Source organism: Aegilops tauschii, chromosome 7 (assembly GCF_002575655.3).
Source record: "Aegilops tauschii subsp. strangulata cultivar AL8/78 chromosome 7, Aet v6.0, whole genome shotgun sequence".
NCBI lineage: Eukaryota > Viridiplantae > Streptophyta > Magnoliopsida > Poales > Poaceae > Aegilops > Aegilops tauschii.
In genome coordinates, this window is record NC_053041.3 from 537,540,757 (window position 1) to 537,612,845 (window position 72,089).

Here is a 72,089-nt window from a genome sequence, read left to right on the forward strand (position 1 = left end):
TCACCGTAAGGGGCCGAACCAGTATAAACCCTCGTGTTCCTTGTCCCGCATTAACCCCTTCAAGCTTCCTAGCTGCGATGGCTCCACGACTAAGTCCTAGCTTGAGGACATCTGCCGTGACAATTCCACGACAAGTTCCAAACTTCTTCTGCTCAGGAGGGATCACGTGATCAAAACGAGTCTTGTGAACAGGAAGGGCCATTACTGAATGTGGAGGTAGCAGAAGACTTACTATCCTCAGATGAACATGGAGTTCCATTAATGAAAATGGAGTTAGCAGAGGACTCACTATCCTCAGATGAACATGGAGTTCCATTAATGAAAATTGAGGTAGCAGAGGACTCACTATCCTCAGATGAACATGGAGTTCCATTAATGAATGTGGAGGTAGCAGCGGACTCACTATCCTCAGATGAACATGGAGTTTCAACATTTGAAGAACGAGATGGTGAAGATATTGCAGTAGATGAGGATGATAATGCCTGTAAAATAGCATTTTCAGAAAGTATGGATACTGACATGGATGCTGAACTTCATGTGGCTCAGTCTCCTGATGCTACCTCAAAGTGTTCAGATGTATGCTGTGCAGGCTCTGTGGGCAGCCATTTGTCAATTGGTTCATTGGAGACTTCACAGTTTTGCAGGAATTACCTGAGGATGTCAAGGCTGATTTGTTCAATGTGCTTCCATTACATAGGTCAATAGATCCGACAAGCCACACTTCAAATGTTACTGAAAATAAATCTCTGAAGAATGGAGGAACTGATGATACAAAAAATCCAGTGATTTGTGTTTTGCCAGGAAGTTATGAGAAATGGGCCGAACACTTCAGTGTTAGTAGTTCCCTACTGTTGAAAGCTATTGCAGAGCAACACGCAAATTCTATCTCCCGTCAACATTTATCTTCAATTTTGGGGCATGCTGCTTCCCTCCTCCCTCTGTGTCCTACCTCAGGTAGCGAAGAATGGAACGACACACTTTCCCGACTCTCTGTTCTTACAGAGTATATACACCTGAAAGTTGATTCTGATATTGAAGAGTTGTACAAATGTTTCCTTCTTTTGAAAAGGTAAAGTGTACTGTTCAAGTAAAAAGAAGTAAATCAAACTGCCATTTAATCATTATTAGATATGTATTTGTTGGGAAATTGTTGCAAACCAAGATGTGCATACTTAGTGAACATGAATTGGTATAAATGTTGTAGTTAGTCTCTCTCACGATGAGGACGGGTATTCATGGAACCATGTCTTATTATTAATCACTGAACTTTCCCATTGTAGGTTCTCGCCAGCATCTGAGCTTTTTCTGGAATTGCACAATAGCATTCTTCCTTTACTACAGGTAAAATTTACATGTTCAATGTTATCATTTTGTTTGTGGACGAGATTGTTAAGATTTACCTCTGTATTTGTTATGGCTAGCCTTCGAGTCCTTTGCTTTATCACTTTTGGCTTTCACAAACATGAGGAATAAACTAGCTTAGTTTTTAGATGGAACCAGACGGTTGTCCACCTTCATCTTCATTCTGATTATAAAGTTTTTAGTTGTTTCTATTAAAGCTTTAAAGGTCCACTACATTTTGAAATACGAGTAATTTGCGCTGCATGTACACAGTTTGCAAGCTGGATGCAAGTAAGACACATCAACTCAGCAATTTAGGTTCTGGACATTTTTGTCCACAAACTAGTCAAACCGATTGCGTGAAAGTCCATCCCAGTAACTGTTTGGTCCTTTTGTAGGATTCCATTACTCAACAGTATGGCGGGACACACTGCGTCTCTAGTTTGAAGTTCAGGTATTGGGTACCATTTGGCGATAGAAAGGATCTAGAGGTGCTTGAGGGTCTCTGTGCTCTTGTTTTTCAGTGGTGACCATGGAGTGTGATGACTGGCTCTTCTGGTCCGAGCATATGAACCGAATCAGGGTTCCGGATGAAATGGAAATCGTGTACACCTGTAAATAGTAGAGTACTTCTACATGAAAGATACCACGAGCTCGCATTTTGTTCTTTGTAACGTAGCCTTTTCTCCTTTGAAATACCTCGCTGCAAACCGAAGAAGGCAAAAGCTGATATACGCCAGTTGAAACCATCATGGTGGGCGAACCTTCTTTTCGATGTATATATATCATGAAGGATAAATCTTTGTGGATCTATATCATGGTTTGTCGCACACATGTAGTCATATATCAAGAAAACAGCAAGATGAGATTTTGTCAAGTTTGATTGAATTCAAATTGCAACTTGGACCGCAAGTCTGAACATGGACATGAGAACTCAAAATTGTAAAAAGGATAGCTTTGTTGATTGATTAGGTGCGTGCAGAATTATAATTCAACACAACCGCATCTTTCCCAACAGGACGAGTAATTTTTCTTTGCAGATTTGTAGCACCAAATCTCGCTTTCAATTCGTCAACTTCTTTCGATCAAGTAAAGAACATGCATATGAGCTACTGTACAAGCAACTAGCAGTTCGAGTCTTGGAGAAGAAGGATATACATGAAAGTGACCTAAAAAGTGACCAAGACACTAGTAGTTCTGGATCAGCTATTTTCTTGACGAGAGCCACACTACACGTGAAGCTGCGTGCTGACCCCGAAGGTCTTGTTGACCATGGAGCTGGTGCACCGCCTGATTGGCTGCATCATCTTGGGCGCCTGCACCAACTGCGTCTTGCGCCGCCGTTTGGCGTCCTCTGCTTCCTGGTAACCCTGGCGGAGCTTGCGCTTCGCGGCTTCCATCTTTTCCTCCGAGCAGAACCCGGCACGGTCACCGTCGACGAAGCTGGCGGCGGGATCTGACGCCTTTTTGATGATTTCCGCCAACCGCTTGATCTTGGGAGGTCGCTTCGTCTTTGCGTCACGGTCGGCGGAGACACGCTGCTGCTGCTGGCCGACGATCGCCTTGGGCTGCGGCGGCTTCTTCATGGGCGTGGCTGGTGTGACCTTGGCGCCGTCGTCCTGGTTCTGGACGGAGGCCTCCCACCCGCTCACGATGCCGCGCGCGAGGAGGCGGACGCGCTCCGAGCCGTGCTCCCGCAGCGCGCGCACAGACTCGGCGAGCTCCGTGGAGACGGACGCCTCCGGCGTTGATGATGGAACCAGCCTCAGCGTCTCGAGAGACTCTGCCATCATGTCGTCGAGAATCCCGCAGATACGCTCCGCCTGGTCGTCGTCGGCGGCGCTGCAGAGCCGTCCCAGCAGGTCTCCCCTCGCGCGCCGGAACACGTGGCGTGAGAATTGGTCTGGGTCGGCGGCCTCGATGGCGGCGTCCACGGGGTCGAAGGCGCCGTAGAAGCTCTCCCACCGACGGAGCATCTGCCCGGCCATGGCGGCGCCTTTTCCGCGAGCTCCTGATCGATCTTGGATTGGATTGGATGGAGAGGTGGGGAGGACTGGATGGAGAAATTGGGAAGGAAGATGGCGATCGCCTACCACGAGGCCCCCAATGGAGCTTATATCTCCCGCCGAGGCGGTGGCCGTACTCCAGTCGGAGGCGAGCAGAGCGCCACTCCCGATCGAATTCGGAATCCGACTGAACCGCGGCAAACGCGCTCCACGCGTTGCGCGCGCGCCACGAAAACTTGGCATGTACTCCCCTCGCTTGCTCTCCGACACGCACCAGCAGAGGGGGCGGGAACCCCATGGCCACCGTCTCGCGAATCGCCGGTGCTGAAGCCGCCATTGGCGCCATGATCGACGACCACGCCGCCGGCTCCCGCAAGAGGCGGCGCATCGGGAGCACCACAAGCTGACGCGCGTGCTGGGGAAGGGCGGCTTCGGCGTCGTCGTCAAGGCGCGGACGTCGCCCTCAAATGCCTCATCCGATCACCCGACGACGGCAGCCGCAAGAGGAGGCGCCGTGCCACCGCCCACGCGCTCCACCGCGACTTGCTGCGCGAAGCGCACTACCTCGCGGCGTGTCGCGGCCATCCCTCCGTCGTCGGCTTGCACGGCATCGCGCGGGACCGGGCAGTGCAGCCTCACTCGTCCTGGAGCACGTCGGCCCGAGCCTTGGCCACGTTCTGCGTGGTCGCCGCCGGCCTTTCGTGGACGAGGAGACGCGCCACATCGGCAGCTCCTGAGCGGGGCCGGGGGGATGCACGAGCGTGGCATCCTCCACCGGTACATTAAGCCCGGGAACATCCTCGTCGGCGGCGAGAGCGTGGTAAAGATATACGGTCTCGGGATGGCCATTTCCATGTTGAGCGCGACGCCGCCGCGCGGCCAGGCCGGCACGCTCTGGTACATGGCTCCCGAGAGGCTCCTCGGGAAGCCGGACTACGACGAGGTCGTGGACGCCTGGTCGCTCGGCTGCGTCATGGCGGAGCTGCTCGCCGGCGAGCCATTGTTCCGTGGCCACAGCGCGACCGACCAGCTCCTGAGAATCTTCCGCGTGCTCGGCGGCACGTGTATGGCATCCACGCCGCTCGCCGCCGCGGGGCAGAAGCTGCTGACCCGCCGAGGCGGCAGCCGGCTTCGTGAGCTGTTCCCCGAGGAGCGCTTGTCGCGCGACGGGTCCGAGGTTTTAGAGGGGCTCCTCACGTGCGACCCCGGCGAGCGTCCGCCAGCGGCCATGGCGCTCGCAAAGTGTTTTTTACTCGAGCCGGGAGCTACCGGTGATCTCCCCACCAATGAGGTGCTGCCACATCTAAAGTTGTGAGACCATGTGTATGTGTATATGAAAGTATTCATTGTAAAATATCTCTTGTATTTCTGATTTAACTCTAATCAATGTCAGAATGATGCAGTACCTTTTAACAGGAACGGTACACATGCATGCATGCAGCATCTCTCCTCTCTCTCACACACAAATCCATTCATTTTATCTTTGTTTAAAATTTTAGATGTACAATATCTCTCACACTAATTTTCTATAATTGAAATATTTTATATATTCAAATTCCTGAACATGTGATCTATAGAACAAGACCAACTTTGAATATATTTAAACTAGTTTAAGTTTTTCTATTTTAATCATATCAAAATTCAAATTTCATGTATTTCAAATTTCTTATTCAAAATAATTGGAACCGATTTTGAAACTAGTGAAAATATTTTTTGAAATAAGTGAAATCAGTTTTCTGAAACTAGTTTGTTCAAACATGTCAAACTGATTATTTCAAAACATTTTGGTAACGAATGAAATAAGTATAATGAAATGAGTGAAGTGAGTTCTTTTGAAATGAATGAAATCAGTTTTATATTGAAACCATTGAAACCACTTTTCTAAATATAGTTTTCTTTTTGAGTTTCATATTCCAGCTTATGAAACTGTTTCTTCAATGGAGTAACTGTGATGTGTTTTTTTGAAACTAATGAAATCTATCTTTTGTAATGAGTGTAATCAGTTTTTTGAAACAAGTGAAATATAATATTTCAATTGAGCGACTGTAATGTGTTTTCTGAAATGAGTGAAATGAGTTATTTGAAAAAAGTGAAATATGTCTTTTTGGTGTGAAACGACTTTTTCAATGTGTGAAACTGATATTTCTGCTGAGTGAAATATGTTTCAATATTTCATTCAAAATATGTTTTCTCAACTGAGAGAAATATGTTTTCACAACTGAGTGAAATCATTTTCTTCATTGAGTGAAATATGTTTCTTCAGATGAGTGAAATTGATTTTTTGAACATAAAGAAAATAGTTTTTTTAATGATTGAAATCGACTTTCAGAAATTAGTGAAACTAGTATTTTGAAACGACTAAAATCTGTGTTTTCTAATGTGTGAAAATATGTTCTCTCAACTGAGTGAGATATGTTTTCTCAACCGAGTGAAATTATTTTTCTTAAATGAGTGACATCATTTTCTTCCGATGAGTAAAATCAGCTATATTTGAAATAGATGAAATGCGTAAAAACAGTTAATTTCAGAAAAGGTGAAATATGCTTTCTCAAATGAGTGATTTTTTTCTAAAACAAGTAAAATATGTGTCTTAAAATAAGTGAAACCAATGTTTACAAAAGGTGAAATTATTATTTTGAAATTTGCAAAACAGGAGCAAACACTTTTTTGGAATAGCAAAACAATCTTATGTTTTATGAAAGTGATGCCAAAGAAAATTGAAATATATAAATTAAAAGTAGTTCAAATATATCCAACATTGATCTTATTCAAGAGGTCTTGTCAACATGATCTCAAGTATATAGAAAATTTCAAAAATAGACATTCGCTTTGAAATATATCAATCATTCAAAATATATGAACGAAATAAAATGCATGTCATTTATGTGGGGAGAGAGAATCATGCATGCCCCGTCAGCCTCTCTCTCTCCTGACAAAGCTGCATGGCATGCATGTATATGGTCAGATGTGTCAGTGTGTGCTAATCGTATTTAGATAGTATAAGAGCTGTAGTATATACTCTGGCAGAGTGCACGAATTTTGACGAAACTAGGCGGACGGAGGATGGTGTGACGGTACCTCCCGCCACCGGTAAAATTACTTATTCGCCATGGCGCTCCAATGCCCATGGTTTGCTGGCACCGCCGACGTCCCGGCTTCAGCCGCACAGGATGCGTGCTCGACCACCATTCTACCTCATCACTTGGGAGTGCATTTCCGTACAAAGATGCTTTATTTTGTAATGTATATTGACGAATTTACTGTCAGGGACGAACGCACCTTGTAGGCAAATGTTGAAAGCTTGAGCTGCAAATGGTAAATGAGAGTATCACTGTGCTATCGCCTATCGCACACGCTGCCACCAGACAACCACACGAGGCTGGTGCGGCTGCGCGACGTCCGGTGCGCCTTATTTGAGAATAAATGATAAAAAAAATTGCAAAAGTTTCAGTTTGACGCCAAAACCCAAGGCTCTGCATTTCGCAACAAAAAAAAACCAGCCTCTGCGTTTCGAATAGAAATATCTTTATGCCGAATCCTAGCCTGCAAAAGTTTTCCCCTTATGTCCTCAATAACTTCCAGCCCCACCCCGCCCAACACATTCATATCTCTCATTCGTTGTGAAATTTTGTTGTGTGTTGTTGTTTTCAGGGATATTTTGCTGTGTGAAAACAAATTTAAATATCAACAAATAATCGGTGTCTGCGGTCTTTTTTGTCGGACAGGGTTGGATGACCGCATATTAATAGTGTAGAGTAGTAGGAGTAGTACAGTGGTAGAGTACAGACCAGTACGAGTCTCATCTGACACCAATTTTCTTACAGCCCGTGCTACAACTAGCTCTTCTCCCTCCTCGTTGCTCTAACTCAACTGACACACGGGGGCGGGGTGAGGGTTTGCCGGTAATCGGTTTGCTCAACAACGATCCCATATGTGAGTGAAAATGCAAGACAACATACGTTCCCTAGCTTGAGCGGTGTGCCGGACCGACCGTGTGAGGTGCGACGCGAACGCGGCAGGCTTTTTCAGTTTGAACTTGTAAGTTGTAACATTTGGTTTTGCTCCTTGACACGACCGATAGATACAAATAACAATTGAGAACGCTAGGACGGGGCTTTTCCGCGCGATAAGCGAGGGAGTTTCTCAGCTTGGCCCATCGTTGATTTCCTCACTTGCAGTCGCACATGTTACTGATATACCTTGCCAGTGCGTGTTAAGCGGCGGGCCGGAACATATTGTTAGTACTTCAATTAGTATTCACGTGGCATGTACATTAAAATTGCATTGAAATATACTCAACGTGCGGGCTAGTATCATCTAGTAGTGATCTGAAAAGGGCCCACTTCAAAAAGGAAAGAAAGAAAGGGCCCAATACACATTGAAGCATTTCATCACAACTTTCTCTTACTTTATCTGTCGAACCGACTACACCAAACTCCCCTGCCTACCTTGCAGGAAAAGACCCGCCCTCGTCTTTTTTAATCGGGGTTTGTATTGATGGATCACGCGAAGCAGCAAAACCAAGTGGTACAAGATTACAACGCAGTACTACATTACAAGTTACAGTTAAGTGGGCTACCGTGTCTTGTACTCCTCCGTCGTAAGAGTGGAGACGCTCGCTTTCATAAATGTTGTACTTCCTTTCACCGACATGTGGGACATCTAGCATCCGGGTCTACGTGTCATGCACCAAATAATAGTGCAAAACAGCAGGGGGATGCACCCCGGTCGTAGCGCTGCAGTAATAATGAGCAATGAGACGTCAAATCACAATACTGCACCTTGCCCGCAATATAAGTTGGACGGACAAAGCAACCATCATTTCACTCTTCCCTGAATCCACTTCTCCATCATCTTCTTCAAGAAAACCACGTGTTGCTTCTGCCATTGTTCTGCCTCACGAGGAACGCGCATCGGCTTGATACATCACTAACACGTGGGACCACATGTTAGCAAACCAACAGACCAAGCTTCCCCGCCCGCCGCACGACAAAAGCACCTTCTTTTTACTAATTTGGATATTTTTCTTAGATCAATACAATCGACAAAAGCTCCCTCGCCCACCGCTCGACACGTGAGGAAGGCAGTGCGGGCCTCCGCCCGTCGCGGGAGGACTAGACCTTCATCAACCTGCTAGCCCACCCAAACAACCAGCATCAACATGATCTTCCCAGCCGCGGAGACGTGCAGGGCTCATAAGCCCCATCCGACCTCATGGAGTGGTCTGATGCGAGATCACCTTCTCCAGCACCGATTATCCGGCCTACGTCTCACACCCCAGCAAGTTCGCCTTGGTAGTAGATCTGATCGCTGGAGGATTCCACCTCCTGCGGGTCCTGATGGATGGTGGCAGCGGTGTCAACATTATCTTCCCCGACACCTCGGCCAAGGTGGGGCCCTCCCTATCTAGCCTGCAATGCTCACCCAGCAGCTTCCACGGCTTTTGTACCGGGCAGGCCGGTGCGCGCCCCTTGGGTGACACTAACTGGATCGCCTAGAGGTTTAAACCCCCTAGAACCGAACAAAGCGTCACGTATTTTCGCACACAAGACCCCGCACCGCAAATTAGCAAGAAATTCCAAAAAAATTGCAATCCTATAAAACTCCTTTCACTACTGGAATCCACTTATTTGCCGTCTGCCACCTCTTTGCCGTCTGCTGGCTGACGGCAAAGAAGGTCTTTGCCGTCAGCCACAAGAAAACAGACGGCAAAGATGTGGCTGATGGCAAACGAAGTCTTTGCCATCAGCCAGTTCTTTGCCGTCCGCTGACTGACGGTAAAGAATCTTTGCCGTCCGCTAGCAGACGGCAAAGAGGTGGGTGGGTCCAGTTATTGTTTAACCAACTCAAGCCCACCGGCCCCACCTCTCTGCCGTCCGCAAGCGGACGGCAAAGAAACTTTGCCGACCGTTGGCAGACGGCAAAGAGGCGGCTACGTTAACGGCCGTCCCGCCCGTCTCTTCTCCCCACTCTCTCATTCGTCCCCACCACACCCGCGCCGCCGCCGCCGACCCCGCCCACACCAGCCCGTGCCGCCGCCTCGCCGGCCGCCCCGCCGCCCCACACCCCTCCCCTGTGGCGCCCCGACCTCCACCGCACCGCACCCTCGCCGCCTCTTCCGCATCGCCCCGCCCACACCAGCCCGTGCCGCCGCCGCCGACCCCGTCCGGCGTAGCCGGCCTCCCCGCCGCCCCGCACCCCTCCCCAACCTCCATCGCGGCCCCGCCGCTCCTTCCACGTCGGCCAGCCGCGCCGTGGCCGTCCAGTCCCCGTACCGCCGCGCCCGTCCCCGCCCCCGACCCCCGACCAACCGCCGCTGCTGCTGCAGCCGCGGGTCGACCGCCCCCCGAGGAGCGCCGCCCATCGCTGCCCCTCCCCTCCCCATCGCTGCGCCGCCTCGCTGCCGCCCCCTCCCCGACCCGTCGCCGCCCCCCACGGTGAGCCCCTGCCATTTCTTTTCTGTTTTTTTGTTTTTCTTTTCTGTTTAGATAAGGTTTTTTAGTTTAAGTTTTTTCAGTTTAGAATTAATTAGTTTAGGTTATTTAGTTTAATTAGTTTAGGTTTAATTAGTTTAAATAGTTTAGTTTTAATTAGTTTAGGTTTTTAGTTTAGGTTTAGGTTATATAGTTAGCTAGATTAGATTAATTAGATTGGATTATATTAGACTAGTGTTAGGTTTTAGTTAAATAGTCATAATTAAAGGAAGTGAAAAAAGATGAAAAAAGAAGACGAAAAGTAGAATAAGTAGAAGGGGGAAGAAGAAGAAGAAGAAGAGGAGGAGGAGGAGGAGGAGGAGAAAGAAGAAGAAGAAGAAGAAGAAGAAGAAGAAGAAGAAGACGGGGGATGAGAAGAAGTAGAAGAATGAGAAGAAGTAGAAGTAGTAGAAGAATGAGAAGACCCCCTGACCCCCCAACCCCGACACCACACCCGACACCCGACCCCGACTCCACCCCGACACCCGACCCCCTAACCCCCTGACCCCGACACGACACCCCGACCCCCCGACCCCGAAATAGCACCCCGACCCCGACACGGCACCCCGACACCGACACGACACCCCGACCCCCGACACGACACCCCCGACACCCCGACCCCGAGACCCCGACCCCGACCCCGACCCCGACCCCGACCCCGACACCCCGACCCCGAGCCTGACCCGACACCCCGACCCTGACACCGACACGGCACCCCGACCCCGAACCGGCACCCCGACCCGACACCCCGACCCCGAGACGCCGACCCCGACACGGCACCCCGAGACCGACACGACACCCCGACCCCCGACACCTCCCGAAAAGGTGTTCTTTGGCCTTCCAGAAGCCGACGGGGTCATATATTTGTGAATTATTAGTTAGGTCATATATCTTTCGATTTTTTTATGAAAAACATCATATATAATTGTGTTGATCGGGTAGTTTTAAATGTGCAGTTGTTTCGTCACTGCGAGGTTTGGTGTTCGACGACCTCGCCGTGCGTTTGACGAGCTCTGCCCCTTCGTTCGTGGGTGAGCACAAATGACATGTCCTCCACCCCCATTAATTATTTGATCTATTCCGATGAAACTTGATAGCTAGCTATATATGTGTCTTGAATCATCAGTATGCGTAACCAATATGTGTCTCCCGTTCGAAAGCGTCATAGTTATAAATATGCATGCATTTGCATATTTATAACCTTGATTCTTTCGAATTGTCCAACGCTATCCATGGACAGCCCGAGTATGTTTAGATTGGGTTCGTTTTCCCATATGCTTTGCTCCGGATCCGACGCATAAATTTCGTCAGTGCCTCCCCTGTTGTTCTCCGGGTACACATCCTCTCTGTTTATTGCAGAGACGTGTATCAGGAGAACAACGGGGAGGTGCTGCCAAAATTTTGCGTAGGATCCGGAGCATAGCATGGGAAAATGAACCCAATCTAAACATACTCCGGTGGGATTAGGACCTATCATTACCTATTAGAGTGTAGGTTGCATGGACGTAATAAAATTGACAAAGTAGATCAACTGATGAATATATACATGGTGAATTATATATATATATATATATATATATATATATATATATATATATTTGTTGTGTGTCTAGTAGCTCTGAAAGTCAAGATGAGTGATCGTGCGTGGATGTACACCGGTCACACTGGTCAGAACAAATGGAGCACTGAATGGTTCACAAAAACCAAGGGGTTTGTGCGAGCCGCATTTGCAAATGGCCGGAGGAAAACCTAGTGCCCCTGTTTACGGTGCGGCAATTGGGAAAAGAGGACAGAGGCTGAAATAGGCAAACACCTGCAGAAGAGTGGTTTTACGCCCGATTATACGGTGTGGACATTTCATGGTGAGTCTGCCCAACGTGACCGAGCTGAGGTGGATCGTCGTCGCACCGACGAGCATGGTACCGGGATGGAAAACATGGTGCAAGACTTCGATGATGCTCGGGATTCGGACGAGGAGATGGAGGAATCTGCAAAGGCCTTCAATGAAATGTTGGAGTCTTCAAAACGTCCGCTCCATGAGCACACTGAGCTTTGTCAGTTGGATGCCATCTCACAAGTAATGGCTCTGAAGGCTCAGTTCAACTTGGGCAGAGAATGCTACGATGCAATGATGACAGTATTTGGACGCTTTCTACCCAAAGGCCATGTAATGCCTGCAAACATGTACCAGTCGGACAAAATCCTCCGTGCACTGAAGATGCCCTATGATAAGATACATGCCTGTGAGAAAGGATGTGTCTTGTTTAGGCTTGACTATGCGGACTTGAACTATTGTCCCATTTGCATGTCTTCCAGGTATGTTGTGGTAGACAATGGTATGGGTGAGAAGACACAGACAAAAATCCCCGTTAGTGTTCTTCGGTATATGCTAATCGTACCAAGACTTCAACGTCTTTTCATGGTCGAAGAGACGGCCAGACAGATGACATGGCGCAAAACGGGCAAAAGAACCGAACTAGATGCAGATGGGAATCTGATGATTGTACACACATCGGATGGTGTTGCGTGGAAAAAGTTTGATGAATTACATGGTGACAAAGCGGCAGATCCGAGGCATCCTCGAGTCGGCATCAGCACGGATGGGTTCAGTGTGTTTGGTATGACGGCAGCCCAATACAGTTGTTGGCCCGTATTTGTCTTTCCACTCAATCTCCCCCCGGACAGATTATGCAAAGAAAGAACATTTTCCTGACATTGATAATTCCAGGGCCCAACTATCCGGGGAAAAATATGAATGTGTACATGCAACCGCTTAAGGACGAATTGCAAGAAGCCTGGGATAATGGGTTCAAGACATACGATGCCTATAGCAAACGGAACTTCATAATGCGTGTCTGGTACATGTACTCGATGCATGACTTGTCGGCGTATGCGCTATTCGTTGGCTGGTGTGTGCATGGAAGGTTCCCGTGCCCCACATGGAAGGGAGCTCTTGAGTTTCGTTGGCTTCAGGCCAGTCGCAAGTTTTCTTGCTTCGACATGCATAGACAGTTCCTGAATCCTCGCCATAAGTTCAGGAAAGACAAGAAGAACTTCATCAGAGGTAGAGTTGTCAAAAACTCTGCACCACCTGCATTGACAGGCCAACAGACCCTGGATCAGTTAAACGCTCTCGAGCCAGATCCAGAGCGTCCAGGGTACTTCAAGGGGTATAATTCTAAGCACGCCTGGACTCACAAAACATGCTTATGGGATCTGCCTTACTTCAAAGACCTCCTTTGCCCACACAACATCGACGTGATGCACACTGAGAAGAATATCGCCGAGGCACTTTTTGGTACATTGTTCGGCATAGATGGGAAGTCAAAGGATAATACTAAGGCTAGAGTCGATCTGGAGGCGCTATGTGATAGGCCGTTACAAAACATGAAAGAACCGAAAGGAAAGCAGAACTGGACGAAGCCAAAGGCATGGTTCAATCTTGGAAGGCCAGCTATGAGGGAAATTATCTTGTGGGTGAAAATGCAGTTGATTTTCCCCGATGGGTATGCAGCGAATCTACAGAGGGGAGCCAGTCTTGATAAATTGAAGATATTTGGTCTCAAGAGTCATGATTGGCACATATGGATTGAGCGGGTAATGCCGGTGATGTTGCGTGGCTTCATCCCTGAGGATGAATGGCTAGTACTGGCAGAACTCAGCTATTTCTTCCGTGTTCTTTGTGCGAAAGAACTATCGCCTGGCGTGCTAGAAGAAATGGAAGAGTTAGCGCCGGAGTTGATCTGCAAGTTAGAGAAGATCTTTCCACCGGGCTTCTTTAATACAATGCAACATTTGATTTTGCATCTCCCGACCGAGGCAAGATTGGGGGGGCCCGTGCAAAATTGTTGGTGCTACCCAACTGAGAGGATGCAGAAGACGCTTAGACAAAAATGTAAAAATAAACGTAGAATTGAAGCATCGATGGCTGAGGCATTCATCACTGAGGAGGCGGCAAACTTCGTGACAGCACACTACGAAGCCAAAAATCGTCATTTGCATAATCCGAAGCCTCGGTACAATGCTGACGACCCTAAAAAGGGTGGATCCAACCTCAGCCTATTCAAAGGGAATCTCGCACCAGCCAGTGTTTCAAATCCAGTATCTTTGGATAACGAACAATGGCGGACCATTTCGTTGTATATCTTCAACAACCTGATAGAAGTGCGGCCGTACATCGAGTAAGTTCTCGGTACATAGTTTCACAACTTCTATTTCCTTTGAACTGCTCTTATTCCTGGATATTTCATATAGTCGATACGTCGCCTTATTCTCGTATGGAGCGGTGATCCAAAAGGATTCTGTCGAATAGTATGAGCTTCTCGCAAAGCAAGGAGGCGGCTATCCCGGTTTCATCTCTTGGTTCAAACAAACGGTAATTTCTATTAGACTTGTAGGCTAATTTGTAGGCGGCTATCCCGGTTTCATTCGCTAATTTGTGCGTAATGCAACAATCCTTTCATATTAAACTTGTAGGCTAATTCAGAGTCTATGGACGCCGAATTGAGACAGGTCGCTAATGGTTTTGACTATAAGGTCCGTTCATTTGACAAATACGACATCAACGGGTATCGCTTTCGTACCTATGGCAAAGAGCTATCTATGGCCGACCGAAAGTCTACAAATTGTTGTGTATCTGCTATCGGCGAAGGAGGTACCGAGTATTATGGGAGAGTTGAAGCAATTTATGAACTTCTATTCTATGGTGAAAACCCACCGAATGTCGTAGTCTTCAAATGTTATTGGTTTCAGCCGAAGGAGACTAGAAGGACTCATGAACATATAGGGCTAGTTGAAATCAACCAAAGCACCCATTTAGATGTTCCTGATGTCTATATTACGGCTCAACAGGCGACCCAAGTATTCTATCTACCGTGGGCCTGCCAAACTAATCCAAATCTGAAAGGTTGGGATGTCGTTTATGAAGTGCCGCCACGTGCTAGACTATCTCCCCCAAAGGAAGAGGATTATGAACCTCACATTAACCCAGACACATATGAAGGAGAATTCTTCCAAGAGACACGTCTTTCCAAAAAGCGTTTCAAGAACCGCTATACTTCACCCCAAAACATTGAAGTAGACAGCGACAGTGAATCCGACATCACCCCAGAGGAGGAACAAGAAGAGCCGGAACAAGAAGAGGTTACTGCTGCGGATGACCTGTCATTGCTTGACCGATTACGTCAAGGTGGCCTTCCACATGTTGATGCCACTGAACCCTATGAGCCCGTCATTGATTATAGTGATGATGATGATTATGCATTTATTGATGATACTGATCGAGATTATTAGTAGTGTCAGGTATTAAATTTTTTAATGTTGTACTTGATGATGATACACTTAAGTGATACACATATTATTATTCATGTCGGTCTTTTTTTTATGTTGTACTAATTTCGTTTACTGTTTGTCATGGCAGGTGTTGAAAGATGGTGGGCGCTGGTCGGGAGCGCGCCAAGGCCCCTTCTTCGTCGGCGCGTGGTCTGAGGTCTTCGATTCCAGACGCACCTCTCCGCCGAGCGTTGCTGGACAGTATGTCCACACCGCCGGGCCCTTCTTCGTCGACCGCGGTGCCCAGCAGGGGACGAGGTAGGAAGAGAGGAGGTGGGGCACGTGGTCGCGGGAGAGGAGGTAGGGTGACTGCTACGGCGCCTTCCTCGCCGCCACCCCCAGCTGTTTCACCCGAGCACGTGACTGCTAGGGTGGACTCGTCCGAGGAGGAGGCTACACGGACTCCGGTCCACGAGCCTCCGGTCCACGGGTCTTGGGCCCACGAGCCTTGGGTCGACTGGCCTTCGGCCCACGAGAGTTCGGCCCACGAGACCCCGGAGGAGCACACGTCCGGATGGGGTACCTGGCCGGATCAGCCCGAGGAGCCGAGTGGCCATGCTGATGATGGCGGGGAGCCGACTGATCTTGAGGAGGAGGGGGGCACCGTCTACCAGCGTGGTGCTACACGGCTCCCGTCCATGCCGGCGACCCGCGAGCAGAGGTGGTTGATTTTCCCTGATGGGGAGAGGTACGTAAGTGCATTTAATATTTTTGTACCTTCTGCATTCACGTTTCTTCAAATAACTAATGCGTTGGCCTTGTCATGCTGCAGGGGTTGGGACCACCATCATAGTGTCCGCCGGCCCAACTCCGTCCTTGGAGTTCTTTGCCGGCAAAACTTCCCGGGGTTTGTCACGTTGCCTGGTGAGGGGCGGCTTCCAGAGCTTGGATTGAGCTGGGAGCACTACGTGGCTGCCCCGGCCCCGCCGGATGTCATTATCGACGGTGTCGTGTGCGACACGAGGGCAGACATGGTGATCAGGACGTTCTGGGTAATTTCTCCTTTACACATTTAAAAATCTTCAACTAGCTAGTTATTAATTGTACTAATCAATATTGTCTCATTTGATTGCAGACATTCTACAGGTGTGAGGAGGGATACGAGGAGGACGCGGCAAATGTTATCCAGAACGTCTGCAAGCGCCTACTCCAGAACTTACGGCACGAGGCTCGGGTGTAGGCTGTTCGAGACTACTACGCCTTGCGTGGTATCAAGAAGACCAAGCCGGCGTGCCGCGATAAGTTCCTGAGTAAGGAGCAGTACATGAAGGTAATTCTTAAGGCCTTCTACTTAAGTTCCTTCATTTAGTAATTCTTAGCCGTAGCGCTCAAGTTTCTATTTGCTAACTTAGGCGCCTCCGAGATGGTGTGCGGATCGGATGGATTGTTGGGAGGTGTTGGTCGATGAGTGGTGCTCAAAAGAATGGCTAGCCCTCCACAACGAGGCCAAGGACAAACGTGCCCAAATGGAAGGTGTGCCACACCATCAAGGCAGCTCCAACTTATATCAGTTCGGGCGCAACTGGGTATGTGGTTTGCTTCATGATTCATGCAATTCATTCATCATGCTAGCTTGAGCCCTTTAATTACTAATTTTCATTGTTTCTCTCTTTCAGGCACGCTACAATAAGGCGGATAAGGTGCCAGAGGTGTACGACCTGTATGCCATGGCCCACACTGCCTCTTTCAAGAAAGTCAAGGCTTTCTCTCAGTCTGACCTCGATGATGCAAACAACTTCACCAACATCTCCTCCCACAACAAGCTCGTGAGATATAGAGATGAGGGGAAGGCGAGGAAAGGGGAGGACTTTAACCCGAGCCAGGGTCCCATTGATCCAGAGCTGGTGATGATATCTGGTGGCGGGAGGTCCCATGGCTCCATAGCCGTTGGAGATGGACTTATCCGTTGTCCTAGCACTCTCCCGGAGATCAAGGCGCGCCAGTCGAGCTCCGCTCCTGAGATAAGGCCTCGTGAACGGCCAGTGCAACTCGCCATCAAGGTTAGTGATACGTACTCAGTTATCTTTCTCCATTACATTGTGTGCGCTTCCATCAATGATTAAAAATGGTCATGTGAGTGGTGTTGCAGGCTGCTATACAGACTGAGAGAGATAGAACGGAGAAACTTCTGGCGGAGGCGGCGGAGAGGCAGCGGGAGATGGAGGAGAGGACGAGAAATATGATGGAGGAGGAGAGGGCATGGACTGACATGCAGGCAAGGGCCATGTACGAGCTCCTTGTGGTAAGTTTCTTCTGCAGATTACTTGCTAGTCTTAACATTTGAGTCTCATTACTAACTAGTATGACTCTGTTGTGAAAACCAAATGTGCAGTCTGTGTGCGAGAAGTCCGGTCAGCCCGCTCCGCCGATGCCAGTGATTGCTCCTGGGAGCACGGTGAGTTTAATTTGAATGGACATTACTTGCTAGTCTTAACATTTGAGTGTAATAATGCTAACGAGACATTGGAAATGATCTTTGGTGCAGCTTAACTCCAGAAACGCATCGCACGATCCTTCTCCAGGTAGCGGCACTAGCCACCCCGCTCCTACACCTCCCTGATCACGGTAAGTTTCTCTAGTGTTTTGCTTAACAAATGCATAAAGACCTAGACTTAGCTTTATTTCCTCCAATATGCTTACCATAATGACCTAGAGTTAGCTTCTTTTCCTCCAAAATGACCCATTTTACCTAGGTTAGCTTATAAATGATGCAGTTCATCCAAGTTAGCTCAAAAATGACCCATTTTACCTAGATTAGCTCCTAAATGATCCATTTTACCTACGTTAGCTTTAAAATGGCCCATTTCACCTAGGTTAACTCCAAAATGACCCATCTTACCTAGGTTATCTCATAAACAATCCATTTCAACTAATTTAGCTCATAAATGATCCATTTGACCTAAGTGAGCTAAAAAAGATCCATTTCACCTAAATTAGCTCTTAAATGATCCATTTCACCTAAGTTAGCTCAAAAAGATCCATTTCAACTAAATTAGCTCATAAATGATCCATTTCAACAAAGTTAGCTCAAAAAGATCCATTTCAACTAAATTAGCTCATAAATGATCCATTTCAACAAAGTTAGCTCAAAAACGATCCATTTCAACTAAGTTAGCTCATAAATGATCCATTTGACCTAAGTGAGCTAAAAAACGATCCATTTCACCTTAGTTACCTCAAAAACGATCCATTTGACCTTAGTTAGCTCATAAACGACCCATTTTAACTTAGTTAGCTCATATATGATCCATTTCACGTAAGTTAGCCCATAAATGACATACTCTTCTTGTTCTAGTCTTCTTCTTGTTCTAGTCACCTATTTCTAACTTTCTTATTTTTCATTTTGCAGATTTCATTCACTTGACGAAAGCTTGCATAGATGGAGTGCTCCTTATCCCTTTCTCTGTTTCTTTTGTATCGTTGAACTATGCATGTATCTTGGTAGTTGGATGAACTATGCTATGTATGATGGAACTTGGTAGTTGGATGGAACATATGTGATGGAACTATGTATGATGGAACTCTGCATGTTGGATATCTATGTGATGGAACTATGTCATATATATCATATATATCTTATATGTTTGCTGTGAAATATATCTGTATATGTCATATATATTTGTGATGAAAATTGTTGGATTTAATAAAAAACAGAAAAAGAGCCAATATGCAGGCTCTTTGCCGTCTGCCACCGACGGCAACGGGCTCTTTGCCGTCTGCCACCTACGGCAAAGAGGCCACGTGGCATCCAGCTATGCTTCCTGGGAGCTGACCCATTTGGTCAATTTGCCTACAGTGGCAGACGGCAAAGAGTAAAAGAGTTTGCCGTCAGCGGCGGACGGCAAAGGCCTGCCATGTGGTGACGTGTAGATGACATCATACGACGGACGACAAAGACACTAGAAAATTTGCCGTCCGCTGGCGGACGGCAAAGGCCTGCCGTTAGCCACTTAACGGACTGAGAGCACAATTTTTGCCGTCCGCTCTCTTTGCCGTCCGCCGCAGACGGCAAAGGGCCTTTGCCGTCAGCCGCCAGGAAGCAGACGGCAAAGCAGCTGTTTACCGTAGCCTACTTTGCCGGAGCCTTTTGCCGTCCGCGGCTGACGGCAAAGGCCTTTGCCGTCCGCCGTTCGTGCCTTTGCCGTCCGCCGTGGCAGACGGCAAAATAGCTGTTTCCTGTAGTGTTTGGGCGTTTTTTGTTCCAGTTTGCAACAGTAGCTGCATTGCATGTGTTGGGGAACGCAGTAATTTAAAAAAAAATCCTACGATCACGCAAGATCTATCTAGGAGATGCATAGCAACGAGAGGGGAGAGTGTGTCCACATACCCTCATAGACCGAAAGCGGAAGCGTTTATTAACGCGGTTGATGTAGACAAACTTCTTCGCGATCCAACCGATCCAAGTACCGAACGTACGGCACCTCCGCGTTCAGTACACGTTCAGCTCGATGACGTCCCTCGTACTCTTGATCTAGTTGAGGCCGAGGGAGAGTTCCGTCAGCACGATGGCGTGGCGACGGTGATGATGATGTTGCCGGTGCGGGGCTTCGCCTAAGCACTACGGCGATATGATCGAGGTGTGTAACTGTGGAGGGGGCCACCGCACACGGCTAAAAGATCAACTTGTGTGTTCTAGGGTGCCCCCATGTCCCCGTATATAAAGGAGGAAGGGGGAGGTCGGCCGGCCCTAGCTAGGCGCGCCGGGAGAAGGGGAATCCTACTAGGACTCCAAGTCCTAGTAGGTTTCCACCTAAAGGAGAAGGGGGAAGGAAGGGAGAGGGGGCCGCGCCCCCAACCCCTTGTCCAATTCAGACTGGGCTTGGGGGGGCCACCTCCTGGCCGCTGCCTCTCCTTCCCACTAAGGCCCATTAACTCCCCGGGGGGTCCAGTAACCCCTCCGGCACTCCCTTTTTACCCGAAACTATCCGGAACACTTCCGGTGTCCGAATAACATGGTCCAATATATCAATCTTTATGTCTCGACCATTTCGAGACTCCTCGTCATGTCCGTGATCTCATCCGGGACTCCGAACAAACTTCGGTCATCAAAACACATAACTCATAATACAAACTTCGGCCTTCTGATCTAGATTATTTCCATGGCTTGGTGCGTCCCAATCTGGTTGCTTGCCGGTGATTCCGGTCTTCCGATTGGTTGGTCTCCATAACTTGGAGTACGATCAAGACAAGCATGCGGGGCTGGTGCATGGATGCTTACGCACACAGACGGCCGCTTGAGATGTGCATGTGCGTGCAGATGACGGCCACCGACTAGTTGCAGCCCATGGTCCTGGCTACTTGCCTCGCTGATTGCGGTCGCCATTGAAAGATCTTTGTGTGAGTTTCATCTCTACAGATCAGGTGGTTGACTTCGGTGGCGAGATGCAAACTATGGCTGGAGTCTTGATGCAGAGGGATGGTTGTGCGGCGATGATAGCTGCTAGGATTGTGGAAAAGTGGTGGCGACAACACCTGAATGACTTCGATGATGGTGCTACTTGAGCACCCGGTCTCGAGCTCCGGGGTGAAAGCCTAGGTCTGACCCAATTTTGGTATACCTAGCAATGGCGATGTTTTACATCGTTACCTTGTTGAAGGCATTGTTCAGAATGCTCGGACTGATTCTTCAGGGTGAAAGCCTAGATTCTAGCTTTGGGTGGCTGGATCCGGTGACGGTGACATTTGAGTGTCGCTCCCTTTCTGAAGGCGTTGCTGTTGAAGAATCTCATCGTCCCCATGGTGTCATGAGATGGTCGGTGCAGATATGGTCATTGTTATAGTTTGCCGATCGTTGATCTGATCGCTTTGGGGCATTTTTTTATTTTTTTCTCGCCTACGTATAGCTTTGGTCTTATATGACTTAGCTATTTACCGGCGTGTTTTTGTGTGCGTGCGTCCTAGCTATGCAGAGGCCGGGGGTGTGCTCATTGTGTTTGTATCCTCTTGATGCTCCATTTTGAGTTAATAAAGTCCACCCTTTATCGAAAAATTAGAAGAAAAAAACTCACGGAAACGTTGTTCAGTATGCTCACCACGCCTTCTCTCTAGCTATAAATATAGCGGAACATTATCAACATTCAAACACACACATCGGCACCGTCTGTGAGGGGACTGTTGTTGGTATATATCGTAGCGAGTTAGCCATGAAAAGCTTGCCACTTAGGGTGTTGGACGCCCGCAAGAAAGCGCTGGGCACGGTAGCCTCGGTGGCCGGCTACGGAGTAAATAGCATAAAACTACTAGTTTACAGGCTAGGGTTCCAAAAAACTACCACTTTTTAATTTTTCTCAGAAAGCTACCGAACGCGCGGTCCGCTGTTTCAAAAAACCCAAACCCGCGGTGACTAGCGATTTAACCCGTTTCCTGACGGACCAGGCCCATCTGTCAGCCCACGTGGCCACGCGCGCTCACGGCGCGGCCGTTAACGGCCGTTAGCCGACCGGCCCGGTCGGAACTGGGGTAAATATACCCGCTCGGTCGGTCGGGCGCACCCGCTCGCACACTCTCTCGTGCTCGCTCGCTCACTCCCCTGCTCTCACTCCCCTGCTCCAGTACGAGCTCGCCGCCGCTCGCCGTCTTCGAGGCGACCTCCTTGCCGCAATGCCTTCCTGGAACGACGAGGAAACCAGCTCGGAGGAGGAGTGCGAGGTTGTCAGCATGGACATGGGACTTATGGTAAGTTCTTTGCCACCTAGGGTTAGGGTTAGGGTTAGGTGCTAGTAGCCCTAGGCTACAGCCATGGATGTTGCTGAGTGTAGTGTTGTTGTTGTGTGTGTGATACTGTTCTTGATTAGTGAGGGTGGGGTTTGATTGTAGGATTGAGGTAACCTAGGGTTCATCTCTGTACAGTGTTAGGGTTCATGCTGATTTGGAGATTTTTTAGTGATCAAGTTTAAAGAACAGTGCTTGTTGATTCTGGTATTGAGTGGAGATTGAAACCAGTGTTTGTTGGTTATTATGGTTGCAGGAGGAACCAGACACCACTGTGGAGCCCCTTTTCCGTGGCCAACTTGAGCTTGCTCATCCCAAGTGCATTCTGCACCAACTGAGGCCTATTAAGCGTGTTGCTTTTGAAGGGCCTGTAACAGGAAGGCGTTTCTATGGCTGCCCAGTCCAGGTTAGATGCCAATAAACTTTTCTGCTATGTATGTTCACTGATGTTTGATATGATGCAGCACTTTGTTTGATATGACAGTCACATATGTAATAACTTATCATATTTCATTTATGTTATTCATTGTTAGAAATTATGAAGTCTATACAAGTTAATCATGGAACTGAAATAAGCTCCTAGTCCATTTGTAATAACTTATCACATTTATAAATGCAGGAAAATGGTGTGAATTGTGGTGTTGTAGAGCGGGTTGATGGGCCTTGGCCAACTGTTCTTCAGAGATGTCTGTGCAAGCTATGGGAGATGTTCCATGAGCAGAACTTTGGAAGGGTACAGGACAAGCAGAAGTTTGAGAAGGAGTTGGCCAGGCTTAAGAGTGAACATGAAAGGGAGTTGGCTAAGCTTAGGACTGAAAATGACAAGCTTTGCATTGAGTACACCAAGCTTGTTGATGATGTATCCAAGATGTTTGATTGGCAGGATGGTAGGGTGGACAAGAAGGTGTACCAGAAACAAGTGGAGGAGGAAGAACTTGAGAAGAAGAAGAAGGAGCTAGAGGAGAAAGCTATGTTGGAGGTGCAGATGGAAAAGCTCAAACTTGCAAAAGAGCAAAGGTGCATTTTGCAGAGCCAAGCTGATATCATCAAGAACACCAGGAAGGCTATGAAGGCTGTTGAAGTTGACAGAGATGTTCTTAAGAAGGAGAAGGCAAAGCTTGAGCTTGTTGTTGCTGAGCTACTGAAAGAAGGGTATGGCAGCAAGGAGAAGTTAGAGCAAATCAAGGCCATCCTTGAGTCTTGAACTTGTTGTGATATGTTGGTGAAGTAAGTACATCCAAAGGCCTTTATATAAGGATGTGGCCTGGCATGACTGCAAGTGATTATGGGTGTACATTTTGGGGGAATGTGAAGTTTAACCTAGTGCAAGAACCTTATTTCCTATGTTGTTAAGTTGTAATGGATCACCTATGGTATTAAGTGTTGTAATGGATCTCCTATGCTATTAAGTAGTGGAAATGGATCTCTTATGCTACTAAGTTGTGGAAATGTAGAATGTGTGCTATTAAGTGTTCAACTTGATCTTATATCTTTTATATGTTATTTGTTAGCCTACTAATATTATTTCTGTGGGTAATTGGGCTTAGTGGCCCACTAGTCTTTGACCAAATGCAACCCTAGGCCTACTACACCCAACCCCATCCATCTGTCAATATAAACCCCTCCCCACCCCCACCCTTTCCCAGTTACTCCACCAGCCGCCACCCAAAAGAAAACCACAGATGGATCCTGACATGGGAGATGTCACAGAGGAAGAGGGGGAGGCTGTGGAGGTTAGGACAGCAGCAGCACAGAGGAGGAGGAGGAGGCGCAGGCAGAGGGCACTAGAGGCGGCCCAGGATGAGCAGTAAGAGGAGTTCAACCGCCGACTCTCCGACAAGGTACTGGAGAAGTGCAATGATGAAGAATTAGAGCTGCTTTTCACTGGCGGCAGGGGAAGGTCATTCATGGAGATCATTAGGTGGGCAAGGATGAGGGCAGTCATGGCTCCTCATCCAGCAACTAGGGCCAAGTGGGTCCGTTTCTTTGAGCGCTATTACTGATATGTCAATCTCATCTCATCCATCTATATACCTATCTATCTATCTTGCTATCTATCTTTCTAGCTATCTGTAAGTCAATTTGAGAGAGAGTTTTGGTAGTATTTGTGAGATTTGGATGTAATCTATGAGACTATCTTTCTATCTATGTAACATTTGGATGTTTCTGAATAAATGTATGCATTTGGTCAGTTATGTATATCTCAGTATCTTATAATGCACTTGGTCAGCAGCACCATCAATTTATCAAGTGTTGAATCCACATATAGATAAAAGTTGCAGATGAATTGAAGTTGCAGACAAGTGCAGAATCCACATAAAGTACCATATTACAAACCAACTCAAACAGTGCAGTATCAAGTACTTAGTGAGGCAGTGTTATGACAAACCAAATCAAACAGTGCACTTGCATACATAACCTAGGATAACAGAGGAGTTCAACCACTTCAGCTAGTTACCACTTGCATAAAACTAATCTTTCAGCCTCCCAGATGGCTTCCTGACCCTCTTTGACCCATCCTGCACAGCACTTGTAGTAGATTGTCTAGGAGCAATGAAAGATCCATTGCCAGCTCTATTGGCAGCAGCTGACCTGGTGTTCTTTGCTGGAGAAGACCTTGATGACCTTGTGTTCTTTGCTGGAGAAGACCTTGATCCATTGCCAGAAATAGTTGTGTTCTTCTTCTTGGGAGGTGGTACTAGTGTTGAAGAAGAGGTGTTGGGCCTGCTCTTCTTGAGAGGTGGTGGTACTGCTGTTGTAGCTGGAGCTGCCCTTTTCCTTGACCTAGAAGCTGTCTGTGTTGACACACTTGTTATTGGAGGAGGAGTTGGTGCAGGTGCAGAGGCAGCAGGTACCCTTGGTGGCCTTTGTGCAGTTGCAGCCATTGAAGAACCAGCCTCAGAGTAGTTTGCTCTATTTTCCTACACAACAATATTAGTTAGAACTATTTTCCTACAAATGAAATGAATGTAACAATGCAATGAATGTAACAATGGAATGAATGGACATACCTGGTGCTTGTTCAGCCTCATCTGGAACTTAGGTTTCAAAGGGACACCACAATTGTTGATCCTGTGCCCTTGCTTCTTGCAGTTGCTGCATGTCACTGTACCAATCCTAGAAGTATCCTTTTTAGCTGGCACCTCAAACAGGCCTTTCCTCCTGGCAGTTTGTTTTTTACCTTTCTTTTCTCTAAAAATAGGGGGAGAAATATCATCACCAGGTGTATGAGGCCAATGGTCAGGACCTGGCACAGGGAATATTATGTGCTTATATGTTTCACAATACATGGGTTTCTTGAAGAAAGCAGAAACATAGTCTTCAGGGTGTATCTTCACTTTCTGCATTGCAGCAATGGCATGACTACAGGGGACAGCTGTCATGTCCCACCTCCTACAGTCACAGGTCTCATTGTTCAAATTAACACAATATGTGTTTTCAGAGCTACTAGTGACCTGCCATATGCCTGGCCCTGCCATGTATGCTTCACAATATTTAGCCCACTTCTTCCCCTCTTCTAAAATCTCTGAATAAGTAGGTGTGATTTCCCATCTGCATGTCTCTGTCTTCTCTCTGATCTTCTGAAACTTAATCATCAGCTTTGTTCTTATGCCCTCTAACATAGTCCTGATTGGTTTGTTCCTAACATCCAATATCATTCTATTGAAAACCTCACTAAGGTTGTTTACTAACAGGTCTGTTTTGCACACAGTGTCCATTTTATACCTAGCCCATGTATGCTCTGGTATCTGTGACAACCACTGCCAAGCTTCTAAACTTTCTTTTTTCAAATTCTCCATGCCTAAATCATGTCCATGTTTGGTAAAGGAATAGGCAGCCTGATCTAAATGTTTCTTAAGTTCCTCTCCTCTGAAACCAGCAGATTGAAAATTGGCATAAATATGTCTAAGACAAAACCTTTGTGGAGAGTCAGGGAATACATCATCTATTGCATTCAACAATCCCTGTTCAATGTAGTGTAATCTTAAGTGTTACTACTGAATAACATTTTACTCATGGCAAATGTGAAGGCAAATGTAAAGACTAGGTTCAGAAAAATACCTTCTGCCTGTCAGACATAATTGTGTATTTGCCAAACTTATTGCCAGTTCCAATGACTGTTCTCAACTGTGTGAGAAACCATGTCCAACTGTCTGTCTCTTCCTTATCAACAACACCAAAAGCTATTGGGAAGATGTTATTGTTGCCATCCCTCCCTGTAGCTGCCAATATCTGCTGACCAGTGCTTAGCTTGATGAAGCAACCATCCAGACCTGCTAACATGATAACATGAGTGCCTAAGTACATCAATGTTTAAAAATCATATAAATTTCTGAATACTTACCTATAAATGGCCTGCATCCATTCAGAAAACCCTCCTTGCATGCAAACAAGCAGTAAAACATATAGTGAAACCTTGGGGTAGGAGCTGGGTTAAGTGGGTCCTCATGTGTTGTTACTATGCACCTACTGCCAGGGTTAGTATCTAGCACACACTGCAGGTAGTCCCTTATTCTGTGATACTGGAGTTTGTGATCTCCTTGCACAACCTCAACTGCTTGCTTCCTTGCCCTATATGCCAAGCTTTTAGGCACATGCACACCAAACTTCTTCTTTGTGTATGACATAATTGTGTCAACACCAGCTCCAGGGTTGGATCTGACTGTATCCTCACAAACCTTAGCAACCCAACTGACTGTCACCTTTGTGTTCTCTCCACTTGCTCCACAAGTGTGATCTAGGTTCATCTTCTTGATACTGAAAGTTGCCTCATGAGCTATCTTGGAGGCAACTATGTAAAACTCACAACCATGTTTTCTCTCAGAGCACCAAGCAATAACCCTAGTTGGTTCATTTCTGTGATACTTAAAATTCCTAAGAGTCCTCATATGAAAATTTCTAAGTGCTTCTCTGAACTCAACTACATTTTCAAAGCACAAATGCATTGAAAACTGCTCATGTGCATCAGGCCTTTTTGGATCATACCATCTCCTCTCCTTCTTCTGCTTCTTCCTACTCTTTCTTCTAGATGGCAGCCTTGGTGCATCCTCTTCATCACTTATGCCAAAATCACCTGGAAAACAGTACTCATCAGCTTCAGGGACATAATCTTCAAACTTGTTGTGCTCAGGCTCATTGTGAGACTTGCTAGTTGGGCCAGGTTTTCTAACTGGCTTAAGCTTTTTGGCTGCTTTTGTAGTTACAGCAGTAGGATCCACTACTTCTTCATCTTCAGAAACTATTGGTTCTTCCTCCCAAAACTCAGAAGGTTCCGAGTTAGCTGCACAATAGTGCTCTGCAGTATCAGTGCCAGCCTCATCTTCACCCCTACACCAAGCTTTGTAAGAAATTTTCTCCCCTTTGTAATCACCCCTAAAGAACTCAAAATCTGAAGATGATTTGTCATCTTCAACTTCTCTTCTTCCTCTGGTACATCTTCTTCTTCTTCATCTGCTTCTTCTTCTACATCTTCTTCTTCCACAACTGTTTTCCCCTTGTTCAAATTGCTGCTTTGCTGTGTGTTCATGTAGGGCTCATTAGGGGTTAAAGATGGCAAGCTAGCATTAGAGGCAGGGTACAGAACACCTTCTTGTGAAACTCTGTAAACAACAGGTTCACCAACATGATCAATGGGGATCTGTTCCTCATCAGCTGGGCTTGGATCAGTAGCTTTTCTGACACTGATGTTCAGTACCTTCTTATCAACAAATAAGTCAAGCATTTCCTCTAATGCCTCCTCAGTATCCAGGGCATCCACACCCTCCAGCCCCTTTCCCTCTTCCTTTACATAAGTCAGAAATGCATCCATGCCATAGCCCTCCAACTCAACCAATGCTAATATGGTCAGATAACTGATATCTGAGGAAACTGAATACTTTTTCTCCATATTATCTATTCCTTGAAAATGTAGCCTCAAGTCCCAAATCTCATCATCTAAGCTGTAGGATTAAATTGACAAACAATTATTTTTTAAGTCACTGAACATTACTGAACTTTCTTCAGATATCAAGAACATCTATGCACTGACCAAATGAACTAACCAAATGCACTTTCTTCTACACTGACTTAACCAATAAAATACAGTAGCATGCCAAGAACAAACAATTACTAACCCTAGTTCTAATTTGAACTAAAGCACACGGAAATTTTAACTAAAGGACCCAGAAACATTGACCAGTGCTTACCTCACTCCACCAAAGGACGACGCCCAATGGTGGCCGCCTGCTGGATCAGTGTGGATGGGCTTCGCCATTGCCCTAGCCGCGCGGACTTCCGGATCTGAGCTCGCCGGATCCACATGAGCTGTGGGCGGTGATGGCTGCTGCGACCGCTGCGCCGGGAAGCTCGAGCTGCCTAGCCATTTGTCCACCTCTGAGTGTCCACCGCCCTCCTGGCCGGTGCCGCCTTGCCTCAATAGCTCGCCGACGACGACATTTGGCTGCGCCGCCGCCATCGCCCACCTAGGTCACCGCGGGGGAGAGGAGGGGGAGTGAGAGAGTGTGTGGCCCGACCGCCCACTTTGGTTCCGACCGGGCCGGTCGGCTAACGGCCGCGCCGTGAGCGCGCGTGGCCACGTGGGCTGACAGATGGGCCCAATCCGTCAGGAAAACGGTTAAAACGCTAGTCACCGCAGGTTTGGGTTTTTTGAAACAGCGGACCGCGCGTTCGGTAGCTTTCTAAGAAAAATTAAAAAGTGGTAGTTTTTTGTAACCCTAGCCTGTAAATTAGTAGTTTTATGCTATTTACTCCCGGCTACGTGATGCTGGCGCGTGGCATGGCGCGGGACATCCTCCCTCCCGAGCTGCATGCCGTGCTCGGCCGGGCCGCAGCGTTCGTGCACACCCGACTGGGCTCTGCTAGCTGACAAAGAGCGGCACACCCTCGTCATCCGCCGCGACTTCGACTCCGGGTACAGCGAAAACACAGATTGGCCATAGTGCAGCCTCCATATCTTTTCGTTTCTTCTATATTTTTTTGTCCCATCAACTGAGAAATCCACACACCCAACTTCAAGGATTTTAAAACTAATTTGTGATAACACTACATTACCAGATTTGTAGCACTAAATCTCGCTTTCAATTCGTCAACTTCTTTCGATCGAGTACAGAACATGCATACGAGCTACAACTACAAGCAACTGCATTGCAGTATGCCATGTTCGAGTCTTCGAGAAGAAGGATATACTACATAAAAGTGACCAGGGCACTGGAGGGGAACTTTTGGTCTATGGGGACATATGCACCCTATATGAGAAAAAAAATTAGTAATTCAACAAAAAGTCAAAAATTACTGAAAATATTTTTGAAATAAACTTGACCTTCTATTGTACTCGTGAGAAATAAAATCCATGAAAAAAATATCCTTTTGACTTCTTTTAAAAAAGACAAATTTTTGGCTAAAATAGTGTGAATAGTGACCTATAATAGCAAATAAATTTTGTTTTTTTGCTGTGAGGTCAACTTTTGTTTTTTTTCATCGGCATTTATGTATCAGTGCAAAAGTAAGTCAAGTGTTTTGTGAAAATAGTTCTTACCTATTTTGACTTTTTATTTAAAAATAAAAAAATCATCATATAAAATGCAAATACAACCAGAAATCAAAGTGTATTTCCCCCGGGGCACTAGTTCTGGATCAGCTATTTTCTTGACGAGAGCCACACTACACGTGAAGCTGCGTGCTGACCCCGAAGGTCTTGTTGACCATGGAGCTGGTGCACCGCCTGATTGGCTGCATCATCTTGGGCGCCTGCACCAACTGCGTCTTGCGCCGCCGTTTGGCGTCCTCTGCTTCCTGGTAACCCTGGCGGAGCTTGCGCTTCGCGGCTTCCATCTTCTCCTCCGAGCAGAACCCGGCACGGTCACCGTCGACGAAGCTGGCGGCCGGATCTGACGCCTTTTTGATGATTTCCGCCAACCGCTTGATCTTGGGAGGTCGCTTCGTCTTTGCGTCACGGTCGGCGGAGACACGCTGCTGCTGCTGGCCGACGATCGCCTTGGGCTGCGGCGGCTTCTTCATGGGCGTGGCTGGTGTGACCTTGGCGCCGTCGTCCTGGTCCTGGACGGAGGCCTCCCACCCGCTCACGATGCCGCGCGCGAGGAGGCGGACGCGCTCCGAGCCGTGCTCCCGCAGCGCGCGCACAGACTCGGCGAGCTCCGTGGAGACGGGCGCCTCCGGCGTTGATGATGGAACCAGCCTCAGCGTCTCGAGAGACTCTGCCATCATGTCGTCGAGAATCCCGCAGATACGCTCCGCCTGGTCGTCGTCGGCGGCGCTGCAGAGCCGTCCCAGCAGGTCTCCCCTCGCGCGCCGGAACACGTGGCGTGAGAATTGGTCTGGGTCGGCGGCCTCGATGGCGGCGTCCACGGGGTCGAAGGCGCCGTAGAAGCTCTCCCACCGACGGAGCATCTGCCCGGCCATGGCGGCGCCTTTTCCGCGAGCTCCTGATCGATCTTGGATTGGATTGGATGGAGAGGTGGGGAGGACTGGATGGAGAAATTGGGAAGGAAGATGGCGATCGCCTACCACGAGGCCCCCAATGGAGCTTATATCTCCCGCCGAGGCGGTGGCCGTACTCCAGTCGGAGGCGAGCAGAGCGCCACTCCCGATCGAATTCGGAATCCGACTGAACCGCGGCAAACGCGCTCCACGCGTTGCGCGCGCGCCACGAAAACTTGGCATGTACTCCCCTCGCTTGCTCTCCGACACGCACCAGCAGAGGGGGCGGGAACCCCATGGCCACCGTCTCGCGAATCGCCGGTGCTGAAGCCGCCATTGGCGCCATGATCGACGACCACGCCGCCGGCTCCCGCAAGAGGCGGCGCATCGGGAGCACCACAAGCTGACGCGCGTGCTGGGGAAGGGCGGCTTCGGCGTCGTCGTCAAGGCGCGGACGTCGCCCTCAAATGCCTCATCCGCTCACCCGACGACGGCAGCCGCAAGAGGAGGCGCCGTGCCACCGCCCACGCGCTCCACCGCGCAGTGCTGCGCGAAGCGCACTACCTCGCGGCGTGTCGCGGCCATGCCTCCGTCGTCGGCTTGCACGGCATCGCGCGGGACCGGGCAGTGCAGCCTCACTCGTCCTGGAGCACGTCGGCCCGAGCCTTGGCCACGTTCTGCGTGGTCGCCGCCGGCCTTTCGTGGACGAGGAGACGCGCCACATCGGCAGCTCCTGAGCGGGGCCGGGGGATGCACGAGCGTGGTATCGTCCACCGGTACATTAAGCCCGGGAACATCCTCGTCGGCGGCGAGAGCGTGGTAAAGATATACGGTCTCGGGATGGCCATTTCCATGTTGAGCGCGACGCCGCCGCGCGGCCAGGCCGGCACGCTCTGGTACATGGCTCCCGAGAGACTCCTGGGGAAGCCGGACTACGACGAGCTCGTGGACGCCTGGTCGCTCGGCTGCGTCATGGCGGAGCTGCTCGCCGGCGAGCCATTGTTCCGTGGCCACAGCGCGACCGACCAGCTCCTGAGAATCTTCCGCGTGCTCGGCGGCACGTGTATGGCATCCACGCCGCTCGCCGCCGCGGGGCAGAAGCTGCTGACCCGCCGAGGCGGCAGCCGGCTTCGTGAGCTGTTCCCCGAGGAGCGCCTGTCGCGCGACGGGTCCGAGGTTTTAGAGGGGCTCCTCACGTGGGACCCCGGCGAGCGTCCGCCAGCGGCCATGGCGCTCGCAAAGTGTTTTTTACTGGAGCCGGGAGCTACCGGTGATCTTTCCACCAATGAGGTGCTGCCATATCTAAAGTTGTGAGACCATGTGTATGTGTATATGAAAGTATTCATTGTAAAATATCTCTTGTATTTCTGTTTTAACTCTAATCAATGTCAGAATGATGCAGTACCTTTTAACAGGAACGGTACGCATGCATGCATGCAGCATCTCTCCTCTCTCTCACACACAAATCCATTCATTTTATCTTTGTTTAAAATTTTAGATGTACAATATCTCTCACACTAATTTTCTATAATTGAAATATTTTATATATTCAAATTCCCGAACATGTGATCTATAGAACAAGACCAACTTTGAATATATTTAAACTAGTTTAAGTTTTTCTATTTTAATCATATCAAAATTTAAATTTCATGTATTTCAAATTTACTTATTCAAAATAATTGGAACCGATTTTGAAACTAGTGAAAATATTTTTTGAAATAAGTGAAATCAGTTTTCTAAAACTAGTTTGTTCAAACATGTCAAACTGATTATTTCAAAACATTTTGGTAACGAATGAAATAAGTATAATGAAATGAGTGAAGTGAGTTCTTTTGAAATGAATGAAATCAGTTTTATATTGAAACCATTGAAACCACTTTTCTAAATATAGTTTTCTTTTTGAGTTTCATATTCCAGCTTATGAAACTGTTTCTTCAATGGAGTAACTGTGATGTGTTTTTCTGAAACTAATGAAATCTATCTTTTGTAATGAGTGTAATCAGTTTTTTGAAACAAGTGAAATATAATATTTCAATTGAGCGACTGTAATGTGTTTTCTGAAATGAGTGAAATGAGTTATTTGAAAAAAGTGAAATATGTCCTTTTTGGTGTGAAACGACTTTTTCAATGTGTGAAACTGATATTTCTGCTGAGTGAAATATGTTTCAATATTTCTTTCGAAATATGTTTTCTCAACTGAGAGAAATATGTTTTCACAACTGAGTGAAATCATTTTCTTCATTGAGTGAAATATGTTTCTTCAGATGAGTGAAATTGATTTTTTGAACATAAAGAAAATAGTTTTTTTAATGATTGAAATCGACTTTCAGAAATTAGTGAAACTAGTATTTTGAAACGACTAAAATCTGTGTTTTCTAATGTGTGAAAATATGTTCTCTCAACTGAGTGAGATATGTTTTCTCAACCGAGTGAAATTATTTTTCTTAAATGAGTGACATCAGTTTCTTCCGATGAGTGAAAGCAGCTATATTTGAAATAGATGAAATGCGTAAAAACAGTTAGTTTCAGAAATGGTGAAATATGCTTTCTCAAATGAGTGATTTTTTTCTAAAACAAGTAAAATATGTGTCTTAAAATAAGTGAAACCAATGTTTACAAAAGGTGAAATTATTATTTTGAAATTTGCAAAACAGGAGCAAACACTTTTTTGGAATAGCAAAACAATCTTATGTTTTATGAAAGTGATGCCAAAGAAAATTGAAATATATAAATTAAAAGTAGTTCAAATATATCCAACATTGATCTTATTCTAGAGGTCTTGTCAACATGATCTCAAGTATATAGAAAATTTCAAAAATAGACATTCGCTTTGAAATATATCAATCATTCAAAATATATGAACGAAATAAAATGCATGACATTTATGTGGGGAGAGAGAATCATGCATGCCCCGTCAGCCTCTCTCTCTCCTGACAAAGCTGCATGGCATGCATGTATATGGTCAGATGTGTCAGTGTGTGCTAATCGTATTTAGATAGTATAAGAGTTGTAGTATATACTCTGACAGAGTGCACGAATTTTGACGAAACTAGGCGGACGGAGGATGTTGTGACGGTACCTCCCGCCACCGGTAAAATTACTTATTCGCCATGGCGCTCCAATGCCCATGGTTTGCTGGCACCGCCGACGTCCCGGCTTCAGCCGCACAGGATGCGTGCTCGACCACCATTCTACCTCATCACTTGGGAGTGCATTTCCGTACAAAGATGCTTTATTTTGTAATGTATATTGACGAATTTACTGCCGGGGACGAACGCACCTTGTAGGCAAATGTTGAAAGCTTGAGCTGCAAATGGTAAATGAGAGTATCACTGTGCTATCGCCTATCGCACACGCCGCCACCAGACAACCACACGAGGCTGGTGCGGCTGCGCGACGTCCGGTGCGCCTTATTTGAGAATAAATGATAAAAAAATTGCAAAATTTTCAGTTTGACGCCAAACCCAAGGCTCTGCATTTCGCAACAAAAAAAACCAGCCTCTGCGTTTCGAATAGAAATATCTTTATGCCGAATCCTAGCCTGCAAAAGTTTTCTCCTTATGTCCTCAATAACTTCCAGCCCCACCCCGCCCAACACATTCATATCTCTCATTCGTTGTGAAATTTTGTTGTGTGTTGTTGTTTTCAGGGATATTTTGCTGTGTGAAAACAAATTTAAATATCAACAAATAATCGGTGTCTGCGGTCTTTTTTGTCGGACAGGGTTGGATGACCGCATATTAATAGTGTAGAGTAGTAGGAGTAGTACAGTGGTAGAGTACAGACCAGTACGAGTCTCATCTGACACCAATTTTCTTACAGCCCGTGCTACAACTAGCTCTTCTCCCTCCTCGTTGCTCTAACTCAACTGACACACGGGGGCGGGGTGAGGGTTTGCCGGTAATCGGTTTGCTCAACAACGATCCCATATGTGAGTGAAAATGCAAGACAACATACGTTCCCTAGCTTGAGCGGTGTGCCGGACCGACCGTGTGAGGTGCGACGCGAACGCGGCAGGCTTTTTCAGTTTGAACTTGTAAGTTGTAACATTTGGTTTTGCTCCTTGACACGACCGACAGATACAAATAACAATTGAGAACGCTAGGACGGGGCTTTTCCGCGCGATAAGCGAGGGAGTTTCTCAGCTTGGCCCATCGTTGATTTCCTCACTTGCAGTCGCACATGTTACTGATATACCTTGCCAGTGCGTGTTAAGCGGCGGGCCGGAACATATTGTTAGTACTTCAATTAGTATTCACGTGGCATGTACATTAAAATTGCATTGAAATATACTCAACGTGCGGGCTAGTATCATCTAGTAGTGATCTGAAAAGGGCCCACTTCAAAAAGGAAAGAAAAAAAGGGCCCAATACACATTGAAGCATTTCATCACAACTTTCTCTTACTTTATCTGTCGAACCGACTACACCAAACTCCCCTGCCTACCTTGCAGGAAAAGATCCGCCCTCGTCTTTTTTAATCGGGGTTTGTATTGATGGATCACGCGAAGCAGCAAAACCAAGTGGTACAAGATTACAACGCAGTACTACATTACAAGTTACAGTTAAGTGGGCTACCGTGTCTTGTACTCCTCCGTCGTAAGAGTGGAGACGCTCGCTTTCATAAATGTTGTACTTCCTTTCACCGACATGTGGGACATCTAGCATCCGGGTCTATGCACCAAATAACAGTGCAAAACAGCAGGAGGATGCACCCCGGTCGTAGCGCCGCAGTAATAATGAGCAATGAGACGTCAAATCACAATACTGCACCTTGCCCGCAATATAAGTTGGACGGACAAAGCAACCATCATTTCACTCTTCCCTGAATCCACTTCTCCATCATCTTCTTCAAGAAAACCACGTGTTGCTTCTGCCATTGTTCTGCCTCACGAGGAACGCGCATCGGCTTGATACATCACTAACACGTGGGACCGCATGTTAGCAAACCGACAGACCAAGCTTCCCCGCCCACCGCACGACAAAAGCACCTTCTTTTTACTAATTTGGATATTTTTCTTAGATCAATACAATCGACAAAAGCTCCCTCGCCCACCGCTCGACACGTGAGGAAGGCAGTGCGGGCCTCCGCCCGTTGCGGGAGGACTAGACCTTCATCAACCCGCTAGCCCACCCAAACAACCAGCATCAACATGATCTTCCCAACCGCGGAGACGTGCAGGGCTCATAAGCCCCATCCGACCTCATGGAGTGGTCCGATGCGAGATCACCTTCTCCAGCACCGATTATCCGGCCTACGTCTCACACCCCAGCAAGTTCGCCTTGGTAGTAGATCTGATCGCTGGAGGATTCCACCTCCTGCGGGTCCTGATGGATGGTGGCAGCGGTGTCAACATTATCTTCCCCGACACCTCGGCCAAGGTGGGGCCCTCCCTATCTAGCCTGCAATGCTCACCCAGCAGCTTCCACGGCTTTTGTACCGGGCAGGCCGGTGCGCGCCCCTTGGGTGACACGAATTGGATCGGCTAGAGGTTTAAACCCCCTAGAACCGAACAAAGCGTCACGTATTTTCGCACACAAGACCCCGCACCGCAAATTAGCAAGAAATTCCAAAAAAATGCAATCCTGTAAAACTCCTTTCACTACTGGAATCCACTTATTTGCCGTCTGCCACCTCTTTGCCGTCTGCTGGCTGACGGCAAAGAAGGTCTTTGCCGTCAGCCACAAGAAAACATACGGCAAAGATGTGGCTGATGGCAAACGAAGTCTTTGCCATCAGCCAGTTCTTTGCCGTCCGCTGACTGACGGCAAAGAATCTTTGCCGTCCGCTAGCAGACGGCAAAGAGGTGGGTGGGTCCAGTTATTGTTTAACCAACTCAAGCCCACCGGCCCCACCTCTTTGCCGACCGTTGGCAGACGGCAAAGAGGCGGCTACGTTAACGGCCGTCCCGCCCCGTCTCTTCTCCCCACTCTCTCATTCGTCCCCACCACACCCGCGCCGCCGCCGCCGACCCCGCCCACACCAGCCCGTGCCGCCGCCCCGCCGCCCCACACCCCTCCCCTGTGGCGCCCCGACCTCCACCGCACCGCACCCTCGCCGCCTCTTCCGCATCGCCCCGCCCACACCAGCCCGTGCCGCCGCCGCCGACCCCGTCCGGCGTAGCCGGCCTCCCCGCTTCCCCGCACCCCTCCCCAACCTCCATCGCGGCCCCGCCGCTCCTTCCACGTCGGCCAGCCGCGTCGCGGCCGTCTAGTCCCCGTACCGCCGCGCCCGTCCCCGCCCCCGACCCCCGACCAACCGCCGCTGCCGCTGCAGCCGCGGGTCGACCGCCCCCCGAGGAGCGCCGCCCATCGCTGCCCCTCCCCTCCCCAGCGCTGCGCCGCCTCGCTGCCGCCCCGTCGCCGCCCCCTCCCCGACCCGTCGCCGCCCCCCATGGTGAGCCCCTGCCATTTCTTTTCTTTTTTTGTTTTTCTTTTCTGTTTAGATAAGGTTTTTTAGTTTAAGTTTTTTCAGTTTAGAATTAATTAGTTTACGTTATTTAGTTTAATTAGTTTAGGTTTAATTAGTTTAAATAGTTTAGTTTTAATTAGTTTAGGTTTTTAGTTTAGGTTTAGGTTATATAGTTAGCTAGATTAGATTAATTAGATTGGATTATATTAGACTAGTGTTAGGTTTTAGTTAAATAGTCATAATTAAAGGAAGTGAAAAAAGATGAAAAAAGAAGACGAAAAGTAGAATAAGTAGAAGGGGGAAGAAGAAGAAGAAGAAGAAGAAGAAGAGGAGGAGGAGGAGGAGAAAGAAGAAGAAGAAGAAGAAGAAGAAGAAGAAGAAGAAGAAGACGGGGGATGAGAAGAAGTAGAAGAATGAGAAGAAGTAGTAGTAGAAGAATGAGAAGACCCCCTGACCCCCCAACCCTGACACCCAACCCCGACTCCACCCCGACACCCGACCCCCTAACCCCCTGACCCCGACACGACACCCCGACCCCCCGACCCCGAAACAGCACCCCGACCCCGACACGGCACCCCGACACCGACACGACACCCCGACCCCCGACACGACACCCCCGACACCCCGACCCCGAGACCCCGACCCCGACCCCGACACCCCGACCCCGAGCCTGACCCGACACCCCGACCCCGACACCGACACGGCACCCCGACCCCGACCCGGCACCCCGACCCGACACCCCGACCCCGAGACCCCGACCCCGACACGGCACCCCGAGACCGACACGACACCCCGACCCCCGACACCTCCCGAAAAGGTGTTCTTTGGCCTTCCAGAAGCCGACGGGGTCATATATTTGTGAATTATTAGTTAGGTCATATATCTTTCGATTTTGTTATGAAAAACATCATATATAATTGTGTTGATCGGGTAGTTTTAAATGTGCAGTTGTTTCGTCGCTGCGAGGTTTGGTGTTCGACGACCTCGCCGTGCGTTTGACGAGCTCTGCCCCTTTGTTCGTGGGTGAGCACAAATGACATGTCCTCCTCCCCCATTAATTATTTGATCTATTCCGATGAAACTTGATAGCTAGCTATATATGTGTCTTGAATCATCAGTATGCGTAACCAATATGTGTCTCCCGTTCGAAAGCGTCATAGTTATAAATATGCATGCATTTGCATATTTATAACCTTGATTCTTTCGAATTGTCCAACGCTATCCATGGACAGCCCGAGTATTTTTAGATTGGGTTCGTTTTCCCATATGCTTTGCTCCGGATCCGACGCATAAATTTCGTCAGTGCCTCCCCTGTTGTTCTCCGGGTACACATCCTCTCTGTTTATTGCAGAGACGTGTATCAGGAGAACAGCGGGGAGGTGCTGCCGAAATTTTGCGTAGGATCCGGATAGCATGGGAAAATGAACTCAATCTAAACATACTCGGGTGGGATTAGGACCTATCATTACCTATTAGAGTGTAGGTTGCATGGACGTAATAAAATTGACAAAGTAGATCAACTGATGAATATATACATGGTGAATTATATATATATATATATTTGTTGTGTGTCTAGTAGCTCTGAAAGTCAAGATGAGTGATCGTGCGTGGATGTACACCGGTCACACTGGTCAGAACAAATGGAGCACTGAATGGTTCACAAAAACCAAGGGGTTTGTGCGAGCCGCATTTGCAAATGGCCAGAGGAAAACCTGGTGCCCCTATTTACGGTGCGGCAATTGGGAAAAGAGGACAGAGGCTGAAATGGGCAAACACCTGTAGAAGAGTGGTTTTACGCCCGATTATACGGTGTGGACATTTCATGGTGAGTCTGCCCAACGTGACCGAGCTGAGGTGGATCGTCGTCGCACCGACGAGCATGGTACCGGGATGGAAAACATGGTGCAAGACTTTGATGATGCTCGGGATTCGGACGAGGAGATGGAGGAATCTACAAAGGCCTTCAATGAAATGTTGGAGTCTTCAAAACGTCCGCTCCATGAGCACACTGAGCTTTGTCAGTTGGATGCCATCTCACAAGCAATGGCTCTGAAGGCTCAGTTCAACTTGGGCAGAGAATGCTACGATGCAATGATGACAGTATTTGGACGCTTTCTACCCAAAGGCCATGTAATGCCTGCAAACCTGTACCAGTCGGACAAAATCCTCCGTGCACTGAAGATGCCCTATGATAAGATACATGCCTGTGAGAAAGGATGTGTCTTGTTTAGGCTTGACTATGCGGACTTGAACTATTGTCCCATTTGCAAGTCTTCCAGGTATGTTGTGGTAGACAACGGTATGGGTGAGAAGACACAGACCAAAATCCCCGTTAGTGTTCTTCGGTATATGCCAATCGTACCAAGACTTCAACGTCTTTTCATGGTCGAAGAGACGACCAGACAGATGATGTGGCACAAAACGGGCAAAAGAACCGAACTAGATGCAGATGGGAATCTGATGATTGTACACACATCGGATGGTGTTGCGTGGAAAAAGTTTGATGAATTACATGGTGACAAAGCGGCAGATCCGAGGCATCCTCGAGTCGGCATCAGCACGGATGGGTTCAGTGTGTTTGGTATGACGGCAACCCAATACAGTTGTTGGCCCGTATTTGTCTTTCCACTCAATCTCCCCCCCGGACAGATTATGCAAAGAAAGAACATTTTCCTGACGTTGATAATTCCAGGGCCCAACTATCCGGGGAAAAATATGAATGTGTACATGCAACCGCTTAAGGACGAATTGCAAGAAGCCTGGGATAATGGGTTCAAGACATACGATGCCTATAGCAAACGGAACTTCATAATGCGTGTCTGGTACATGTACTCGATGCATGACTTGCCGGCGTATGCGCTATTCGTTGGCTGGTGTGTGCATGGAAGGTTCCCGTGCCCCACATGCAAGGGAGCTCTTGAGTTTCGTTGGCTTCAGGCCGGTCGCAAGTTTTCTTGCTTCGACATGCATAGACAGTTCCTGAATCCTCGCCATAAGTTCAGGAAAGACAAGAAGAACTTCATCAGAGGTAGAGTTGTCAAAAACTCTGCACCACCTGCATTGACAGGCCAACAGACCCTGGATCAGTTAAACGCTCTCGAGCCAGATCCAGAGCGTCCAGGGTACTTCAAGGGGTATAATTCTAAGCACGCCTGGACTCACAAAACATGCTTATGGGATCTGCCTTACTTCAAAGACCTCCTTTGCCCACACAACATCGACGTGATGCACACTGAGAAGAATATCGCCGAGGCACTTTTTGGTACATTGTTCGGCATAGATGGGAAGTCAAAGGATAATACTAAGGCTAGAGTCGATCTGGAGGCGCTATGTGATAGGCCGTTACAAAACATGAAAGAACCGAAAGGAAAGCAGAACTGGACGAAGCCAAAGGCATGGTTCAATCTTGGAAGGCCAGCTATGAGGGAAATTATCTTGTGGGTGAAAATGCAGTTGATGTTCCCCGATGGGTATGCAGCGAATCTACAGAGGGGAGCCAGTCTTGATAAATTGAAGATATTTGGTCTCAATAGTCATGATTGGCACATATGGATTGAGCGGGTAATGCCGGTGATGTTGCGTGGCTTCATCCCTGAGGATGAATGGCTAGTACTGGCAGAACTCAGCTATTTCTTCCGTGTTCTTTGTGCGAAAGTACTATCGCCTGGCGTGCTAGAAGAAATGGAAGAGTTGGCGCCAGAGTTGATCTGCAAGTTAGAGAAGATCTTTCCACCGGGCTTCTTTAATCCAATGCAACATTTGATTTTGCATCTCCCGACCGAGGCAAGATTGGGGGGGGCCCGTGCAAAATCGTTGGTGCTACCCAACTGAGAGGATGCAGAAGACGCTTCGACAAAAATGTAAAAATAAACGTAGAATTGAAGCATCGATGGCTGAGGCATTCATCACTGAGGAGACGGCAAACTTCGTGACAGCACACTACGAAGCCAAAAATCGTCATTTGCATAATCCGAAGCCTCGGTACAATGCTGACGACCCTAAAAAGGGTGGATCCAACCTCAGCCTATTCAAAGGGAATCTCGCACCAGCCAGTGTTTCAAATCCAGTATCTTTGGATAACGAACAATGGCAGACCATTTCGTTGTATATCTTCAACAACCTGATAGAAGTGCGGCCGTACATCGAGTAAGTTCTCGGTACATAGTTTCGCAACTTCTATTTCCTTTGAACTGCTCTTATTCCTGGATATGTCATACAGTCGATACGTCGCCTTATTCCTCGTATGGAGCGGTGATCCAAAAGGATTCTGTCGAAGAGTATGAGCATCTCGCAAAGCAAGGAGGCGGCTATCCCGGTTTCATCTCTTGGTTCAAACAAACGGTAATTTCTATTAGACTTGTAGGCTAATTTGTAGGCGGCTATCCCGGTTTCATTCGCTAATTTGTGCGTAATGCAACAATCCTTTCATATTAAACTTGTAGGCTAATTCAGAGTCTATGGACGCCGAATTGAGACAAGTCTCTAATGGTTTTGACTATAAGGTCCGTTCATTTGACAAATACGACATCAACGGGTATCGCTTTCGTACCTATGGCAAAGAGCTATCTATGGCCGACCGAAAGTCTACAAATTTTTGTGTATCTGCTATCGGCGAAGGAGGTACTGAGTATTATGGGAGAGTTGAAGCAATTTATGAACTTCTATTCTATGGTGAAAACCCACCGAATGTCGTAGTCTTCAAATGTTATTGGTTTCAGCCGAAGGAGACTAGAAGGACTCATGAACATATAGGGCTAGTTGAAATCAACCAAAGTACCCATTTAGATGTTCCTGATGTCTATATTACGGCGCAACAGGCGACCCAAGTATTCTATCTACCGTGGGCCTGCCAAACTAATCCAAATCTGAAAGGTTGGGATGTCGTTTATGAAGTGCCGCCACGTGCTAGACTATCTCCCCCAAAGGAAGAGGATTATGAACCTCACATTAACCCAGACACATATGAAGGAGAATTCTTCCAAGAGACACGTCTTTCCAAAAAGCGTTTCAAGAACCGCTATACTTCACCCCAAAACATTGAAGTAGACAGCAACAGTGAATCCGACATCACCCCAGAGGAGGAACAAGAAGAGCTGGAACAAGAAGAGGTTACTGCTGCGGATGACCTGTCATTGCTTGACCGATTACGTCAAGGTGGCCTTCCACATGTTGATGCCACTGAACCCTATGAGCCCGTCATTGATTATAGTGATGATGATGATTATGCATTTATTGATGATACTGATCGAGATTATTAGTAGTGTCAGGTATTAAATTTTTAATGTTGTACTTGATGAAGATACACTTAAGTGATACACATATTATTCTTCATGTCGGTCTTTTTTTTATGTTGTACTAATTTCGTTTACTGTTTGTCATGGCAGGTGTTGAAAGATGGTGGGCGCTGGTCGGGAGCGCGCCAAGGCCCCTTCTTCGTCGGCGCGTGGTCTGAGGTCTTCGATTCCAGACGCACCTCTCCGCTGAGCGTTGCTGGACAGTATGTCCACACCGCCGGGCCCTTCTTCGTCGACCGCGGTGCCCAGCAGGGGACGAGGTAGGAAGAGAGGAGGTGGGGCACGTGGTCGTGGGAGAGGAGGTAGGGTGACTGCTACGGCGCCTTCCTCGCCGCCACCCCCAGCTGTTTCACCCGAGCACGTGACTGCTAGGGTGGACTCGTCCGAGCAGGAGGCTACACGGACTCCGGTCCACGAGCCTCCGGTCCACGGGTCTTGGGCCCATGAGCCTCGGGTCGACTGGCCTTCGGCCCACGAGAGTTCGGCCCAGGAGACCCCGGAGGAGCACACGTCCGGATGGGGTACCTAGCCAGATTAGCCCGAGGAGCCGAGTGGCCATGCTGATGATGGCGGGGAGCCGACTGATCTTGAGGAGGAGGGGGGCACCGTCTACCAGCGTGGTACTACACGGCTCCCGTCCGTGCCGGCGACCCGCGAGCAGAGGTGGTTGATTTTCCCTGATGGGGAGATGTACGTAAGTGCATTTAATATTTTTGTACCTTCTGCATTCACGTTTCTTCAAATAACTAATGCGTTGGCCTTGTCATGCTGCAGGGGTTGGGACCACCATCATAGTGTCCGCCGGCCCAACTCCGTCCTTGGAGTTCTTTGCCGGCAAAACTTCCCGGGGTTTGTCATGTTGCCTGGTGAGGGTCGGCTTCCAGAGCTTGGGTTGAGCTGGGAGCACTACGTGGCTGCCCCGGCCCCGCCGGATGTCATTATCGACGGTGTCGTGTGCGACACGAGGGCAGACATGGTGATCAGGACGTTCTGGGTAATTTCTCCTTTACACATTTAAAAATCTTCAACTAGCTAGTTATTAATTGTACTAATCAATATTGTCTCATTTGATTGCAGACATTCTACAGGTGTGAGGAGGGATACGAGGAGGACGCGGCAAATGTTATCCAGAACGTCTGCAAGCGCCTACTCGAGAACTTACCGCACGAGGCTCGTGTGCAGGCTGTTCGAGACTACTACGCCTTGCGTGGTATCAAGAAGACCAAGCCGGCGTGCCGCGATAAGTTCCTGAGTAAGGAGCAGTACATGAAGGTAATTCTTAAGGCCTTCTACTTAAGTTCCTTCATTTAGTAATTCTTAGCCGTAGCGCTCAAGTTTCTATTTGCTAACTTAGGCGCCTCCGAGATGGTGTGTGGATCGGATGAATTGTTGGGAGGTGTTGGTCGATGAGTGGTGCTCAAAAGAATGGCTAGCCCTCCACAACGAGGCCAAGGACAAACGTGCCCAAATGGAAGGTGTGCCACACCATCAAGGCAGCTCCAACTTATATCAGTTCGGGCGCAACTGGGTATGTGGTTTGCTTCATGATTCATGCAATTCATTCATCATGCTAGCTTGAGCCCTTTAATTACTAATTTTCATTGTTTCTCTCTTTCAGGCACGCTACAATAAGGCGGATAAGGTGCCAGAGGTGTACGACCTGTATGCCATGGCCCACACTGCCTCTTTCAAGAAAGTCAAGGCTTTCTCTCAGTCTGACCTCGATGATGCAAACAACTTCACCAACATCTCCTCCCACAACAAGCTCGTGAGAGATGAGGGGAAGGCGAGGAAAGGGGAGGACTTTAACCCGAGCCAGGGTCCCATTGATCCAGAGCTGGTGATGATATCTGGTGGCGGGAGGTCCCATGGCTCCATAGCCATTGGAGATGGACTTATTCCTTGTCCTAGCACTCTCCCGGAGATCAAGGCACGCCAGTCGAGCTCCGCTCCTGAGATAAGGCCTCGTGAACGGCCAGTGCAACTCGCCATCAAGGTTAGTGATACGTACTCAGTTATCTTTCTCCATTACATTGTGTGCGCTTCCATCAATGATTAAAAATGGTCATGTGAGTGGTGTTGCAGGCTGCTATACAGACTGAGAGAGATAGAACGGAGAAACTTCTGGCGGAGGCGGCGGAGAGGCAGCGGGAGATGGAGGAGAGGACGAGAAAGATGATGGAGGAGGAGAGGGCACGGAATGACATGCAGGCAAGGGCCATGTACGAGCTCCTTGTGGTAAGTTTCTTCTGCAGATTACTTGCTAGTCTTAACATTTGAGTCTCATTACTAACTAGTATGACTCTGTTGTGAAAACCAAATGTGCAGTCTGTGTGCGAGAAGTCCGGTCAGCCCGCTCCGCCGATGCCAGTGATTGCTCCTGGGAGCACGATGAGTTTAATTTGAATGGACATTACTTGCTAGTCTTAACATTTGAGTGTCATAATGCTAACGAGACATTGGAAATGATCTTTGGTGCAGCTTAACTCCAGAAACGCATCGCACGATCCTTCTCCAGGTAGCGGCACTAGCCACCCCGCTCCTACACCTCCCTGATCACGGTAAGTTTCTCTAGTGTTTTGCTCAACAAATGCATAAAGACCTAGACTTAGCTTTATTTCCTCCAATATGCTTACCATAATGACCTAGAGTTAGCTTCTTTTCCTCCAAAATGACCCATTTTACCTAGGTTAGCTTATAAATGATGCAGTTCATCCAAGTTAGCTCAAAAATGACCCATTTTACCTAGATTAGCTCCTAAATGATCCATTTTACCTACGTTAGCTTTAAAATGGCCCATTTCACCTAGGTTAACTCCAGAATGACCCATCTTACCTAGGTTATCTCATAAACGATCCATTTCAACTAATTTAGCTCATAAATGATCCATTTGACCTAAGTGAGCTAAAAAACGATCCATTTCACCTAAATTAGCTCTTAAATGATCCATTTCACCTAAGTTAGCTCAAAAAGATCCATTTCAACTAAATTAGCTCATAAATGATCCATTTCAACAAAGTTAGCTCAAAAAGATCCATTTCAACTAAATTAGCTCATAAATGATCCATTTCAACAATGTTAGCTCAAAAACTATCCATTTCAACTAAGTTAGCTCATAAATGATCCATTTGACCTAAGTGAGCTAAAAAACGATCCATTTCACCTTAGTTACCTCAAAAACGATCCATTTGACCTTAGTTAGCTCATAAACGACCCATTTCAACTTAGTTAGCTCATATATGATCCATTTCACGTAAGTTAGCCCATAAATGACATACTCTTCTTGTTCTAGTCTTCTTCTTGTTCTAGTCACCTATTTCTAACTTCCTTATTTTTCATTTTGCAGATTTCATTCACTTGACGAAAGCTTGCATAGATGGAGTGCTCCTTATCCCTTTCTCTGTTTCTTTTGTATCGTTGAACTATGCATGTATCTTGGTAGTTGGATGAACTATGCTATGTATGATGGAACTTGGTAGTTGGATGGAACATATGTGATGGAACTATGTATGATGGAACTCTGCATGTTGGATATCTATGTGATGGAACTATGTCATATATATCATATATATCTTATATGTTTGCTGTGAAATATATCTGTATATGTCATATATATTTGTGATGAAAATTGTTGGATTTAATAAAAAACAGAAAAAAGAGCCAATATGTAGGCTCTTTGCCGTCTGCCACCGACGGCAACGGGCTCTTTGCCGTCTGCCACCGACGGCAAAGAGGCCACGTGGCATCCAGCTGTGCTTCCTGGGAGCTGACCCATTTGGTCAATTTGCCTACAGTGGCAGACGGCAAAGAGTAAAATAGTTTGCCATGTGGTGACGTGTAGATGACATCATACGGCGGACGGCAAAGACACTAGAAAATTTGCCGTCCGCTGGCGGACGGCAAAGGCCTGCCGTTAGCCACTTAACGGATTGAGAGCACAATTTTTACCGTCCGCTCTCTTTGCCGTCCGCCGCAGACGGCAAAGGGCCTTTGCCGTCAGCCGCGAGGAAGCAGACGGCAAAGCAGCTGTTTACCGTAGCCTACTTTGCCGGAGCCTTTTGCCGTCCGCGGCTGACGGCAAAAGCCTTTGCCGTCCGCCGTTCGTGCCTTTGCCGTCCGCCGTGGCAGACGGCAAAATAGCTGTTTCCTGTAGTGTTTGGGCGTTTTTTGTTCCAGTTTGCAATAGTAGCTGCATTGCATGTGTTGGGGAACGCAGTAATTTAAAAAAAATCCTACGATCACGCAAGATCTACCTAGGAGATGCATAGCAATGGGAGGGGAGAGTGTGTCCACGTACCCTCATAGACCGAAAGCGGAAGCGTTTATTAACGCGGTTGATGTAGTCGAACTTCTTCGCGATCCAACCGATCCAAGTACCGAACGTACGGCACCTCCGCGTTCAGTACACGTTCAGCTCGATGACGTCCCTCGTACTCTTGATCTAGTTGAGGCCGAGGGAGAGTTCCGTCAGCACGATGGCGTGGCAACGGTGATGATGATGTTGCCGGCGCGGGGCTTCGCCTAAGCACTACGGCGATATGATCGAGGTGTGTAACTGTGGAGGGGGCCACCGCACACGGCTAAAAGATCAACTTGTGTGTTCTAGGGTGCCCCCATGTCCCCGTATATAAAGGAGGAATGGGGAGGTCGGCCGGCCCTAGCTAGGCGCGCCGGGAGAAGGGGAATCCTACTAGGACTCCAAGTCCTAGTAGGTTTCCACCTAAAGGAGAAGGGGGAAGGAAGGGAGAGGGGGCCGCGCCCCCAACCCCTTGTCCAATTCAGACTGGGCTTGGGGGGGCCACCTCCTGGCCGCTGCCTCTCCTTCCCACTAAGGCCCATTAACTCCCCGGGGGGTCCAGTAACCCCTCCGGCACTCCCTTTTTACCCGAAACTATCCGGAACACTTCCGGTGTCCGAATAACATGGTCCAATATATCAATCTTTATGTCTCGACCATTTCGAGACTCCTCGTCATGTCCGTGATCTCATCCGGGACTCTGAACAAACTTCGGTCATAAAAACACATAACTCATAATACAATCTTCGGCCTTCTGATCTAGATTATTTCCATGGCTTGGTGCGTCCCAATCTGGTTGCTTGCTGGTGATTCCGGTCTTCCGATCTGGTTGGTCTCCATAACTTGGAGTACTATCAAGACAAGCATGCGGGGCTGGTGCATGGATGCTTACGCACACAGACGGCCGCTTGAGATGTGCATGTGCGTGCAGATGACGGCCACCGACTAGTTGCAGCCCATGGTCCTGGCTACTTGCCTCGCTGATTGCGGTCGCCATTGAAAGATCTTTGTGTGAGTTTCATCTCTACAGATCAGGTGGTTGACTTCGGTGGCGAGATGCAAACTATGGATGGAGTCTTGATGCAGAGGGATGGTTGTGCGGCGATGATAGCTACTAGGATTGTGGAAAAGTGGTGGCGACAACACCTGAATGACTTCGATGATGGTGCTACTTGAGCACCCGGTCTCGAGCTCCGAGGTGAAAGCCTAGGTCTGACCCAATTTTGGTATACCTAGCAATGGCGATGTTTTACATCATTACCTTGTTGAAGGCATTGTTCGCAATGCTCGGACTGATTCTTTAGGGTGAAAGCCTAGATTCTAGCTTTGGGTGGCTGGATCCGGTGACGGTGACATTTGAGTGTCGCTCCCTTTCTGAAGGCGTTGCTGTTGAAGAATCTCATCGTCCGCATGGTGTCATGAGATGGTCGGTGCAGATATGGTCATTGTTATAGTTTGCCGATCGTTGATCTGATCGCTTTGGGGCATTTTTTTTATTTTTTTTCTCGCCTACGTATAGCTTTGGTCTTATATGACTTAGCTATTTACCGGCGTGTTTTTGTGTGCGTGCGTCCTAGCTATGCAGAGGCCGGGGGTGTGCTCATTGTGTTTGTATCCTCTTGATGCTCCATTTTGAGTTAATAAAGTCCACCATTTATCGAAAAATTAGAAGAAAAAAACTCACGGAAACGTTGTTCGGTATGCTCACCACGCCTTCTCTCTAGCTATAAATATAGCGGAACATTATCAACATTCAAACACACACATCGGCACCGTCTGTGAGGGGACTGTTGTTGGTATATATCGTAGCGAGTTAGCCATGAAAAGCTTGCCACTGAGGGTGTTGGACGCCCGCAAGAAAGCGCTGGGCACGGTAGCCTCGGTGGCCGGCTACGTAGTAAATAGCATAAAACTACTAGTTTACAGGCTAGGGTTCCAAAAAACTACCACTTTTTAATTTTTCTCAGAAAGCTACCGAACGCGCGGTCCGCTGTTTCCAAAAACCCAAACCCGCGGTGACTAGCGATTTAACCCGTTTCCTGACGGACCAGGCCCATCTGTCAGCCCACGTGGCCACGCGCGCTCACGGCGCGGCCGTTAACGGCCGTTAGCCGACCGGCCCGGTCGGAACTGGGGTAAATATACCCGCTCGGTCGGTCGGGCGCACCCGCTCGCACACTCTCTCGTGCTCGCTCGCTCACTCCCCTGCTCTCACTCCCCTGCTCCAGTACGAGCTCGCCGCCGCTCGCCGTCTTCGAGGTGACCTCCTTGCCGCAATGCCTTCCTGGAACGACGTGGAAACCAGCTCGGAGGAGGAGTGCGAGGTTGTCAGCATGGACATGGGACTTATGGTAAGTTCTTTGCCACCTAGGGTTAGGGTTAGGGTTAGGTGCTAGTAGCCCTAGGCTACAGCCATGGATGTTGCTGAGTGTAGTGTTGTTGTTGTGTGTGTGATACTGTTCTTGATTAGTGAGGGTGGGGTTTGATTGTAGGATTGAGGTAACCTAGGGTTCATCTCTGTACAGTGTTAGGGTTCATGCTGATTTGGAGATTTTTTAGTGATCAGGTTTAAAGAACAGTGCTTGTTGATTCTGGTATTGAGTGGAGATTGAAACCAGTGTTTGTTGGTTATTATGGTTGCAGGAGGAACCAGACACCACTGTGGAGCCCCTTTTCCGTGGCCAACTTGAGCTTGCTCATCCCAAGTGCATTCTGCACCAACTGAGGCCTATTAAGCGTGTTGCTTTTGAAGGGCCTGTAACAGGAAGGCGTTTCTATGGCTGCCCAGTCCAGGTTAGATGCCAATAAACTTTTCTGCTATGTATGTTCACTGATGTTTGATATGATGCAGCACTTTGTTTGATATGACAGTCACATATGTAATAACTTATCATATTTCATTTATGTTATTCATTGTTAGAAATTATGAAGTCTATACAAGTTAATCATGGAACTGAAATAAGCTCCTAGTCCATTTGTAATAACTTATCACATTTATAAATGCAGGAAAATGGTGTGAATTGTGGTGTTGTAGAGCGGGTTGATGGGCCTTGGCCAACTGTTCTTCAGAGATGTCTGTGCAAGCTATGGGAGATGTTCAATGAGCAGAACTTTGGAAGGGTACAGGACAAGTAGAAGTTTGAGAAGGAGTTGGCCAGGCTTAAGAGTGAACATGAAAGGGAGTTGGCCAAGCTTAGGACTGAAAATGACAAGCTTTGCATTGAGTACACCAAGCTTGTTGATGATGTATCCAAGATGTTTGATTGGCAGGATGGTAGGGTGGACAAGAAGGTGTACCAGAAACAAGTGGAGGAGGAAGAACTTGAGAATAAGAAGAAGGAGCTAGAGGAGAAAGCTATGTTGGAGGTGCAGATGGAAAAGCTCAAACTTGCAAAAGAGCAGAGGTGCATTTTGCAGAGCCAAGCTGATATCATCAAGAACACCAGGAAGGCTATGAAGGCTGTTAAAGTTGACAGAGATGTTCTTAAGAAGGAGAAGGCAAAGCTTGAGCTTTTTGTTGCTGAGCTGCTGAAAGAAGGGTATGGCAGCAAGGAGAAGTTAGAGCAAATCAAGGCCATCCTTGAGTCTTGAACTTGTTGTGATATGTTGGTGAAGTAAGTACATCCAAAGGCCTTTATATAAGGATGTGGCCTGGCATGACTGCAAGTGATTATGGGTGTACATTTTGGGGGAATGTGAAGTTTAACCTAGTGCAAGAACCTTATTTCCTATGTTGTTAAGTTGTAATGGATCACCTATGGTATTAAGTGTTGTAATGGATCTCCTATGCTATTAAGTAGTGGAAATGGATCTCTTATGCTACTAAGTTGTGGAAATGTAGAATGTGTGCTATTAAGTGTTCAACTTGATCTTATATCTTTTATATGTTATTTGTTAGCCTACTAATATTATTTCTGTGGGTAATTGGGCTTAGTGGCCCACTAGTCTTTGACCAAATGCAACCCTAGGCCTACTAAACCCAACCCCATCCATCTGTCAATATAAACCCCTCCCCACCCCCACCCTTTCCCAGTTACTCCACCAGCCGCCACCCAAAAGAAAACCACAGATGGATCCTGACATGGGAGATGTCACAGAGGAAGAGGGGGAGGCTGTGGAGGTTAGGACAGCAGCAGCAGCACAGAGGAGGAGGAGGCGCAGGCAGAGGGCACTAGAGGCGGCCCAGGATGAGCAGCAAGAGGAGTTCAACCGCCGACTCTCCGACAAGGTACTGGAGAAGTGCAATGATGAAGAACTAGAGCTGGTTTTCACTGGCGGCAGGGGAAGGTCATTCATGGAGATCATTAGGTGGGCAAGGATGAGGGCAGTCATGGCTCCTCATCCAGCAACTAGGGCCAAGTGGGTCCGTTTCTTTGAGCGCTATGACTGATATGTCAATCTCATCTCATCCATCTATATACCTATCTATCTATCTTGCTATCTATCTTTCTAGCTATCTGTAAGTCAATTTGAGAGAGAGTTTTGGTAGTATTTGTGAGATTTGGATGTAATCTATGAGACTATCTTTCTATCTATGTAACATTTGGATGTTTCTGAATAAATGTATGCATTTGGTCAGTTATGTATATCTCAGTATCTTATAATGCACTTGGTCAGCAGCACCATCAATTTATCAAGTGTTGAATCCACATATAGATAAAAGTTGCAGATGAATTGAAGTTGCAGACAAGTGCAGAATCCACATAAAGTACCATATTACAAACCAACTCAAACAGTGCAGTATCAAGTACTTAGTGAGGCAGTGTTATGACAAACCAAATCAAACAGTGCACTTGCATACATAACCTAGGATAACAGAGGAGTTCAACCACTTCAGCTAGTTACCACTGGCATAAAAGTAATCTTTCAGCCTCCCAGATGGCTTCCTGACCCTCTTTGACCCATCCTGCACAGCACTTGTAGCAGATTGTCTAGGAGCAATGAAAGATCCATTGCCAGCTCTATTGGCAGCAGCTGACCTGGTGTTCTTTGCTGGAGAAGACCTTGATGACCTTGTGTTCTTTGCTGGAGAAGACCTTGATCCATTGCCAGAAATAGTTGTGTTCTTCTTCTTGGGAGGTGGTACTAGTGTTGAAGAAGAGGTGTTGGGCCTGCTCTTCTTGAGAGGTGGTGGTACTGCTCTTGTAGCTGGATCTGTCCTTTTCCTTGACCTAGAAGCTGTCTGTGTTGACACACTTGTTATTGGAGGAGGAGTTGGTGCAGGTGCAGAGGCAGCAGGTACCCTTGGTGGCCTTTGTGCAGTTGCAGCCATTGAAGAACCAGCCTCAGAGTAGTTTGCTCTATTTCCCTACACAACAATAGTAGTTAGAACTATTTTCCTACAAATGAAATGAATGTAACAATGCAATGAATGTAACAATGGAATGAATGGACATATCTGGTGCTTGTTCAGCCTCATTTGGAACTTAGGTTTCAAAGGGACACCACAATTGTTGATCCTGTGCCCTTGCTTCTTGCAGTTGCTACATGTCACTGTACCAATCCTAGAAGTATCCTTTTTAGCTGGCACCTCAAACAGGCCTTTCCTCCTGGCAGTTTGTTTTTTACCTTTCTTTTCTCTAAAAACAGGAGGAGAAATATCATCACCAGGTGTATGACGCCAATGGTCAGGACCTGGCACAGGGAATATTATGTGCTTATATATTTCACAATACATGGGTTTCTTGAAGAAAGCAGAAACATAGTCTTCAGGGTGTATCTTCACTTTCTGCATTGCAGCAATGGCATGACTATAGGGGACAGCTGTCATGTCCCACCTCCTACAGTCACAGGTCTCATTGTTCAAATTAACACAATATGTGTTTTCAGAGCTACTAGTGACCTGCCATATGCCTGGCCCTGCCATGTATGCTTCACAATATTTAGCCCACTTCTTCCCCTCTTCTAAAATCTCTGAATAAGTAGGTGTGATTTCCCATCTGCATGTCTCTGTCTTCTCTCTGATCTTTTGAAACTTAATCATCAGCTTTGTTCTTATGCCCTCTAACATAGTCCTGATTGGTTTGTTCCTAACATCCAATATCATTCTATTGAAAACCTCACTAAGGTTGTTTACTAACAGGTCTGTTTTGCACACAGTGTCCATTTTATACCTAGCCCATGTATGCTCTGGTATCTGTGACAACCACTGCCAAGCTTCTAAACTTTCTTTTTTCAAATTCTCCATGCCTAAATCATGTCCATGTTTGGTAAAGGAATAGGCAGCCTGATATAAATGTTTCTTAAGTTCCTCTCCTCTGAAACCAGCAGATTGAAAATTGGCATAAATATGTCTAAGACAAAACCTTTGTGGAGAGTCAGGGAATACATCATCTATTGCATTCAACAATCCCTGTTAAATGTAGTGTAATCTTAAGTGTTACTACTGAATAAATTTTTACTCATGGCAAATGTGAAGGCAAATGTAAAGACTAGGTTCAGAAAAATACCTTCTGCCTGTCAGACATAATTGTGTATTTGCCAAACTTATTGCCAGTTCCAATGACTGTTCTCAACTGTGTGAGCAACCATGTCCAACTGTCTGTCTCTTCCTTATCAACAACACCAAAAGCTATTGGGAAGATGTTATTGTTGCCATCCCTCCCTATAGCTGCCAATATCTGCTGACCAGTGCTTAGCTTGATGAAGCAACCATCCAGACCTGCTAACATGATAACATGAGTGCCTAAGTACATCAATGTTTAAAAATCATATAAATTTCTGAATACTTACCTATAAATGGCCTGCATCCATTCAGAAAACCCTCCTTGCATGCAAACAAGCAGTAAAACATATAGTGAAACCTTGGGGTAGGAGCTGGGTTAAGTGGGTCCTCATGTGTTGTTACTATGCACCTACTGCCAGGGTTAGTATCTAGCACACACTGCAGGTAGTCCCTTATTCTGTGATACTGGAGTTTGTGATCTCCTTGCACAACCTCAACTGCTTGCTTCCTTGCCCTCTATGCCAAGCTTTTAGGCTCATGCACACCAAACTTCTTCTTTGTGTATGACATAATTGTGTCAACACCAGCTCCAGGGTTGGATCTGACTGTATCCTCACAAACCTTAGCAACCCAACTGACTGTCACCTTTGTGTTCTCTCCACTTGCTCCACAAGTGTGATCTAGGTTCATCTTCTTGATACTGAAAGTTGCCTCATGAGCTATCTTGGAGGCAACTATGTAAAACTCACAACCATGTTTTCTCTCAGAGCACCAAGCAATAACCCTAGTTGGTTCATTTCTGTGATACTTAAAATTCCTAAGAGTCCTCATATGAAAATTTCTAAGTGCTTCTCTGAACTCAACTACATTTTCAAAGCACAAATGCATTGAAAACTGCTCATGTGCATCAGGCCTTTTTGGATCATACCATCTCCTCTCCTTCTTCTGCTTCTTCCTACTCTTTCTTCTAGATGGCAGCCTTGGTGCATCCTCTTCATCACTTATGCCAAAATCACCTGGAAAACAGTACTCATCAGCTTCAGGGACATAATCTTCAAACATGTTGTGCTCAGGCTCATTGTGAGACTTGCTAGTTGGGCCAGGTTTTCTAACTGGCTTACGCACACAGACGGCCGCTTGAGATGTGCATGTGCGTGCAGATGACGGCCACCGACTAGTTGCAGCCCATGGTCCTGGCTACTTTCCTCGCTGATTGCGGTCGCCATTGAAAGATCTTTGTGTGAGTTTCACCTCTACAGATCAGGTGGTTGACTTCGGTGGCGAGATGCAAACTATGGCTGGAGTCTTGATGCAGAGGGATGGTTGTGCGGCGATGATAGCTGCTAGGATTCTGGAAAAGTGGTGGCGACAACACCTGAATGACTTCGATGATGGTGCTACTTGAGCACCCGGTCTCGACCTCCGGGGTGAAAGCCTAGGTCTGACCCAATTTTGGTATACCTAGCAATGGCGATGTTTTACATCGTTACTTGTTGAAGGCATTGTTCGGAATGCTCGGACTGATTATTCAGGGTGAAAGCCTAGATTCTAGCTTTGGGTGGCTGGATCCGGTGACGCTGACATTTGAGTGTCCCTCCCTTTCTGAAGGCGTTGCTGTTGAAGAATCTCATCGTCCGCATGGTGTCATGAGATGGTCGGTGCAGATATGGTCATTGTTATAGTTTGCCGATCGTTGATCTGATCGCTTTGGGGCATTTTTTTATTTTTTTCTCGCCTACGTATAGCTTTGGTCTTATATGACTTAGCTATTTACCGGCGTGTTTTTGTGTGCGTGCGTCCTAGCTATGCAGAGGCCGGGGTGTGCTCATTGTGTTTGTATCCTCTTGATGCTCCATTTTGAGTTAATAAAGTCCACCCTTTATCGAAAAATTAGAAGAAAAAAACTCACGGAAACGTTGTTCAGTATGCTCACCACGCCTTCTCTCTAGCTATAAATATAGCGGAACATTATCAACATTCAAACACACACATCGGCACCGTCTGTGAGGGGACTGTTGTTGGTATATATCGTAGCGAGTTAGCCATGAAAAGCTTGCCACTTAGGGTGTTGGACGCCCGCAAGAAAGCGCTGGGCACGGTAGCCTCGGTGGCCGGCTACGGAGTAAATAGCATAAAACTACTAGTTTACAGGCTAGGGTTCCAAAAAACTACCACTTTTTATTTTTTTCTCAGAAAGCTACCGAACGCGCGGTCCGCTGTTTCCAAAAACCCAAACCCGCGGTGACTAGCGATTTAACCCGTTTCCTGACGGACCAGGCCCATCTGTCAGCCCACGTGGCCACGCGCGCTCACGGCGCGGCCGTTAACGGCCGTTAGCCGACCGGCCCGGTCGGAACTGGGGTAAATATACCCGCTCGGTCGGTCGGGCGCACCCGCTCGCACACTCTCTCGTGCTCGCTCGCTCACTCCCCTGCTCTCACTCCCCTGCTCCAGTACGAGCTCGCCGCCGCTCGCCGTCTTCGAGGCGACCTCCTTGCCGCAATGCCTTCCTGGAACGACGAGGAAACCAGCTCGGAGGAGGAGTGCGAGGTTGTCAGCATGGACATGGGACTTATGGTAAGTTCTTTGCCACCTAGGGTTAGGGTTAGGGTTAGGTGCTAGTAGCCCTAGGCTACAGCCATGGATGTTGCTGAGTGTAGTGTTGTTGTTGTGTGTGTGATACTGTTCTTGATTAGTGAGGGTGGGGTTTTATCGTAGGATTGAGGTAACCTAGGGTTCATCTCTGTACAGTGTTAGGGTTCATGCTGATTTGGAGATTTTTTAGTGATCAAGTTTAAAGAACAGTGCTTGTTGATTCTGGTATTGAGTGGAGATTGGAACCAGTGTTTGTTGGTTATTATGGTTGCAGGAGGAACCAGACACCACTGTGGAGCCCCTTTTCTGTGGCCAACTTGAGCTTGCTCATCCCAAGTGCATTCTGCACCAACTGAGGCCTATTAAGCGTGTTGCTTTTGAAGGGCGTGTAACAGGAAGGCGTTTCTATGGCTGCCCAGTCCAGGTTAGATGCCAATAAACTTTTCTGCTATGTATGTTCACTGATGTTTGATATGATGCAGCACTTTGTTTGATATGACAGTCACATATGTAATAACTTATCATATCTCATTTATGTTATTCATTGTTAGAAATTATGAAGTCTATACAAGTTAATCATGGAACTGAAATAAGCTCCTAGTCCATTTGTAATAACTTATCACATTTATAAATGCAGGAAAATGGTGTGAATTGTGGTGTTGTAGAGCGGGTTGATGGGCCTTGGCCAACTGTTCTTCAGAGATGTCTGTGCAAGCTATGGGAGATGTTCCATGAGCAGAACTTTGGAAGGGTACAGGACAAGCAGAAGTTTGAGAAGGAGTTGGCCAGGCTTAAGAGTGAACATGAAAGGGAGTTGGCCAAGCTTAGGACTGAAAATGACAAGCTTTGCATTGAGTACACCAAGCTTGTTGACGATGTATCCAAGATGTTTGATTGGCAGGATGGTAGGGTGGACAAGAAGGTGTACCAGAAACAAGTGGAGGAGGAATAACTTGAGAATAAGAAGAAGGAGGTAGAGGAGAAAGCTATGTTGGAGGTGCAGATGGAAAAGCTCAAACTTGCAAAAGAACAGAGGTGCATTTTGCAGAGCCAAGCTGATATCATCAAGAACACCAGGAAGGCTATGAAGGCTGTTGAAGTTGACAGAGATGTTCTTAAGAAGGAGAAGGCAAAGCTTGAGCTTGTTGTTGCTGAGCTGCTGAAAGAAGGGTATGGCAGCAAGGAGAAGTTAGAGCAAATCAAGGCCATCCTTGAGTCTTGAACTTGTTGTGATATGTTGGTGAAGTAAGTACATCCAAAGGCCTTTATATAAGGATGTGGCCTGGCATGACTGCAAGTGATTATGGGTGTACATTTTGGGGGAATGTGAAGTTTAACCTAGTGCAAGAACCTTATTTCCTATGTTGTTAAGTTGTAATGGATCACCTATGGTATTAAGTGTTGTAATGGATCTCCTATGCTATTAAGTAGTGGAAATGGATCTCTTATGCTACTAAGTTGTGGAAATGTAGAATGTGTGCTATTAAGTGTTCAACTTGATCTTATATCTTTTATATGTTATTTGTTAGCCTACTAATATTATTTCTGTGGGTAATTGGGCTTAGTGGCCCACTAGTCTTTGACCAAATGCAACCCTAGGCCTACTAAACCCAACCCCATCCATCTGTCAATATAAACCCCTCCCCACCCCCAACCTTTCCTAGTTACTCCACCAGCCGCCACCCAAAAGAAAACCACAGATGGATCCTGACATGGGAGATGTCACAGAGGAAGAGGGGGAGGCTGTGGAGGTTAGGACAGCAGCAGCACAGAGGAGGAGGAGGAGGCGCAGGCAGAGGGCACTAGAGGCGGCCCAGGATGAGCAGCAAGAGGAGTTCAACCGCCGACTCTCCGACAAGGTACTGGAGAAGTGCAATGATGAAGAATTAGAGCTGCTTTTCACTGGCGGCAGGGGAAGGTCATTCATGGAGATCATTAGGTGGGCAAGGATGAGGGCAGTCATGGCTCCTCATCCAGCAACTAGGGCCAAGTGGGTCCGTTTCTTTGAGCGCTATTACTGATATGTCAATCTCATCTCATCCATCTATATACCTATCTATCTATCTTGCTATCTATCTTTCTAGCTATCTGTAAGTCAATTTGAGAGAGAGTTTTGGTAGTATTTGTGAGATTTGGATGTAATCTATGAGACTATCTTTCTATCTATGTAACATTTGGATGTTTCTGAATAAATGTATGCATTTGGTCAGTTATGTATATCTCAGTATCTTATAATGCACTTGGTCAGCAGCACCATCAATTTATCAAGTGTTGAATCCACATATAGATAAAAGTTGCAGATGAATTGAAGTTGCAGACAAGTGCAGAATCCACATAAAGTACCATATTACAAACCAACTCAAACAGTGCAGTATCAAGTACTTAGTGAGGCAGTGTTATGACAAACCAAATCAAACAGTGCACTTGCATACATAACCTAGGATAACAGAGGAGTTCAACCACTTCAGCTAGTTACCACTTGAATAAAACTAATCTTTCAGCCTCCCAGATGGCTTCCTGACCCTCTTTGACCCATCCTGCACAGCACTTGTAGTAGATTGTCTAGGAGCAATGAAAGATCCATTGCCAGCTCTATTGGCAGCAGCTGACCTGGTGTTCTTTGCTGGAGAAGACCTTGATGACCTTGTGTTCTTTGCTGGAGAAGACCTTGATCCATTGCCAGAAATAGTTGTGTTCTTCTTCTTGGGAGGTGGTACTAGTGTTGAAGAAGAGGTGTTGGGCCTGCTCTTCTTGAGAGGTGGTGGTACTGCTGTTGTAGCTGGAGCTGCCCTTTTCCTTGACCTAGAAGCTATCTGTGTTGACACTTGTTATTGGAGGAGGAGTTGGTGCAGGTGCAGAGGCAGCAGGTACCCTTGGTGGCCTTTGTGCAGTTGCAGCCATTGAAGAACCAGCCTCAGAGTAGTTTGCTCTATTTTCCTACACAACAATATTAGTTAGAACTATTTTCCTACAAATGAAATGAATGTAACAATGCAATGAATGTAACAATGGAATGAATGGACATACCTGGTGCTTGTTCAGCCTCATCTGGAACTTAGGTTTCAAAGGGACACCACAATTGTTGATCCTGTGCCCTTGCTTCTTGCAGTTGCTGCATGTCACTGTACGAATCCTAGAAGTATCCTTTTTAGCTGGCACCTCAAACAGGCCTTTCCTCCTGGCAGTTTGTTTTTTACCTTTCTTTTCTCTAAAAACAGGGGGAGAAATATCATCACCAGGTGTATGAGGCCAATGGTCAGGACCTGGCACAGGGAATATTATGTGCTTATATGTTTCACAATACATGGGTTTCTTGAAGAAAGCAGAAACATAGTCTTCAGGGTGTATCTTCACTTTCTGCATTGCAGCAATGGCATGACTACAGGGGACAGCTGTCATGTCCCACCTCCTACAGTCACAGGTCTCATTGTTCAAATTAACACAATATGTGTTTTCAGAGCTACTAGTGACCTGCCATATGCCTGGCCCTGCCATGTATGCTTCACAATATTTAGCCCACTTCTTCCCCTCTTCTAAAATCTCTGAATAAGTAGGTGTGATTTCCCATCTGCATGTCTCTGTCTTCTCTCTGATCTTCTGAAACTTAATCATCAGCTTTGTTCTTATGCCCTCTAACATAGTCCTGATTGGTTTGTTCCTAACATCCAATATCATTCTATTGAAAACCTCACTAAGGTTGTTTACTAACAGGTCTGTTTTGCACACAGTGTCCATTTTATACCTAGCCCATGTATGCTCTGGTATCTGTGACAACCACTGCCAAGCTTCTAAACTTTCTTTTTTCAAATTCTCCATGCCTAAATCATGTCCATGTTTGGTAAAGGAATAGGCAGCCTGATATAAATGTTTCTTAAGTTCCTCTCCTCTGAAACCAGCAGATTGAAAATTGGCATAAATATGTCTAAGACAAAACCTTTGTGGAGAGTCAGGGAATACATCATCTATTGCATTCAACAATCCCTGTTCAATGTAGTGTAATCTTAAGTGTTACTACTGAATAAATTTTTACTCATGGCAAATGTAAAGGCAAATGTAAAGACTAGGTTCAGAAAAATACCTTCTGCCTGTCAGACATAATTGTGTATTTGCCAAACTTATTGCCAGTTCCAATGACTGTTCTCAACTGTGTGAGAAACCATGTCCAACTGTCTGTCTCTTCCTTATCAACAACACCAAAAGCTATTGGGAAGATGTTATTGTTGCCATCCCTCCCTGTAGCTGCCAATATCTGCTGACCAGTGCTTAGCTTGATGAAGCAACCATCCAGACCTGCTAACATGATAACATGAGTGCCTAAGTACATCAATGTTTAAAAATCATATAAATTTCTGAATACTTACCTATAAATGGCCTGCATCCATTCAGAAAACCCTCCTTGCATGCAAACAAGCAGTAAAACTTATAGTGAAACCTTGGGGTAGGAGCTGGGTTAAGTGGGTCCTCATGTGTTGTTACTATGCACCTACTGCCAGGGTTAGTATCTAGCACACACTGCAGGTAGTCCCTTATTCTGTGATACTGGAGTTTGTGATCTCCTTGCACAACCTCAACTGCTTGCTTCCTTGCCCTATATGCCAAGCTTTTAGGCACATGCACACCAAACTTCTTCTTTGTGTATGACATAATTGTGTCAACACCAGCTCCAGGGTTGGATCTGACTGTATCCTCACAAACCTTAGCAACCCAACTGACTGTCACCTTTGTGTTCTCTCCACTTGCTCCACAAGTGTGATCTAGGTTCATCTTCTTGATACTGAAAGTTGCCTCATGAGCTATCTTGGAGGCAACTATGTAAAACTCACAACCATGTTTTCTCTCAGAGCACCAAGCAATAACCCTAGTTGGTTCATTCCTGTGATACTCAAAATTCCTAAGAGTCCTCACATGAAAATTTCTAAGTGCTTCTCTGAACTCAACTACATTTTCAAAGCACAAATGCATTGAAAATTGCTCATGTGCATCAGGCCTTTTTGGATCATACCATCTCCTCTCCTTCTTCTACTTCTTCCTACTCTTTCTTCCAGATGGCAGCCTTGGTGCATCCTCTTCATCACTTATGCCAAAATCACCTGGAAAACAGTACTCATCAGCTTCAGGGACATAATCTTCAAACTTGTTATGCTCAGGCTCACTGTGAGACTTGCTAGTTGGGCCAGGTTTTCTAACTGGCTTAAGCTTTTTGGCTGCTTTTGTAGTTACAGCAGCAGGATCCACTACTTCGTCGTCTTCAGAAACTATTGGTTTTTCCTCCCAAAACTCAGAAGGTTCCGAGTTAGCTGCACAATAGTGCTCTGCAGTATCAGTGCCAGCCTCATCTTCACCCCTACACCAAGCTTTGTAAGAAATTTTCTCCCCTTTGTAATCACCCCTAAAGAACTCAAAATCTGAAGATGATTTGTCATCTTCAACTTCATCTTCTTCCTCTGGTACATCTTCTTCTTCTTCATCTGCTTCTTCTTCTACATCTTCTTCTTCCACAACTGTTTTCCCCTTGTTCAAATTGCTGCTTTGCTGTGTGTTCATGTAGGGCTCATTAGGGGTTTAAGATGGCAAGCTAGCATTAGAGGCAGGGTACAGAACACCTTCTTGTGAAACTCTGTAAACAACAGGTTCACCAACATGATCAATGGGGATCTGTTCCTCATCAGCTGGGCTTGGATCAGTAGCTTTTCTGACACTGATGTTCAGTACCTTCTTATCAACAAATAAGTCAAGCATTTCCTCTAATGCCTCCTCAGTATCCAGGGCATCCACACCCTCCAGCCCCTTTCCCTCTTCCTTTACATAAGTCAGAAATGCATCCATGCCATAGCCCTCCAACTCAACCAATGCTAATATGGTCAGATAACTGATATCTGAGGAAACTGAATACTTTTTCTCCATATTATCTATTCCTTGAAAATGTAGCCTCAAGTCCCAAATCTCATCATCTAAGCTGTAGGATTAAATTGACAAACAATTATTTTTTAAGTCACTGAACATTACTGAACTTTCTTCAGATATCAAGAACATCTATGCACTGACCAAATGAACTAACCAAATGCACTTTCTTCTACACTGACTTAACCAATAAAATACAGTAGCATGCCAAGAACAAACAATTACTAACCCTAGTTCTAATTTGAACTAAAGCACACGGAAATTTTAACTAAAGGACCCAGAAACATTGACCAGTGCTTACCTCACTCCACCAAAGGACGACGCCCAATGGTGGCCGCCTCCTGGATCAGTGTGGATGCGCTTCGCCATTGCCCTAGCCGCGCGGACTTCCGGATCTGAGCTCGCCGGATCCACATGAGCTGCGGGCGGTGATGGCTGCTGCGACCGCTGCGCCGGGAAGCTCGAGCTGCCTAGCCATTTGTCCACCTCTGAGTGTCCACCGCCCTCCTGGCCGGTGCCGCCTTGCCTCAATAGCTCGCCGCCGACGACATTTGGCTGCGCCGCCGCCATCGCCCACCTAGGTCACCGCGGGGGAGAGGAGGGGGAGTGAGAGAGTGTGTGGCCCGACCGCCCACTTTGGTTCCGACCGGGCCGGTCGGCTAACGGCCGCGCCGTGAGCGCGCGTGGCCACGTGGGCTGACAGATGGGCCCAATCCGTCAGGAAAACGGTTAAAACGCTAGTCACCGCAGGTTTGGGTTTTTTGAAACAGCGGACCGCGCGTTCGGTAGCTTTCTAAGAAAAATTAAAAAGTGGTAGTTTTTTGTAACCCTAGCCTGTAAATTAGTAGTTTTATGCTATTTACTCCCGGCTACGTGATGCTGGCGCGTGGCATGGCGCGGGACATCCTCCCTCCCGAGCTGCATGCCGTGCTCGGCCGGGCCGCAGCGTTCGTGCGCACCCGACTGGGCTTTGCTAGCTGACAAAGAGCGGCACACCCTCGTCATCCGCCGCGACTTCGACTCCGGGTACAGCGAAAACACAGATTGGCCATAGTGCAGCCTCCATATCTTTTCGTTTCTTCTATATTTTTTTGTCCCATCAACTGAGAAATCCACACACCCAACTTCAAGGATTTTAAAACTAATTTGTGATAACACTACATTACCAGATTTGTAGCACTAAATCTCGCTTTCAATTCGTCAACTTCTTTCGATCGAGTACAGAACATGCATACGAGCTACAACTACAAGCAACTGCATTGCAGTATGCCATGTTCGAGTCTTCGAGAAGAAGGATATACTACATAAAAGTGACCAGGGCACTGGAGGGGAACTTTTGGTCTATGGGGACATATGCACCCTATATGGGAAAAAAATTAGTAATTCAACAAAAAGTCAAAAATTACTGAAAATATTTTTGAAATAAACTTGACCTTCTATTGTACTCGTGAGAAATAAAATCCATGAAAAAAAATATCCTTTTGACTTCTTTTAAAAAAGACAAATTTTTGGCTAAAATAGTGTGAATAGTGACCTATAATAGCAAATAAATTTTGTTTTTTTGCTGTGAGGTCAACTTTTGTTTTTTTTCATCGGCATTTATGTATCAGTGCAAAAGTAAGTCAAGTGTTTTGTGAAAATAGTTCTTACCTATTTTGACTTTTTATTTAAAAATAAAAAAATCATCATATAAAATGCAAATACAACCAGAAATCAAAGTGTATTTCCCCCGGGGCACTAGTTCTGGATCAGCTATTTTCTTGACGAGAGCCACACTACACGTGAAGCTGCGTGCTGACCCCGAAGGTCTTGTTGACCATGGAGCTGGTGCACCGCCTGATTGGCTGCATCATCTTGGGCGCCTGCACCAACTGCGTCTTGCGCCGCCGTTTGGCGTCCTCTGCTTCCTGGTAACCCTGGCGGAGCTTGCGCTTCGCGGCTTCCATCTTCTCCTCCGAGCAGAACCCGGCACGGTCACCGTCGACGAAGCTGGCGGCCGGATCTGACGCCTTTTTGATGATTTCCGCCAACCGCTTGATCTTGGGAGGTCGCTTCGTCTTTGCGTCACGGTCGGCGGAGACACGCTGCTGCTGCTGGCCGACGATCGCCTTGGGCTGCGGCGGCTTCTTCATGGGCGTGGCTGGTGTGACCTTGGCGCCGTCGTCCTGGTCCTGGACGGAGGCCTCCCACCCGCTCACGATGCCGCGCGCGAGGAGGCGGACGCGCTCCGAGCCGTGCTCCCGCAGCGCGCGCACAGACTCGGCGAGCTCCGTGGAGACGGGCGCCTCCGGCGTTGATGATGGAACCAGCCTCAGCGTCTCGAGAGACTCTGCCATCATGTCGTCGAGAATCCCGCAGATACGCTCCGCCTGGTCGTCGTCGGCGGCGCTGCAGAGCCGTCCCAGCAGGTCTCCCCTCGCGCACCGGAACACGTGGCGTGAGAATTGGTCTGGGTCGGCGGCCTCGATGGCGGCGTCCACGGGGTCGAAGGCGCCGTAGAAGCTCTCCCACCGACGGAGCATCTGCCCGGCCATGGCGGCGCCTTTTCCGCGAGCTCCTGATCGATCTTGGATTGGATTGGATGGAGAGGTGGGGAGGACTGGATGGAGAAATTGGGAAGGAAGATGGCGATCGCCTACCACGAGGCCCCCAATGGAGCTTATATCTCCCGCCGAGGCGGTGGCCGTACTCCAGTCGGAGGCGAGCAGAGCGCCACTCCCGATCGAATTCGGAATCCAACTGAACCGCGGCAAACGCGCTCCACGCGTTGCGCGCGCGCCACGAAAACTTGGCATGTACTCCCCTCGCTTGCTCTCCGACACGCACCAGCAGAGGGGGCGGGAACCCCATGGCCACCGTCTCGCGAATCGCCGGTGCTGAAGCCGCCATTGGCGCCATGATCGACGACCACGCCGCCGGCTCCCGCAAGAGGCGGCGCATCGGGAGCACCACAAGCTGACGCGCGTGCTGGGGAAGGGCGGCTTCGGCGTCGTCGTCAAGGCGCGGACGTCGCCCTCAAATGCCTCATCCGCTCACCCGACGACGGCAGCCGCAAGAGGAGGCGCCGTGCCACCGCCCACGCGCTCCACCGCGCAGTGCTGCGCGAAGCGCACTACCTCGCGGCGTGTCGCGGCAATGCCTCCGTCGTCGGCTTGCACGGCATCGCGCGGGACCGGGCAGTGCAGCCTCACTCGTCCTGGAGCACGTCGGCCCGAGCCTTGGCCACGTTCTGCGTGGTCGCCGCCGGCCTTTCGTGGACGAGGAGACGCGCCACATCGGCAGCTCCTGAGCGGGGCCGGGGGATGCACGAGCGTGGTATCGTCCACCGGTACATTAAGCCCGGGAACATCCTCGTCGGCGGCGAGAGCGTGGTAAAGATATACGGTCTCGGGATGGCCATTTCCATGTTGAGCGCGACGCCGCCGCGCGGCCAGGCCGGCACGCTCTGGTACATGGCTCCCGAGAGACTCCTGGGGAAGCCGGACTACGACGAGCTCGTGGACGCCTGGTCGCTCGGCTGCGTCATGGCGGAGCTGCTCGCCGGCGAGCCATTGTTCCGTGGCCACAGCGCGACCGACCAGCTCCTGAGAATCTTCCGCGTGCTCGGCGGCACGTGTATGGCATCCACGCCGCTCGCCGCCGCGGGGCAGAAGCTGCTGACCCGCCGAGGCGGCAGCCGGCTTCGTGAGCTGTTCCCCGAGGAGCGCCTGTCGCGCGACGGGTCCGAGGTTTTAGAGGGGCTCCTCACGTGGGACCCCGGCGAGCGTCCGCCAGCGGCCATGGCGCTCGCAAAGTGTTTTTTACTGGAGCCGGGAGCAACCGGTGATCTCCCCACCAATGAGGTGCTGCCACATCTAAAGTTGTGAGACCATGTGTATGTGTATATGAAAGTATTCATTGTAAAATATCTCTTGTATTTCTGATTTAACTCTAATCAATGTCAGAATGATGCAGTACCTTTTAACAGGAACGGTACACATGCATGCATGCAGCATCTCTCCTCTCTCTCACACACAAATCCATTCATTTTATCTTTGTTTAAAATTTTAGATGTACAATATCTCTCACACTAATTTTCTATAATTGAAATATTTTATATATTCAAATTCCTGAACATGTGATCTATAGAACAAGACCAACTTTGAATATATTTAAACTAGTTTAAGTTTTTCTATTTTAATCATATCAAAATTCAAATTTCATGTATTTCAAATTTCTTATTCAAAATAATTGGAACCGATTTTGAAACTAGTGAAAATATTTTTTGAAATAAGTGAAATCAGTTTTCTGAAACTAGTTTGTTCAAACATGTCAAACTGATTATTTCAAAACATTTTGGTAACGAATGAAATAAGTATAATGAAATGAGTGAAGTGAGTTCTTTTGAAATGAATGAAATCAGTTTTATATTGAAACCATTGAAACCACTTTTCTAAATATAGTTTTCTTTTTGAGTTTCATATTCCAGCTTATGAAACTGTTTCTTCAATGGAGTAACTATGATGTGTTTTTTTGAAACTAATGAAATCTATCTTTTGTAATGAGTGTAATCAGTTTTTTGAAACAAGTGAAATATAATATTTCAATTGAGCGACTGTAATGTGTTTTCTGAAATGAGTGAAATGAGTTATTTGAAAAAAGTGAAATATGTCTTTTTGGTGTGAAACGACTTTTTCAATGTGTGAAACTGATATTTCTGCTGAGTGAAATATGTTTCAATATTTCTTTCAAAATATGTTTTCTCAACTGAGAGAAATATGTTTTCACAACTGAGTGAAATCATTTTCTTCATTGAGTGAAATATGTTTCTTCAGATGAGTGAAATTGATTTTTTGAACATAAAGAAAATAGTTTTTTTAATGATTGAAATCGACTTTCAGAAATTAGTGAAACTAGTATTTTGAAACGACTAAAATCTGTGTTTTCTAATGTGTGAAAATATGTTCTCTCAACTGAGTGAGATATGTTTTCTCAACCGAGTGAAATTATTTTTCTTAAATGAGTGACATCATTTTCTTCCGATGAGTAAAATCAGCTATATTTGAAATAGATGAAATGCGTAAAAACAGTTAATTTCAGAAAAGGTGAAATATGCTTTCTCAAATGAGTGATTTTTTTCTAAAACAAGTAAAATATGTGTCTTAAAATAAGTGAAACCAATGTTTACAAAAGGTGAAATTATTATTTTGAAATTTGCAAAACAGGAGCAAACACTTTTTTGGAATAGCAAAACAATCTTATGTTTTATGAAAGTGATGCCAAAGAAAATTGAAATATATAAATTAAAAGTAGTTCAAATATATCCAACATTGATCTTATTCAAGAGGTCTTGTCAACATGATCTCAAGTATATAGAAAATTTCAAAAATAGACATTCGCTTTGAAATATATCAATCATTCAAAATATATGAACGAAATAAAATGCATGTCATTTATGTGGGGAGAGAGAATCATGCATGCCCCGTCAGCCTCTCTCTCCTGACAAAGCTGCATGGCATGCATGTATATGGTCAGATGTGTCAGTGTGTGCTAATCGTATTTAGATAGTATAAGAGCTGTAGTATATACTCTGACAGAGTGCACGAATTTTGACGAAACTAGGCGGACGGAGGATGTTGTGACGGTACCTCCCGCCACCGGTAAAATTACTTATTCGCCATGGCGCTCCAATGCCCATGGTTTGCTGGCACCGCCGACGTCCCGGCTTCAGCCGCACAGGATGTGTGCTCGACCACCATTCTACCTCATCACTTGGGAGTGCATTTCCGTACAAAGATGCTTTATTTTGTAATGTATATTGACGAATTTACTGCCAGGGACGAACACACCTTGTAGGCAAATGTTGAAAGCTTGAGCTGCAAATGGTAAATGAGAGTATCACTGTGCTATCGCCTATCGCACACGCCGCCACCAGACAACCACACGAGGCTGGTGCGGCTGCGCGACGTCCGGTGCGCCTTATTTGAGAATAAATGATAAAAAAATGCAAAATTTTCGGTTTGACGCCAAAACCCAAGGCTCTGCATTTCGCAACAAAAAAAAAGCAGCCTCTGCGTTTCGAATAGAAATATCTTTATGCCGAATCCTAGCCTGCAAAAGTTTTCTCCTTATGTCCTCAATAACTTCCAGCCCCACCCCGCCCAACACATTCATATCTCTCATTCGTTGTGAAATTTTGTTGTGTGTTGTTGTTTTCAGGGATATTTTGCTGTGTGAAAACAAATTTAAATATCAACAAATAATCGGTGTGTGCGGTCTTTTCTTTCGGACAGGGTTGGATGACCGCATATTAATAGTGTAGAGTAGTAGGAGTAGTACAGTGGTAGAGTACAAACCAGTACGAGTCTCATCTGACACCAAATTTATTACAGCCCGTGCTACAACTAGGTCTTCTCCCTCCTCGTTGCTCTAACTCAACTGACACACGGGGGCGGGGTGAGGGTTTGCCGATAGTCGGTTTGCTCAACAATGATCCCATATGTGAGTGAAAATGCAAGACAACATACGTTCCCTAGCTTGAGCGGTGTGCCGGACCGACCGTGTGAGGTGCGACGCGAATGCGGCAGGTTTTTTCAGTTTGAACTTGTAAGTTGTAACATTTGGTTTTGCTCCTTGACACGACCGATAGATACAAATAACAATTGAGAACGCTAGGACGGGGCTTTTCCGCGCGATAAGCGAGTGAGTTTCTCAGCTTGGCCCATCGTCGATTTCCTCACTTGCAGTCGCACATGTTACTGATATACCTTGCCAGTGCGTGTTAAGCGGCGGGCCGGAACATATTGTTAGTACTTCAATTAGTATTCACGTGGCATGTACATTAAAATTGCATTGAAATATACTCAACGTGCGGGCTAGTATCATCTAGTAGTGATCTGAAAAGGGCCCACTTCAAAAAGGAAAGAAAGAAAGGGCCCAATACACATTGAAGCATTTCATCACAACTTTCTCTTACTTTATCTGTCGAACCGACTACACCAAACTCCCCTGCCTACCTTGCAGGAAAAGACCCGCCCTCGTCTTTTTTAATCGGGGTTTGTATTGATGGATCACGCGAAGCAGCAAAACCAAGTGGTACAAGATTACAACGCAGTACTACATTACAAGTTACAGTTAAGTGGGCTACCGTGTCTTGTACTCCTCCGTCGTAAGAGTGGAGACGCTCGCTTTCATAAATGTTGTACTTCCTTTCACCGAGATGTGGGACATCTAGCATCCGGGTCTACGTGTCATGCACCAAATAATAGTGCAAAACAGCAGGGGGATGCACCCCGGTCGTAGCGCTGCAGTAATAATGAGCAATGAGACGTCAAATCACAATACTGCACCTTGCCCGCAATATAAGTTGGACGGACAAAGCAACCATCATTTCACTCTTCCCTGAATCCACTTCTCCATCATCTTCTTCAAGAAAACCACGTGTTGCTTCTGCCATTGTTCTGCCTCACGAGGAACGCGCATCGGCTTGATACATCACTAACACGTGGGACCGCATGTTAGCAAATCGACAGACCAAGCTTCCCCGCCCGCCGCACGACAAAAGCACCTTCTTTTTACTAATTTGGATATTTTTCTTAGATCAATACAATCGACAAAAGCTCCCTCGCCCACCGCTCGACACGTGAGGAAGGCAGTGCGGGCCTCCGCCCGTCGCGGGAGGACTAGACCTTCATCAACCTGCTAGCCCACCCAAACAACCAGCATCAACATGATCTTCCCAGCCGCGGAGACGTGCAGGGCTCATAAGCCCCATCCGACCTCATGGAGTGGTCTGATGCGAGATCACCTTCTCCAGCACCGATTATCCGGCCTACGTCTCACACCCCAGCAAGTTCGCCTTGGTAGTAGATCTGATCGCTGGAGGATTCCACCTCCTGCGGGTCCTGATGGATGGTGGCAGCGGTGTCAACATTATCTTCCCCGACACCTCGGCCAAGGTGGGGCCCTCCCTATCTAGCCTGCAATGCTCACCCAGCAGCTTCCACGGCTTTTGTACCGGGCAGGCCGGTGCGCGCCCCTTGGGTGACACTAACTGGATCGCCTAGAGGTTTAAACCCCCTAGAACCGAACAAAGCGTCACGTATTTTCGCACACAAGACCCCGCACCGCAAATTAGCAAGAAATTCCAAAAAAATTGCAATCCTGTAAAACTCCTTTCACTGCTGGAATCCACTTATTTGCCGTCTGCCACCTCTTTGCCGTCTGCTGGCTGACGGCAAAGAAGGTCTTTGCCGTCAGCCACAAGAAAACAGACGGCAAAGATGTGGCTGATGGCAAACGAAGTCTTTGCCATCAGCCAGTTCTTTGCCGTCCGCTGACTGACGGTAAAGAATCTTTGCCGTCCGCTAGCAGACGGCAAAGAGGTGGGTGGGTCCAGTTATTGTTTAACCAACTCAAGCCCACCGGCCCCACCTCTCTGCCGTCCGCAAGCGGACGGCAAAGAAACTTTGCCGACCGTTGGCAGACGGCAAAGAGGCGGCTACATTAACGGCCGTCCCGCCCGTCTCTTCTCCCCACTCTCTCATTCGTCCCCACCACACCCGCGCCGCCGCCGCCGACCCCGCCCACACCAGCCCGTGCCGCCGCCTCGCCGGCCGCCCCGCCGCCCCACACCCCTCCCCTGTGGCGCCCCGACCTCCACCGCACCGCACCCTCGCCGCCTCTTCCGCATCGCCCCGCCCACACCAGCCCGTGCCGCCGCCGCCGACCCCGTCCGGCGTAGCCGGCCTCCCCGCCGCCCCGCACCCCTCCCCAACCTCCATCGCGGCCCCGCCGCTCCTTCCACGTCGGCCAGCCGCGCCGTGGCCGTCCAGTCCCCGTACCGCCGCGCCCGTCCCCGCCCCCGACCCCCGACCAATCGCCGCTGCCGCTGCAGCCGCGGGTCGACCGCCCCCCGAGGAGCGCCGCCCATCGCTGCCCCTCCCCTCCCCATCGCTGCGCCGCCTCGCTGCCGCCCCCTCCCCGACCCGTCGCCGCCCCCCACGGTGAGCCCCTGCCATTTCTTTTCTGTTTTTTTGTTTTTCTTTTCTGTTTAGATAAGGTTTTTTAGTTTAAGTTTTTTCAGTTTAGAATTAATTAGTTTAGGTTATTTAGTTTAATTAGTTTAGGTTTAATTAGTTTAAATAGTTTAGTTTTAATTAGTTTAGGTTTTTAGTTTAGGTTTAGGTTATATAGTTAGCTAGATTAGATTAATTAGATTGGATTATATTAGACTAGTGTTAGGTTTTAGTTAAATAGTCATAATTAAAGGAAGTGAAAAAAGATGAAAAAAGAAGACGAAAAGTAGAATAAGTAGAAGGGGGAAGAAGAAGAAGAAGAAGAAGAGGAGGAGGAGGAGGAGGAGGAGGAGGAGAAAGAAGAAGAAGAAGAAGAAGAAGAAGAAGAAGAAGACGGGGGATGAGAAGAAGTAGAAGAATGAGAAGAAGTAGAAGTAGTAGAAGAATGAGAAGACCCCCTGACCCCCCAACCCCGACACCACACCCCGACACCCGACCCCGACTCCACCCCGACACCCGACCCCCTAACCCCTGACCTCGACACGACACCCCGACCCCCCGACCCCGAAATAGCACCCCGACCCCGACACGGCACCCCGACACCGACACGACACCCCGACCCCCGACACGACACCCCCGACACCCCGACCCCGAGACCCCGACCCCGACCCCGACCCCGACCCCGACCCCGACCCCGACACCCGACCCCGAGCCTGACCCGACACCCCGACCCTGACACCGACACGGCACCCCGACCCCGAACCGGCACCCCGACCCGACACCCCGACCCCGAGACGCCGACCCCGACACGGCACCCCGAGACCGACACGACACCCCGACCCCCGACACCTCCCGAAAAGGTGTTCTTTGGCCTTCCAGAAGCCGACGGGGTCATATATTTGTGAATTATTAGTTAGGTCATATATCTTTCGATTTTTTTATGAAAAACATCATATATAATTGTGTTGATCGGGTAGTTTTAAATGTGCAGTTGTTTCGTCGCTGCGAGGTTTGGTGTTCGACGACCTCGCCGTGCGTTTGACGAGCTCTGCCCCTTCGTTCGTGGGTGAGCACAAATGACATGTCCTCCACCCCCATTAATTATTTGATCTATTCCGATGAAACTTGATAGCTAGCTATATATGTGTCTTGAATCATCAGTATGCGTAACCAATATGTGTCTCCCGTTCGAAAGCGTCATAGTTATAAATATGCATGCATTTGCATATTTATAACCTTGATTCTTTCGAATTGTCCAACGCTATCCATGGACAGCCCGAGTATGTTTAGATTGGGTTCGTTTTCCCATATGCTTTGCTCCGGATCCGACGCATAAATTTCGTCAGTGCCTCCCCTGTTGTTCTCCGGGTACACATCCTCTCTGTTTATTGCAGAGACGTGTATCAGGAGAACAACGGGGAGGTGCTGCCAAAATTTTGCGTAGGATCCGGAGCATAGCATGGGAAAATGAACCCAATCTAAACATACTCCGGTGGGATTAGGACCTATCATTACCTATTAGAGTGTAGGTTGCATGGACGTAATAAAATTGACAAAGTAGATCAACTGATGAATATATACATGGTGAATTATATATATATATATATTTGTTGTGTGTCTAGTAGCTCTGAAAGTCAAGATGAGTGATCGTGCGTGGATGTACACTGGTCACACTGGTCAGAACAAATGGAGCACTGAATGGTTCACAAAAACCAAGGGGTTTGTGCGAGCCGCATTTGCAAATGGCCGGAGGAAAACCTGGTGCCCCTGTTTACGGTGCGGCAATTGGGAAAAGAGGACAGAGGCTGAAATGGGCAAACACCTGCAGAAGAGTGGTTTTACGCCCGATTAT

At 47.5% G+C, this 72,089-nt stretch overlaps 2 protein-coding genes and 1 pseudogene across 2 annotated transcripts; all 3 read left to right on the forward strand.

Annotated features, from left to right (window-relative positions):
• Window positions 1-3,643: 3,643 nt before the first annotated feature.
• Window positions 3,644-6,589, forward strand: LOC109785181 (putative cyclin-dependent kinase F-2; annotated as a pseudogene).
• A 24,480-nt stretch (window positions 6,590-31,069) lies between these two features.
• Window positions 31,070-33,965, forward strand: LOC120969047 (putative cyclin-dependent kinase F-2). Its single transcript, XM_073504356.1, has 3 exons — window positions 31,070-31,511; window positions 33,411-33,517; window positions 33,948-33,965. The coding sequence occupies exons 1-3, from the start codon at window positions 31,139-31,141 to the stop codon at window positions 33,963-33,965; spliced, it is 498 nt and encodes a 165-aa protein (XP_073360457.1). The 5' UTR covers window positions 31,070-31,138.
• A 30,599-nt stretch (window positions 33,966-64,564) lies between these two features.
• Window positions 64,565-67,457, forward strand: LOC109738111 (putative cyclin-dependent kinase F-2). Its single transcript, XM_020297204.2, has 3 exons — window positions 64,565-65,006; window positions 66,902-67,008; window positions 67,440-67,457. Exons 1-3 carry the CDS (start codon window positions 64,634-64,636, stop codon window positions 67,455-67,457), a joined length of 498 nt encoding a protein of 165 aa, XP_020152793.2. The 5' UTR covers window positions 64,565-64,633.
• The last annotated feature ends 4,632 nt before the right edge of the window (window positions 67,458-72,089 follow it).

Excerpts from the sequence above, each read along its gene's own strand:
- LOC120969047 (XM_073504356.1), top strand. The coding sequence starts at position 31,139 with ATGGCCATTTCCATGTTGAGCGCGACGCCGCCGCGCGGCCAGGCCGGC. Across the intron at positions 31,512-33,410 it reads CACGTGGGACCCCGGCGAGC|GGCGCTCCAATGCCCATGGT; the intron begins GTCCGCCAGCGG and ends CTTATTCGCCAT.
- LOC109738111 (XM_020297204.2), top strand. The coding sequence starts at position 64,634 with ATGGCCATTTCCATGTTGAGCGCGACGCCGCCGCGCGGCCAGGCCGGC. Across the intron at positions 65,007-66,901 it reads CACGTGGGACCCCGGCGAGC|GGCGCTCCAATGCCCATGGT; the intron begins GTCCGCCAGCGG and ends CTTATTCGCCAT.